This window comes from Mirounga angustirostris, unplaced genomic scaffold (assembly GCF_029215605.1).
Source record: "Mirounga angustirostris isolate CCGP_5_RB_7025 unplaced genomic scaffold, mMirAng1.0.hap1 SCAF_1, whole genome shotgun sequence".
Lineage (NCBI taxonomy): Eukaryota > Metazoa > Chordata > Mammalia > Carnivora > Phocidae > Mirounga > Mirounga angustirostris.
The window spans coordinates 107169834-107241922 of record NW_026991709.1 but is presented as its reverse complement, the minus strand read 5'-3'; the positions used below and the strand labels follow the sequence as shown (position 1 = coordinate 107241922).

Here is a 72089-nt window from a genome sequence, read left to right as displayed (position 1 = left end):
CTTATCTGAAAGTTCATTGTGACTATAGCTTGCTCATCAATAGCCCAGGAAACTTTTCCATCAGGCAAGTTAAAGTAACTATGTCATGGCTGTCTTCAGTGAACCAAGTGAACTGCTTAGTTGGTTTCTATGGAATCCTCCTCCCCCCCACCGCTTGAACCTAAATTAGTAGAGGCTACAAGTGGTTTTTGTATGAATACTTTGTGATTTCCTATTTAGAATTCCTGTTATAGGCAAATTATCTAAGATTGATAATATACATTGTTTTAAAATGTTGTGTTTAAATAACTTAAAAATGAAAAAATTATTTAAAAAATGTGCTTTTTAGGGGCGCCTGGGTGGCTCAGTCGTTAATGTCAACCTTCAGCTCAGGTCATGATCTCAAAGTCCTGGGATTGAGTTCTGCATCGGGCTCCCTGCTCTGCGGGGATCCTGCTCCTCCCTTTCCCACTCCCCCTGCTTCTGTTCCCTCTCTCACTGTCTCTCTCTCTCTGTCAAATAAATAAATTAAAAATCTTTAAAAAAATAAATAAATAAATAAAAAATGTGCTTTTTAAATATGATTAGGGTATACATACAATCAAGTTAATAGTTTGTATAATTTTGTAATTATTCTTAATTACTTTTTAAATTAATTCATAAAACTAATTCTTTTATGAAGGATTTTCTTGAAAACCAACAAAAGTGAAAAGCTAGATTTAAAGCCTGGGGAATTATTAATTTGCCATGTTCTTCCCATTACCCACCATTAAAAGCACTTGTGCTTCTTTCTAGGCTATTAATCCCCATCACAGACAGACTACATAGCACCATCTCTATGCTGGTGACTCCATTGTCTGTATTTGTGCTTTCAGTTTATAGATCCAACTATTTATTGAATATCCTTGATTAATCATCTACTCAGGTGCTCAAAATCTGAATATCATTCTCGAGTCCTCTCCTTTCCCTTACCCCTCACATCTAACAAATTATCAAAGCTTCTTGATTTATTCGCAAATGTTCTTGAATCTCTTCTTTTCTCTCCTTACCTACTATCACCACCCTAGGCCAGGTTATTGGCCTAAAAAACTACAAAAGATATTGTTGCTTTCACTCTTGTCATTCTCTATTGTATTAGTCTTTCTAAATTGCAAATCTGACCACTCTTCTCCCTTGTTTTTTAAATATTTTAATTACATCTTATTACAACCCTTTGCCAAAACACCAACCCCTTTTCTGGCCACCCTAAACAGAATTATGTATTTGTGAGTTATCCTTCTTAGGCTCAACTGTAATTTAATTTTCTCTCTCCCTTTCTGTAAGGGAAGAAACTGTGTCCTTTTGCTTATTATTGCATCCCCAATGCCTAGGGCATAAACTCAAATTTTTGTTAAGTTAATAACAGACTGAACAAATAAATTGTGTTTTGCACAGCCAATGCCTGGGGAGTTAGAAGGTGAGTCTTTTTCCCCTTGGTACAGTAACTATAGTTAAAGTGTGTTGTCACCAGGAGTAATAATTCACTCAGTGAACATGACCTCTGATGGTCAACTAAGAAAATGAACCATGACTTAAATTCGGTGATTTATGTATTAAAATATAGATAACATAACTTTGTAAAAAGTAGTTGTAAAAACCATAAATCCTTTGCTATTATCAATACAATAACAAAGTGACTCTAATCTTGAGTAAGCTAAGTGACTAGGGTCCTCCTGAAGCTTGTCCACCTCGTTGGTTCCAGAATTCTCCATTTACTCTGAGCTTTAACTCTCTTACCAAAAAGCCTTTCATTGGCAAAGGCTTTTTCACTTTTCTAACACTTAGTCTCTCCCTAACTTTATTGTGAAGAGAAGGGGCATTTTTTTTACTCATGAGGCTGACAAGAGAGCACATCTATATTATGTATCCACTCACCAGCAACATGAATATTTGTAGTTGTGTATCTTTCACTAAGAGTCGAGTTTATATCCATCTGGACTTTTCTCTGTCTTTATATTCTGAAGGAAATTGTTTCAAGCTTTTTCTCCTACCGTCAAATCACTAGCTCAGCTGAGAGTCATATAAAATAAGTATATTGTCTGTTTTCTCAGTAGCCATCATTAGTAGGGTCATGTGCTTTTCTTTCTTTTTTTTTTTTTTTTAAGATTTCATTTATTTATTTGACAGAGAGAGACATAGCGAGAGCAGGAACACAAGCCGGGGGAGTGGGAGAGGGAGAAGCAGGCTTCCCGCAGAGCAGGGAGCCCAGTGTGGGACTCGATCCCAGGACCCTGGGATCATGACCTGAGCCGAAGGCAGACGCTTAACGACTGAGCCACCCAGGCGCCCTTTTTCTTTCTTTTGATACAAATCTTCTTCGAGGACTGGGAAATACATGTCCAAGCTACACCAGAGCATAATTTTGAAAATATATCAAAAAAACAAAACTTTTTTAAGAAACATAGATATAAAGCAATTTCTTCATAAATAGTCATTTCAGAATCTCAGCTCTCAGCGAGATAAATTTCCACCCTCAAAAATGCAATATCAGCTCCACTTTAGATACAAATAAGCTGAGAGGCATAAGGGTGCTTGAACATAGGCTTGATGAACAACTGTGACCTCTATGTCCTTGGAAATCCTACCATGACCACTGTGACCACGTGGGACTTGGAGTTATACATCCTTTTCATAAACAAGTCTTGACTCACTAAAATGTCATCAGTATAAATACCACTATCCAGAAATAAATATCCAGTTTTTAAAACAAATCCATAATTTTTTAATCATAGAAATATGAGTCCTATCCTTCAGGGAAAAAAAAGAATGCAAAAAAAAAAGCAAGCAGGAAAAACAAAAGTTTAAATGAGCAAGACTTGAAGTTCAAATAAGGGAAGAGCTACATCTGAAACTAATGTACTGTATGTTGGCTCATTGAATTTAAATTAAAAAATAAGGGAAGAGCAGAGGTTAAAGGAGAGAATCATTGGGAGACCCCACTTGGAGGAGGGGAGACTGAAGAGGAGCCAGCTCAAGAGAGACCCTAAAAGAGGGTAAAGAGGCATATGATTCATGAGAGCAGGTGCCGCTTGCCACGCCCACTGCTTTTGTTCTTTCTTAGCCCTTTTCCTGCTTTGCATTCTGCCCTCTGGTTTCTATTTAAATTCAGTTGCTTCCTTTATTCACAGTTTTCATCCTGGATATAACTATTTCTCTGTTATCAGCATCTGTGTTGCTTCAGATGGCGCTTCCTTGTGTCCTTGAAGCATTTCCTGAGGTATGACTCCAACTGTTTGGATTCCAGGTGTCATCATTGCCAACCATTAATCAAATGTGTACATCCTTGTCTCCAACAGAGGACCAGGCTGTTTGTTTATGGTTCTGTCTGGAAGGATTCACTGTAATGATGAGGTAGAGCTTTAATTGCTCCCCAAATGTACAATCATACCTTACACATTCTACAGAATAGAAAATCATTTCTAAATAAAAGAGAATCACAGATTTCTTTATGTAAATAAGTTGTATAAATGCACTATTGCCTTAGCAAATCTTTATAAAAATTGAATGGTTTACCTTAGAAATTTAGTGTATTTGCAAAGCATTTCTATTAAGTTTCCATTTTCGTAATTGGCTTCAGAGTTGCTTGACAATCTATAGTTTTCAACTTTCTTGCTTTGTATATGTCAGTGTGCCTGCCTCTTCTTTTATATAAGCAACTAATTTTAAGAGTATGCTTTCTTATCATCACATATGTAACAAGAAAGCTATGAAGGACATATTTAGACAACAGCTGCTCAATCATTGTACAGCAAGACCAAGATATCCAGCATGAACAATCAGGATAGAAACAGTTTTATTTCGTTTGTGATATTTCAAATGATAGGTCTGCCTATTTTAATACTGTTTTGGATATCTTGATTGTCATACTCACTAGAGCTAAGGACTTTCAGAACAAGGGCCATCCTTGATCCATCTTGGTATCCCATAATATACCTATTATAACATAGGACTTCACATGCAATTGATGAGTAATTAAAATTCATTGAATGGAAATACATCTTGCCAAGTAAAAGAAAACAAAATTAATGAGACTGAAACCCATTTATTTGCCTTTCCATATTAAACACTTGCTTTAGTATTTGGCCCAGATTAATTTCTCACAAATAGAGCCATTCATAATTGAGGAGAAATTAATAATATTGAAAGCATTAAGTAAACAAAAGCTTCCTTCAAAAAGAGAATATGAAATTGATTTTGCTCCACTTGCTTAAATCACAAGTTTTCACCAAAAGACTTTTGAGATATGAGTACATTGGGTTTCCTTGGGAGCACCAAAAGGTAATAGAAACTTTCTGTCCAGGAGTTTTTAAATGATATGGCACACTTTCTGTTCTGGAATGTGTATTTGTGACTCATGTTGAATCTTCACTCAGGTTACTTATAAGTTGTTTATTTTTTATATGTGGAAAAAAGAAGTAAAACAAAAATAATAAACCATATACACAAATGACTGATGAGGCTTTCCAACACCAAATGGTTTGAGAAATTCAGTGATAAATGTTTCTTAGCCTTACTTACACTACACCGCAAAATTATATTTTTCTCCTACTATGAACATTCTGTTAATGTAAAAAAGACCTTCCTTCTTAGAATGGAGAAGACTTAAACCAATAATTCTTTTTGGTGTCAGAATCACTAAATTATTTACCAGTATACCAGCACCACATATGAAGAGGAAGAGTTTCAGAAAAGGCAAGGAGTGGGTTATTCTCCAGTTGGTCACCTGTGTTCAGTTAATGTAAAACTTCAGTTTACAAGTAGTACATCTTTTTATTCACAATTATGAATGATTGAGCATCATGACAGAATAGGCTACAAAACAACCTATTTCTATCTCTTTAGGTCATATATGATGAATACCTGGGCTCTACCAACTAATTATAGTGTTTCTGAAAGCATCTGTTGTTTTCTCTTCCCTAGATAAAAAGACTCTCCCTGATATCTACAAAGGGAATACTTCTTTATAGCATCTGATTCCTACCACTGACCATTAGCATTTTGAATCTTGATTAGATATGTGCTAGGTGTTCTTTATGCTCAGAGTGGAATTTTTAATAAATTGTTTTTTGTTGCAAATGGATGTATGTGGTAAGATGGTGTAGGTATGAATACAACAATGAGTTTCAAGTAAAGAGTAAATTGGGTTAGGTTGAAGATAATCATTTTTCCATCGTGATTTAAAACTCTTAGTCTTCGGGAACTTATCCAGAAAAGAATATTTTTAAATGGCTTTTTTTTTTCATTTTTCATTTTCATATATTTTCCTTATCTTACTTACAAGGAGGACAAAAACCAAAGCTTTATAAACCATAAGATAACTGTACTTTCCATCACATTGTCTTGGGATTATATTTTAATTTCATAATTGTAATATTTAAGTTTAGTCCATTTTAGTGAGAATATTGTTATCTAAGGGAGCAAGCTCATAAAGATCTACATATGGTAGTTTCTCTGACGTTTGCAATCTAATGCAGAAGTTGGTAAACCTTGTAAGGACCATGTGCTAATACCTTTTCCATTTTTAAAGGATGCTTAAAAAAAGAGAATAATATGCAACCAGGATCTCTTAAGTGGCTCACAAAGCCGAAAATATTTACTATCAGCCCCTGTGCAAAAGAATGTCTGCAGACCCCTGATCTGCAAGCAAGCACTGCCTTTTTGGATAATGGCTGAAATATATCTCTACATTTGTCCTAGAGTCATAGTATCTCAATATGAGGAAATATCTTCAGAGTAATTGACTCATTCATTAGTTAGATGCATCCCCCTGACAAGTGGACAGATTCTATTCAAGTTACTGGTTGTGTTGTTTATATAATTGAAAACAAGATGAAAGCTACAATATCTATACCACTAAATACCATCACTAAAATCTTTCAGTTCACCGAGAAATAGGCCTTACCTATTACAAAGGAGGTAAAATGATAATGAAAATAATATATTACACCACATAACACTTCATTCCTTCTAAGGCATTCAGACTAGACTGTCCACAATGAGTGATCCTCAAGCAGAATAAGAAGACTCTGAATGCACACCTCTTTCCCTTCATTTAGCCATCCCATGCCTATAGCATACTTCAACTATTGACCTTAGATCCCCTTTCTGAGGAGCCTGAATGCAGCTTCTCATTTTTTGCCATACACTTCTGATGGTTGGTCACTATAAATTAATCACAGTTGTCAGTTAACACATGAGAGTTCTTTGCATTGGTTCGGGTACATTGAGTACCTGAAAGCTTATGTGCAGTGAAGGGGGAGGGGAAGTTGAAGGGGGCATCTCTCAGGTGGTTGGGATGAAGAAAAGTCAGAGGGTAGAGATGTCTCTAGGGTAAGAAAGGAAGGAAGAAAAGGTGATAGAAATTTTCAGTGAAATGAATTAAAGTCTCCTTTTTTGGTATAACTGGCAAATATTTCAGTTATGTTTTTTTGTTTTTCTAAAGATTTTATTTATTTATTTGACAGAGAGAGAGAGAAAAAGAGCACAAGCAGGGGGAGCAACAGAGGGAGAGGGAGAAGCAAGCTCCCCGTTGAGCAGGGAGCCCAATGTGGGGCTCCATCCCAGGACCCTGGGATCATGACCTGAGCTGAAGGCAGTCACTTAACTGACTGAGCCACCCAGGCGCCCCCAGAGTTATATTTTAAGAATAGGATAGTCACCGAGCAAATGGCTGCATGACTTTAAGTTTCTGAAAGGCAGGAAATGGATCAGAATGAGGACAACAATGAGAGAAAGGAGGAATGGAAATTACAGAGACAGATCAGAAGGATCTATGTATGTACATATTTATACTCCAAAGATTAGCCTTAATAAAAGAACAAGCTACAAGTCTCAGGAAAAATGCATCTTATATCCAATGTAGCTCTCTAAGGAGATAGAAATCCAGACTGTTCATCAGTATCACAGAAATATTAGGATGCAGTAAAGTCAGAATAGAAAATCAAAAGTACCCAAAGATGTCACCTGCTACACAGGGAAGGAAATATCATCAACCTTCATGAGTGAGGCAGTTTAGAAAGGTTGACTGTCTTCACCAGAGAATACTCAGTGATTCTGAGTAGATCAGATATTTAATAATGAATACATGGATCACCCAGTAATTTGTTAATTGAATACTTTAATTTAGAGCATTTGTCATAATTTAGAATTGGACTGAGAAATATCCAGCTTCAGAAATGACACATTTCAGGAGCCCAGCATAAACTGAATGATTGTAGAGGTAGAAAGTGCTCTCAGTGAAAATCTAGGCCTGCCTCCCCAGGTCATAGTTGAACACCAAGCTCAAGGGATTGAGACAGAATCCCAGCATTGCCACCCAGTCCTGACTCAACATTGTTTCTGTTATACCCTGTGGTCACTATGTCACTGAGATGTACAGTTCCCCCCCACACACACACACACCCCAGAGCCCTTGAGGTTATCTACTAGCATTCTTAAGCGTTCCTTATGCAGTATAGAAATTCTGTTGTCAGTATGAGAGCATCAAAACTTACTGCCTGCTGCCTAAAATAAGACTATCCTTCCCCCACAAATGAGTTTAGAAACATAATAAATGCTATGCTAGTTGCTATAGGATGCTATAAATAGAGAAAATAAGCCATCTTAAAATAAAATCTAACTAGGTCTTGCTATAGGATTAATGAAACAAATTAGGAATGACAATGACAAAATACTACAATGCTCCATTGTTTCTTAGTATCAAAGTTGTCTTGCAGTTTTTTCTCAACTCTTTTCAAACAAAGATTTGTGAAAGTCTAAAGAGAAAGCCACCAAAAAATAAAACATTTGCCCATGTACTAATACCAAATATAAACAAAAAGATGAAAACATTTCTGAGATTAAATGTGAATACCAATGTATTGTCATCATAGTCTATACCATAGAAGTACAGGACTAAGTTCTGTTCATCCCTTGGTGATCCAGAAATTTGACCAACTATAAGGAATTGCATTCCAATCTAGTTTCTGTGGTGAGCATGAAAAGACATGGCTACCAAAGATTGGTATTTATGGGAATGAAAGTGTTGATTTTTAAAGAAGAGGGCTAAAAGGTTGGACAGTTCTTGCTGAAGAAAATGAACTCAAGTCCCATGACATTGAGTAATCAATCTATCATTGCCACATCTAAAAAGTGAAATGGGCAATAAAATAAATACAAAGTAGTAAGACATACATTGATCATATAAGAGAGACACAGTGATAATCCAATGAAAACTGAGTCCTTGTAATAGCTATGAATAGTCCCAAGTACTTAAAAAAAACCCACATATTATTAGATAGGTCTAACGTGACACTAAAAACACACACACACACACACACACACAAAAGATTAATAGTAATGCCAGCAAGAACCAGTGATTGGCACCCAACTATAGATACCCTAGTCAAGTTTTATAGAAAACAAGTAAAAGAAATGATCCACATCTTTGAAAATGTGCAATATACAGCACACAGATATCAACCTTTCAGATGCCATAGAGTAATTACTTTGTATTTTTTATGTTTTTTTTTTTCCAAATAAGTAGGTATATGAACTTCACTGCATCTTCTCTGGAGCCAAGTCTGGGTACATTCTGCCACGGATCAGAAGTTTGCATTATTTGCAAAGCCACTCAAACAAAGCAAGCCAATTTAAAACACACTACACTGCAGCAAAGCAAGTTAGACAAATTATTGCAATTATTTTTCAAAATAGGCTACCAAGCATAAGGTAAGCATACAATTGCTTGAAATGAACTGAGATAAATTACTCACTCCTGCAAGGCTGACTGTAATAAACATGCTTCCTCATATCTTTATGGCCCACCAGTTTTTATGTTTATACTTCTGGCTTTAAGCTGAGTTATCACAGAGATTCTGTAGAATGGGTTTGTTTTTGTGCTTGGAGATTCTTGGGATGACTCTTTAAAATCGGGAATTTGAAAAAGTACTCAGGTTGCTGTGGAAGATTCATGTTGGGCCATTAAAAGGGGAAAAAATTAAACCATGTGTCTGAATGAGTGAAAGAAATTCTCTGTTCCAGAAAATTGTTAGCCCTGTAAGAAAAAATCAAGAAATCTTTTGTAACCCCAAAACTCTAAAAATCTAGAGGAAACTACACAATTTTGTGTAAAGTGGGACTAATGATACAAATCAGGGTGAAATTAGCATTTAAAATTTTTATTTGCACCATTCAGAAGCCTCTGACAAGTTGAAGACTTTAGAAAATAATACTGGCTAAGCATCTGATTCATGTCTGCTTCTAAAATGTACCAACAGCAACAGTGTGACATATGATCAGAACTGGAAAAAGTCTTCAAGGCAGGGTGGACACAGCTAGTCCTGTTATTTACTGTTGGCAGAGAACCAACCTAATGATGTCTTTTTAAAAGTACGCATAAATTGAGAAAACAGGGTCAAATGAAGAAAACAGAAGAACAAAGCCCAATATTGTGTCTTAAAATAAATATTAATTGAAAGCCCTCCTTATGTCTTGAGAATGAAGAAATGCATATATATGTAGTGTGCTAATAATGAACTGAGAACAAAAAGTGCTATAGATATTCCTATGATGAGCACAGGAAAAGGAAAATATAGAAAAAGTTGTGGCAGAGACTACTATGTTCACAAAATCATTTTTTTTTCTTGGGCATTCAGCTTTCCCATATTTTTCCAGCTTCTCTTATAGTTGCATGAGGTCATGTGAATTGTGGTTAGTGAAATGTGGACAGAATGATAAATGCCACTTCTAGGCATGGCTACTACTAAAAGCAGTCTCCTAACAATTCTCTGTGCTGTCCCTTTTCCTGATCTACCAGTAAGATATAGAAAACACAGTAGAGCACTCTGAGGTCCTAAAACAGGCACTGCTTCCTTCATTGAGAAATTCTGGTTGTGAACAATATGTCAACTGAATTAAACACTGTGATAGGTAATGCAGTTGATTTATATTCTGCTACAAGCTCCTTATTTTGTTGCTGACGGATAATAATTTATAGATTGCTACACTTTGGGTTGTAATGCCCTAAGGAGGTGAAAGGAAGTTGGATCCCTGAATCATTAGAGCAGATTAACAGACCAATCAGAGCCAACTAGACTGTTGTAGGAACAAGCAATAAACTTTATTATTACAGTTAATCCACTACCATTATTGATTTTTTTTAAGCACTTACACAATCTTGGTTAATGTAGATCGTTAGAAAGAAAAACGACTGACAGAATAGACAATGTTTTCAGGTGAACTTAAAATGTTGACAAACTTTTATGTATTCCACAAAACAGAAATTGTGAGCAGATTGTACATTCTAACTATACACAATAAACTAGTAATTAATAAGATGTTTTTAATAAGCAAATTAAATCAAAGGTAAAGGTATTATTTTCTGATAACTCTTTGGCCAAAGAGGAAATTTTAAACTGTAAATATCAGTGCCAATAATAAGATCAATATGTATTAAAACTCAGGAGATTGAGTGCAAAGCTGTTCTGAAGTGCATTTACAGCCTTTAATGAAATATGCATAGAACTGAAGAAACTAGAAAAACAAGCATACAAATGTAAGGAAAGCAAGAGGGATAAAACCACATAAATAAAAGGAGAATATAATATAATATATTTTTAAAGGAAAAGCTGTAGACTTAAATAATAAATCTAGGAGAGTTTTATGGTAAAACAATAGTAAAGGCAGTATAATAGACCCCTATGCAAGTCTAATCAAGAAAAAAAAACCCTACAAATACATAAAATACAGAAGGAAATATTAAGAAATTATTTAACTTGGGGGAAAATATAAATTACCAGCATTAACTCAAAAAGAATTGTATCTGACTAGAAAAATAGCCACGGATATATAAAAGTTGTTAAACTATAACCTCTACGAAGATGTACAGGGAAACATTATATATTGTTTGGGTTTTTTAATTTACTAATTCAGAAATATGGGTATACACATTATTGAAATATATAAAAATAGTACATATTTCTTCTAAATTATCAGAGTGAAGAAATTAAAATAACAATTATTTATCAAAGGAAATAGCAGTGAAAAATTTTAGAAGTCAACCTTTAAGCATAAAATAAGATGAAAAAAGACCCCAAGCATCTGCCATAATGATGACAAACACACAAATAATGTATGTTCATATCAGTTAGGGTCTGAAAAACAGATGGAACCATTTTATGTGCATAGGAGACACAGTTTTGACTTAGGATCTTTAAAGGTATTTAAATATCGACCAAACAAGTGCAAGCACAAAGAAAGAAGGCCTCAGAGTATAAGAATGAGTCAAGTTTGAATTTAAGGTTTTAAATATAAATGGCACATATAGGGTAACTTTTTACTAAGAAAACATTCAATAAAATATACTAATAAAGTATAAAACAAAAGCTGTTGAAAATACAAGGAGAAATAAACACAGATATAGTAATATTGCTAAGGGAATTTCACAGAATTCTCAGCCTAGCAAATCAAATGTAAAATTATAAAATTGAATTGGGGAAGCATACCTTACTTAGTTAAATAAACTAATATTAACGTACAGAGACCTCTTTGTTTTAAATGGTCCATGTATCATTTACAAACATTGACCATAGTAGTCCACAATGAAGCAGTTAATAGTTTTATAAATAGAGAAATTACGCATGCTTTGCTCTGAGTACTATTCTGTTTAGAACAAAATGCATTAACACTGACTTAATACAGAACCTCTCTGATAACAACACATAGAAATACTGGGTGGCTCAGTCGGTTAAGCATCTGCCTTCAGCTCAGGTCATGATCCCAGGGCCCTGGGATTGAGTCCCATATCGGGTTCCTTCCTCAGTGGGGAGCCTGCTTCTCTGCCTGCCACTCACCCTGCTTGTGCACTCTCTCTTTCTCTCTCTCTGACAAATAAATAAATAAAGTCTTTAAAATACTGAACTAAACAAATAAAAACTTGAAATGTATGGAACAGTCCAAAGAAAAGAAAGGAATATCCTCAAGTGATAGAAGTCAAGTGAACTGAAAATCAGTAACATAAGCTCAGGAGTTGTCATCAGAGCAGACTTAGGAGAAACCTGGACATGGACATAAGACCTAATGCCAGAGTCTGGAGTTTCAATGTCCAGTAGGAATAAGAGATATGGCCTTGGATTCCCAAATGGGAAAGTGGTAATGTTGAGATTTTTTCTAAAGACTTTTCAGCAAAAGGGTAATTTTTTTTAAATCTCCAACTACTGGAACATGGAAACTACAGGGTTCTAGGTAGAATAGAAAGTAAAGAATAGAAAGTAAAAATCATTGCACCACAAGTGGGTGTGGAGTTGAAATTTCTATCAGCTGAATGTTGAGGCGTCCTCAAGCCAAGAAATCAATACATAAACTCTTCTTAGTTTATTTCCCAGTAAAGTAAATGCAAAATATTCTCTGGAGAGAAATTTACAGTTCAAATGTTATAGGTTTGCTAAAGGAAAAACTGTCTCTACTGAGGATTAGCATGCAATAAAAAATGAGAAAAATTCCCCATGAGCAAGAGTCAGCAGAAACAACAAATAGGAGGGTTAGCATCCCTTGAACTTGAGAACATAAAACAATATTCTGAGAGCCTCGAAAGGAAGAATGTTTAAAATAACTGAAGATAAATAAGTAACATAAACTACAAATAATAAATAAATGGTATAAATAAATAGTGTACATTTTTAAAATAGTCAACAGATTTTGAGAAAATATAAAGTATTTCCAGAAATCCAAAAAGTAGTTGCAGAAATAAAAAAAACTTAACACTGTCAGTGGATTGGTTTAAAAGAAGACTAGACACAGCTGAAGAGATAATGCTTTAGAAGAAATATCTGAGGAAATTAATCATAAATGGAATATAGGAAGTTGATGAGATGAAAAATATGAAAGAGGGATTAAAAAACATTGAAGAAAGGATGAAAAGACCTAACATACTAAAATAGAAATATCAGAAGGAGAGAATGACAGAATGGGTGAAAATCATAATTTTCAAAATAATGGCAGAGAATTTTCCACAATTAATAAAAGATATGAATCCTAAAATTAAAGGAGCTAAAAAGTCCTGAGTATAGTAATAAAAAGAAATTTCACTTTGACCATATTTTAGTGAAAAAATATATATCAAGAAGATAAAGGGTAAAGAGAAAAACATAAATGCTACCAGAAAGAAAAGTCAAATAACCAACAACAAAAAAAATTGATTGGCAACAGCCTTTCAATAGCCCCCCCAAAAGCCCAAAAGATTGCAGAATGATATCCTGACAGTGCTGAAGGTAAAAATCTATCAACCAAGATTTCTATACACAGATAAAATATACTGCAAGGATAAGGATGAAACTGGGCATTTTCATTCAAAGATTAAGAGAGTTTGCCACTCATAGACCCTCACTGTCAGTATTACTAAAGGATATACTTTCAGGAAGAAATTTTTAATTGCTTCTTTAATGCAAATTAAGCACAAAATTATAAACAGGAAATCCCATTAAAAATAAAATAGAATGCCATAAGAGGCCATTCACAAGGGCAATAAAATAGATAATCCAAAGACAGATTTAGTATAAGTTACTCAATAACTTAATGGAAAAACAGATAATTTATATGTGAGAATTTCTTATGTAAATGAAATAACATATCAGCAGAGTTGTATAATGATAAACTACTTTATTAATAGTGGCAGAATACTTTACTATCTCTATGGAAAAATAAAATTAATTTCCTGATGCATACTGTATGTAAAATTCAAATCAAGATGGATTAATAACCCAAAATAAAATGAAATCTTTCAAAGTTTCAGAGAAATAGAAGATAATATTTTCATGAAAGTGGGGTAGGGAAGGTTTTCAAAATATGACACAGAAAACATAAGGAAAAGACTAATAAATTAAACTAAAATTTAAAACTTCTCTTTGTAAAGGATGGCATAAAAATAAAAATGCAGGTATGAACAATGCATGCAACTGGTAATGCATTAATATCCAGAATATATTAAAAACTGTAACAAATCTATAAGAAGCTGTCAGGAGGAAAAACAATAGTAGAATGTCAAATAATATGAATGGAAATTTTACAAGAAAGGAAATCCAATAGCCAGTACATATGAAGACTAATATTACTAATAAACAGATTAATTCAAATTATAATTTGATGAGATACCAAATTACACCTATCTCATTGGCAAAAATTTACAAGTCTAACAAATGTCGATGAACAAGTAGAAATATCTTGACTTATACTTTGCTGGTTGGATATCAATTATTACAACAGAGCAATTGGCAATATATAGTAAAATTATCATAAGTATATTTCTTAATCTAATAATTTTACTTCTAGGTAGATAACATTAAAAAAGTTTCCCCTTGTGCACTAAATGACATGTACAAAGATCCACATCAAAACATTATTTATAAAAGCAAAAAAATAAATTGCAAGCAACCTAATCTTACATTTGTAGAAAATGAAAAAATAAATTAACTTATTTACATAATTGAACATGATACAGAGGTGAGAATAATTAGATCTACATGAGAACATGAATAATTTTTTTTTTAAGATTTTATTAATTTATTTGTCAGAGAGAGAGAAAGCACAACCAGGGGGAGCAGGAGATAGATGAAGAAGCAGGCCCCCTGCTGAGCAAGGAGCCCGATGTGGGACTCGATCCCAGGACTCTGGGATCATGACCTGAGCTGAAGGCAGATGCTTAACCGACTGAGCCACCCAGGTGTCCCGAGAACATGAATAAATTTTTAAAACATTACCGTAGAGAAAAATATAAAAAACTAGGTAGATGACACCATTTATGTAAATGTTTTAAATAATAAAATAATGCTATAATTAACTGAAGATTTTTATCTGTATCATAAAATTATTTAAAATAATTTATGTGGAAATGGTACATACCAGACTCAGGATTTGTGTTTACTCTGACTGAAAAGAAAAGCAAGAAAAGACAGAGGTTAAGTCACATATTACTTTCTAAAAAATACACAAATATTGCAGAATAAGTAAATATGTTAAATCTCTGTTGTTTGTACATAGTTGTATGCCATATTATTTTGGGGTATTTTTCTGAATGTTTACTATAGTTTGCATATGACATCAAAAGCACAAGAAACAAAAGAAAAAATAAACATTTTAAACGCCATCAAAATTAAAAATGTGCTTCTAAGGACACCATCAAGTAAGTGAAAAGACAAGTCGTGCAATGGGAGAAAATATTTGTAAATCATATATATACATATATGATTTATAATATATATATTTACTATATTAAATATATAAAAAGACAAATAACCCAATTAAATGATGGGCAACAGATTTGAGTAGACATTTCTCCAAAGAAGATATACAGTGACCAATAATCACATGAAAAGATGCTCAGCGTGTTTTAGAGAAATGCAAATCAAAACCACAAGATACTTTTTCACACCCCCCTAAGATGGCTATAATAAAAAATGGAAAATGACTGTTGGTGAGGATGTAGAGAAATTGGAACTCTTGTACTGGTAGGGGTGTAAAATGATGCATCACTCTGAAAAACAATTTGTTAGTTCCTCAAAAAGTTAAATACAGTGTTACCAGATGACCCAACAACTCCACTCCTAGTTATATACAAAAGAAAATTGAAAATATAAGTTCACAGAAAAAACTTGTGCATGAATTTTCATAGCAGTATTTATTCATAATATCACCAGAGTAGAAATAACCCAAATGTCCATTAACAGATAAATTCGTAAACAGAATGTGGACTATCTATACAATGGCATATTATTCAGCAATGAAAAAGAAATGAAGTACTGATACATGCTACTGTATGGATAAACCTTGAAAACATTATGCTAATGAAAGAAGCCAAACACTCAAGTCCCTGTTTTGATGATTTCCAAGACCATCCTCAGACTTGATGATTCCTAGAAAAACTCATAGGAACCAGATGCTGTTATATTTATGGTTATGATTTACCACAGCAAAAGGATGCTGACTGAAAGCAGAAGGAATAAGTGCATGTGAGGAAGTCTGGAAGAAATTAGGGGTAAGTTTCCAGGTGTACTCTCTAGATGAAATCACATGGAATGCACTTAATTCTCACAGCAACAATGGGTGTCAACAGAAGCCAAGCGTTGTCAATCAGGGAAGCTGACATGATTGGTATCCAGGATTTTTACTGGGAGTCAGTCACACAGACTACCCAGATTCAGCTACTCATCTACTCACATTCAGCTACTCAGACTCCAGACCTGCAGAGCAAAAAATAGGTGTTCACATTAATCACATTAATCACATTGTTAACATAAAGCATATGGGCAAATTGATACAGATCCAAGGCCTTTGGCGTACAAAAACAGTTATCAGGTTGAACATTTTAAGGGCTCAGAACTCAGGACCAAGGAGGTGGCCAAGGGCCCGTTCTGAAAATAGACCTTTCTTGGTCATGTGCACAGTTTGAGTAACCTAAGCCTGATGTGGTTTTCCCTGCATAGCCACATTCTCTATGATTCCATTTATATGAAATGTCCAGAACAGGCAAAGTCATAGAGATGGAAATTAGATTAGTCATTGACAACAGAATGGAAGAAAAAGGAATTGGGAGTGACTGCTAATAGGTATGAAGCACTTTTGATGAAAATTTTCTTGAATTAGATAGTGATAATGATCACACAGTCTTGTGAATATGCTAAAAACCATTGAATTATATACTTTAAATTGCAACTTTTATATTTAAGTTATATCTAAATTAAAATCTGTTAGGATATCTCATAGTTTAAAATTTGAAAGTTATTGTTATGAGAATTTATTGACAGTAAGTGTAGAAAGTGTAATTAAAATTATAATATAGTAGGAAAAAATTATATAATACCCAGTCTGGGTGGAGCCTCCATTAGGAAATGAATCTCTTTTATTGTTGTGAAATGTTGATGGTAAAATAATAAATCAGAATAATTTGGGAGTATGTCACAAAAATCTTAAAATATAAATATTTAACCAAAGAGAACCAATTAAAGAAATTGTATACTACATGATGACCTAACTAGACAGGCATTAAATTGCTTAAAGTATAGTTAATGACATGGGAAAATATTCATAGTGTAATGCCAAATAAAACATAATAAAATGCTATGAAGATCATATATTTAATAATAAGCAATTTTTAAAAACTATCTATAATTACCAGTAATAATTAGATGGAAACATAACAAAACATTTATTATTTTGTGGAAGGATTTAATTATTTCTATGTTTGCTTACAGAGAATATGACTTTTATATTCAGAAAAAATCACAAGGATTATAGTCATTAAAAAATAAGTCCATAGATGGAGAATGGCACAATGATGACTGAGGGGATAATAATACATTGGTACAGAACTTTATAGTTTATAAACTGCTAATATAAACATTATCTTATTTTAATCTCTCATTAATCTTATGTGATAGGTAGAGTCATAACTGTGTTCCCATTTTAGGTGTGAGTAATCTCAGGTTTAGAAATGTTTAAATGACTTATTCATGTTATCCTACTCGTTAATGACAAATCCAAGACTCAAAATTCAGTATTCTAATTTCACATTCAGTGCTGCTATGCTATAGGTAAAACACACACACTCACAAAATAAATCATCTAATTGTTACAGAGGATAGAAATAACAAATCTTTCACCTCACATTACCATTCCTCTTCTAAATTACAATGTATGAATGAGTTGACTGCATGGATTGAATTCACTTTTAAAAATTAATTATCTTTTTCATCACCAATATAAAGAACCTCAAGTTGTCAAAACACAGCTCACTTTGTGAAATACAGTTCGTCACCTAAAACTATAAATAGCTCCAATAATAAATACCGAATAACTTTTCTACTTCTTCCTCCAGACTGGATACAAAGAATGTCTATGATAGCATCATGAATAATTAACATCATGATAGCATCATGAAGAGTAGCATTATGAATAATTCTCAAGTATCTGTGGAGCCTATAATATTTTTATATTGCTTTCAACATTTTTATCTGTAGAACTTCTCTTACTCTTTAAAGTTATACATTTGTGAATGGAAAGTAACTTTATATTATCAACATTATTCCATACTTTTACAATTATCATTGAATATATGTAAGAAATTTTAACAATAAAGAAAAGTTAGAAAATAGGTTCTGTTCTGAAGCCTTTCTACACAGGTAGTCATAATAATAGAACTGGTTGACCTAATTTTCTTAAAATCTTTTTTCCTCTGTTTTGACTTTATCTGACCTTCTCAGAAATGCCTCAGTGGATTTCTTATTTAGAATATACTCAGTAAGTGGGTTCCTGAAGAGTAGCTAACATTTAGTGCATAGAAAGACAAAAAACTCTAATCTGAAAAAAATTAAAAGATCAAACATAAAATTTTATCTCTTTTCTTTGTAGTAAGGAACATGCTAATGTAAGAGCAAGATCACCTTAAAGAATAAATTCAACTCTTGCTGAAATTGAAAATGGTTTCCTCTTTTTAAATTCTTTTTCATATGGTGTCACTTATTTGTGGGACATAAGGAATATCATGGAGGACATTAGGAGAAGGAAGGGAAAAATGAAGGGGGGTGGAATCAGAGGAGGAGATGAACCATGAGAGGGAAGGGAAAAATGAAGGGGGTGGAATCAGAGGAGGAGATGAACCATGAGAGACTCCAAGAACCATGGACTCCAAGAAACAAACTGAGGGTTTTAGAGGGGAGGGGGGTGGGGGGATGGGTGAGCCTGGTGATGGGTATTAAGAAGGACACGTACTGAATGGAGCACTGGGTGTTATGCACAAACAATGAATCATGGAACACTACATCTAAAACTAATGATGTATCGTATGGTGACTAACATAACATAATAAAAATAAATAAATAAATAAACTTTGTTTGATACTACTAAAACAGGCTTGTTATAAAAAATAAAATATTACAGTACAGAGATTTTAAATAGCAAGGCTAATTATCTCATCTCTCTCCATTATATTATCAGATAAATAAAACCTGAAGGACCTTGTCACTAGCAGAATTATAAAATAAAAAATATTAGGAAGATCTTAGAGCTGGAGGAAAATGTTAACAGGCAGAAATTAAATTCTACTCATAGAAATGAAAGAGAACTAGAATGTTTAATAGGTGGGTAAATATAAAATGCTTTTTCCTCATTATCTTATTTCTTTAAAAATAAATGGTTGATTAAACATCATCAAAATTAAAAATATTTATGCATTAAAAGATACTGTCAAGAATGTAAAAAGACAACCTCCACAATGGGAGAAAATATTTGTAAATAATGTATCTGATAAGGGTCTAGTATCTAGAATATATAAAGAACACATAGAGCTCAAAAATAAAAAGTCAGAGAACACAACTTGAAGACAAAGAATTTGAATAGACATTTTTCCAAAGAATATATGCAAATGGCCTATAAGCACATGGAAAATATGTTCAATATCATTAATCATCAGGAAAATGCAAATCAAAACCACAATGAGATACCACTTAATATCCATTAGGCTGGCTATAGTAAAAAAAAAAGGGGGGGGAACTAGTATCAGTGAGGGTATGGAGAAATTAGAACTGTCATACATTGCTGCTGGCGATGTAGAATGGTGTAGCTACTATAGAAAAGTTTAGCAGTTCTTCAAAAAGTTAAACAGAGTTTACCATATGACCCAGAAATTCCACTCCTAGGAATATACCTAAGAAAGCTGAAAACATGTTCATAAAAAGTGCTTACAGATGTACATAACAGCATTATTCATAATATCCAAAAAGTAAAAACAACCCAAATGCCCAACTGAAAAATAGATAAACAAAATGTGATATATCCATACAGTGAAATATTAAGCCGTAAAAAGGAATGAATTCTAGAAACAACCTAAGTATCCATCAAAATATTATAGATGAACAAGGTATCTATAGGACTAGCCATACAATGGAATTTTACTCAAAAAGAATGAACTTGATACATGCTACAACATGGTTGAGGTTTGGAAACTTTATGAAGTCCAAGAAACTAAACACAAAAGATTTTTTTTTCTAACCCCCCTTAAATTTATTACTAGTATACACAAAAACTATCAATCATTGTATACAGTCAACTGGTATGCAGAAATGTATGTAGTCTTTATCATTCTGTTGTTAGTTTTATTAGATTCCTTCAGATTTATAATTATAATATGATCTAATTTGCAAAATAAGAAAATTCCATTTCTTCTTTTCAGATATTTATACAGGTTATTTAATTCCCTACGTTATTATGCTTATCAGTATACCCCTAAAATATGTGATGGTCAAACATATTATTTAAAACATATTATGTCTTCTGAATTTCTTTATGTTTAATTAAACCAGCAGAGTAGGATTTGAGAAATGAATCCTTTACCTAAACAATTATTAATCATTACAATTACCTAAAAAAAAATGCTCTTTAAGTTGCTTTTTTCTTTTTTTTTTTTTAAGATTTTATTTATTTATTCATGAGAGACAGAGAGAGAGAGGCAGAGGGTGAAGCAGGCTCCCAAGGAGCAGAGAGCTCAATGCAGGACTCGATCCCAGGACCCCGGGATCATGACCTGAGCCAAAGGCAGATGCTTAACCATCTGAGCCACCCAGGCGCCCTAAGTTGCTTTTTTTCTTGAGCTAAGGTATGTCAAAGATTCTTTTAGTGAAAACTTGCATCTCTTTTATAAATTTATTCAATATACAAAACAATTGGACTCTAAAGTGAGGATAATATAGTTTGAAAGATCAATTTTTAAGGAGAAAAACACATAGTCCATATTTTTTATGAACTAGCAAATTATTTATCTAAAGGCAGACTTTTTTCTTTCTAAATTGAATGCATCTTTCTGGATAACCCTATAAAATGGTCCTAATAAACACTTTTTAAATGTTGATAAAGTGTAAGAAGTTAGTATGTGGTTTTACATTTATTAAGGGGATGTCCCAAACTTATCCATTACAGAGACTGTATTTCCATCATTTAAGGAAAAAACTTCATTTAATTTTACTACATGGAGAGAAGGGGAGATAACAGTTAATTAAGTTACATAAAAATCCGATTTTCATTACAGCAAGCTCCTATACTAAGGTTTCTGCCAGGAAGTCATGAAGTCATTATGTCATTGCCTTCATTATTATCCCACAACAAAACCATTTCTTTCAGACTGAGGGGAGCCAATATGTAAAAGAGAAGGCACACAACTCAGCTATATTAGTATAAGATTTAAGTTGAATTTATGATACATTGGAATCTTTTGCTTATATTGCAATAAAATACAAAATGACTTTTTAATTGTGCTAGGTACGATTCAAAGTTAAGTGTGTCTCATATTAAAACTTGGTGGCAGAGATAGGGAGGGATCAATATTATACTCTAAAGAAGTTGTTGTATGATTATCTGCTTTACTAATCTGAGCAACAGTTAATTCCAATGTGCAAAGAACATCATGAAACACAATATTCTTCCTTAGAGATAGTTTAACTCAATGTCACTACACTCTTTGGTTTGACTCAAACCAAATTCAGTGAGGTACAGAGGCTATGGAGTTACAAATGGCAGAAAATCACCATAGTAGATCAAATGTCTGTATGCTTGGTAGAAATCATTTCCATCTATCCAAAAGAAGCCTTTAGTTGTCATGTTTCTACTGTATTACCTTTCCACAAAACAAAATAAAAGAAGCTATGGAGTTTAGTATGTCAGCTACTGAGAAAAAAAATGATAGGGTAAGTAAGGCCTATCCATTTTAAATTCTATAGGCAATGAAATCAAGATATTACAAGACTAGCAAAGGCAATTTTTTTTTCTAGCTTCTAACAATATCCATGTATATGGATGAATGTAGAAGGGGAAAGATTTACCCATGACTTTTTCCTCCAAAGCTATTGACTTTTAATAATAATGTTTCTTTAAAATCAACATTGAGGGGCCTGGGTGGCTCAGTTGGTTAAGCATCTGCCTTTGGCTCAGGTCATAATCCCGGGGCTCTGGGATCGAGTACCGCATTGGGCTCCCTGCTGAGTGGGGAGCCTGCTTCTCCTTCTGCCTCTGCCTGCAGCTCCCCCTGCTTGTGTTCTCTCTCTCCCCCTCTCTTTTTCTCTTTCTGTCAAATAAATAAATCTTTTAAAATAAATAAATTTTAAAAATAAAATAAATATTGATAAGCACATCAAAGCTAAAATACTTGAAAAGAGTTCGTCAAAGTCAAACAATCCTCCTCCCACATATGAAATTAGCAGGTTGAATTAGGTATCAACTGGCAAGCCAGGACAAAAAGTTCAGTTTCTGGGCACCACCTGAAAGAGAGTGTTCTGATCAAAACTATCCAAAAATCCAGCAGCACATTTCTGAAACCTCTGAGAATTAGCTTCATCAATGTGGGAATAATTGGGAAAAAGGAGGTGAGTTTCAAATAATTACCATAAACCATTGGAAATCCAAGGCTTAATTTCATAGGTTGGCAGATGTGAATCAAGGGCAATTCAAGATGTAAAGACTTAGGCCCAAAGTGCCTATTAAAAGGCTAAAATTATCATCTTCATATCTTTTCCATATTATTTTGTTATTTACTCATTAATAAGCATTTATTGGAAGCATGCCTTTTGTATGGTACATAGTTATTTGGAGTACAAAAGAAGTATCAGCATCTATCCACAAGAAATTTGTGATCATCCCAGATGTGGAACAGTAATCTTTCAGGTTAGTGGTATTCTAAATTAATTATCTGTTCATGTGTCTATAATTATGTTTGATCCGAGAAGTGCACCTGGAAAGGCTGAGTTAGTTACCGTAGGGGGAAGCAATTAATGAGAGTTCACTTAATTTAATAGTTCAGATTCAGCAAGTGTTTATCCCACCAGGTTTTGATCTCAATAACTTCAAGTAAATTTGGTATAGAAGTGATGTATAAATTACTCCAATCCATCTAACATATTGTAATAATGCCCTTAGTCTTACTTGCCTTACCTTTCTGAAGATCTATCCCATTACTGCTCACCTATATCCTATCTTCCCCTTCCAGCTCTTCACTTCACAAAATTCCCTCTATTCTTTTTTTAAGGATAAATCAAAATAATTTCTTAGTCTGAAGATAAGCTGAACTATATGAAGAATGTAATAGATGAAGTGTGCTGCAGGCTGGACAGGACAACAGAGATGTCAAGAGAAACATTTTTTTTTAATTGTGGATAATGTTCAGAGTTAACCCACTGGCTAAAGGTAATGATTATTCTGATATTAGTAATCAATAACATCAATAACATCACTTTAATTTCTAAGAGAGAGAGAATATCTCTTCCTTGGACTGTGCTTAATATTATCTTTATAAGACCGAAGCTGGGTGCCTGGGTGGCTCAGTTGGTTAAACGACTGCCCTCGGCTCAGGTCATGATCCTGGAGTCCCGGGATTGAGTCCTGCATCGGGCTACCTGCTCAGTAGGGAGTCTGCTTCTCCCTCTCCCGCTCCCCCCTCTTGTGATCTTTCTCTCTCTCACTGTCTCTCTCAAATAAATAAATAAAATCTTTAAAAAAAAAAAAAGACTGAAGCTGACTTTAATCTTTTAAATACATTTTTGGTTGATTATAGCAACTGCTTGGGATGTTTGTCTTATTTTGTCTAATTTGAATTCTGCTATTTCTCAGAGCAATCTAGGCTTGGAATATTGTTGCCCCAAATTCCCATTCAGTGTGAATTTCCAAAAGCAACTTCTGTCCCTGTGCCTCTGTAGGGATAAGACTAGCCCTTACAGGTGGAGTTAGTTATCCTCACTATCCACCTCAGCTCTTTTATTTTCAGCATTAGAGTTTTATGGAAGTATTCCTCAAACATAAATGTGCTTACAAACCTTCTGGGTGTCTTGTTAAAATGCAGATTCTCATTCAGTAGGTCTGGTGTGAGATCTAAGATTCAATACTTCTAAGATACTCCCAAGTACATCACACTTCAAAGAGCAAGGTATTATGGCATTTACTGCATGGTACTGTGATATTTGTTTGCACAAGTTTTATCCAATATTGTGCCTGGCATGTTGTCGATGCTCACAAATGCTTATTGAATGAATGAATGTTTAAAACTTAACCTGACATAAAGTTCACCATACAGGCAGACTCTCTGCTTTTCTCAGCCTTCAAGGCTTCTAAGACCACTGAGAAATTTCCACTTGTGGGAAAAGATGATGACCCTGATCCAGTCCCCATGGTGCTTCCTCATGAACCAAGCTACCACAAGAGAGTTGCTTTCAGGAAATAAACATAAACAGAAGGCAGTAGAGTACAATTCCAGCACTTAAACCTCAGAGGTATTGGAAATACCAGTGGAACTTTTTAAAAGTACAGAAGTTTTGAGATTGGTATTTGAAGTTGGACTTTTTATTCATTTTCTATGCTGTGTAAAAACTGCCACAAACTCGGTGACTTAAAACAACACCCATTTATTAGCTTTACAGTTCTGAAGTCCAGGCATGATGTGGCTAGGTTTTCTGCTGATGGCTTAAAAACCGAAATTAAGATCAGCTGGGCTGACTTGCCCTCTGGAAGCTCTGAGGAAGAATCTCTTTCCGAGTTCATTCAGGTTGTTTGCAGAATTCCATCCCTTGTGATTGTAGGACTGGGGGCTCTGTATCCCTGTTGACTGTCAGCTGGGTACCACTCTCAACTCCTGGAGACCACCTGTACTCCTCGCCACATGGCCCCCTCCATTTTCAAGCCAGCGATGGTGCATAGACTCCTTCCTGTGCTTCACATCTCTGGCCTCCTCCATCCCTGACCTCTAGACTCAAATTTTAAGATCAGACGTGATTAGATGAGGCCCATCCAGACAATCTTAAGTGAGCTGATTTGGGACTTTACATCTGCAAAATCACTTCCAACACCACCTTGATTCGTGTTGATTGATAACCAGGAGGAGCGTGTATACCAGGGGATGGGAATTTGGGGGCCATCTGAGAATTCTGCCTACCACAGCTTCCAAATTAGAGACTGAGGAAGTATGTTTACCTCTCTTCCCTAGATCCCATGGAAATAAAAATAAAGGTGTACCATTGACATTGAATCCATAGCAACACTGAAAATTGGAAGGGGTGAAATTAGTGCACTGATCATTTTGACAAGATTCTGGAGATCATACTGAAAGGCTGAAGACTGAATTGAGAAAACAGAGACTACTCTCAGGGCACTCAGAAGTCCTGCAGCTGAGGGAAAGCCCATAATCTCTAAGTCAACATGTTAAAGGCTATGTACTGTGTATGGAACCCCTAGGCTGAGGGGTCCTGCCTCATTTGCATACTCATACAATGACACAGTTTTAATGATACAAACTGTTATATACTGTTAGTATATAATTTTGGTTTAACCACCAGAATAATACAAAGAGAAAAGGATTAAAAATGTATATCTTCGGGTAACGAGAATGGAGGTGGAATGTTAATAGGAAGTCACTTTTCATTTAAATCCTTTAAAACATTTTTTTTGTGTATATATGCCAATTTATTATGAAAATAAATGTATTTTTTTCTGTCATATTTTGATTTGTAAGATTCTTTACATAGTCTGGATACTAATCCTTCAATTTTATGTGTTATATATATATTCGTTACTGTGTGAGACTTTGTTTTCCAAATTATGATGACTTTTCACATACAGCAGTGTTTAATTTTAGTGTAGTATAGTTAACTAGTCTAATTATTGCTTCTATGTTGAGTGCTCTTGAGTAAAATTAAGATATCAGGATTTGTTCACTTCCAAACAATAGGAAACTGAACTTAAATTGCCATAAACAAAAAAAGGAAAGCATTGTCTCATATAATTGCAAAGTCTTTCAGTAATGATATCTTCTGGTACAGCTTGATTCAGGGACAAGTGACCATCAAGATTCATCTCTCTGTTCTGGCTTACAAGAGGGGGCACCATTCTTCATTCTCATACTCCAGGTGATGGGCACTGGCAGCTTTGGACTCAGCCTAATCATCACAAAATAAATGCAGCTCCAGACCTCACACTCATACTACCAAATCTGCAGGTAAGAGAAAATTTCTCTTTCCCAGAAGCCTGAATATTAACTCTGTGTTTCATTGGTTCTCATTTTCATACACGCATACATGCATAGCTATGGCCAAGAAGATGAGGCACGCTGACCAGTTGTAGACTAATCTGGGCCAACTTCTATTTCTGAAAATGGAGTCAACCACTGGAAGGCACTTGGGCTGAGAGTAGGGAAATGAGGGTAACGTTACCAAAAAACATTACCCCTTTGGGTTCATGTGGCAAAACAAAAACAAAAACAAACAATAAATTGTCCAGATAATAATTATTTTTAATTTCACATATGACACCGAAACATGATTACTACTACATTTAAGAATACAGACTTGATATCAAATACTGACCCTTCTATTCCATGTGATAATTATTTACTCTAATTTATAATTGCTTCATATTTAAAATGGAAATAATAACACTTTTAAGGTTATTATGAATCAAATAGAAATTATATGTAAAGTGTTTGACATGGGATTAATGTATTTTTTTAAAGATTTTATTTGACACAGAGAGAGAGACAGCGAGAGAAGGAACACAAGCAGGGGAGTGGGAGAGGGAGAAGCAGGCTTCCCGCTGAGTAGGGAGCCCGATGCAGGGCTTGATCCCAGTGCCCTGGGATCATGATCTGAGCTGAAGGCAAATGCTTAACGACTGAGCCACCCAGGCGCCCTGACGTGGGCTTGATAAATGTAGTAGTGTAATTGTTATTAACATTTGAGTGTTAATTGAAAGCTATGTGCTGCCTTTCTTCAGGGTGAACTTTCCTCTCTGATTATGGTACTAAAGACATAATTCTCTGTTAATTAGACATCGGTTAAGGAGATGAAGCTGGAGTGTAGGGCCATGCCTGCCCCAGTGAGATCCAGCCCTGGGTAGATGGGCTCGGAGGCTGATGAAGAGAAGCAGCAGAGGTCCTTCTTAATAGACTTACTGTTCTGTTTCAATCTATTAACTTCAAGTTGTTGTTTTTTTTTCTAAAAGAAAAGTGAATTTAGGCAATTTAATTAATTTTCAGTGATTCCCTCATCGATAAAATGGGCAATAATATCATCTAACAGAGTAAAAATTATGTTTGATGTTAGCACTTAGCCAAAATAGGGACTCAGCAAACACGGATCTTTGCCTGCTGCCTTCCCCTATGCTAACTGTGGGGCTGTTCTAGTCCTTCACCTTTCTTTTATCTTCCCTATATCAATATTTACCAGCAAAAATACACATCCTTTAAAGAAAACAACCATTCTTAGGATTTCTCTGGGAAAATATATTCCCAAGAAAAGCCATCAACTAAAGAAGAGTTAAGAGTGGGAACATTGCAAGATGGCAGGGAGCCACATTTTAAATTTATTCTGTTTGCGCTTATTTGTGGCCAATTTTGAACTCTTACTTATTTTTAGGGAAGCCCCACTTAACAACACCCTGACTGAGAGGGATTTTCAAGGCAATTAAGAAACAGATGTACTTAACATAAGTGTTTGAAGCTTTGGAAATAGCCCATTATTTGCTTATATTTAAGAATGTCCATCGTGAAACAAAATCCTACTCTAAGTGTCCCATGAGAATGTCATACTATTATCACTAGTGGTCAGTAAGAGAAGTTGGTATTTATTTAATCCACCCACTAGAATATTTTATTTTCAAAAATCAATTTCAAAGTATATTTTTACTGAGTACCATGGATGTGCCCAACACTATGCTGAGTGTGAGGATAACCAAAGAAATGATCGCATCTAAAAACATAAATCATTACAGGCATGGAAAAATATTAGCTAATCATATGCAAAAAAAAAAAAAAATGCTAACAATCCAGTGAGGACTGGCTGAACTATTCAAAATCACAGTGAGTCCTTTTTTCTCCTTGCTTCATTTTTCCTGAGAGGGGCTTGAAATTCACTTAGTATAGGATTTCAAAATCAAATTCTTACATGTTCGAACTATTAGATTTAAAAATGTAGGCAATCTCTACTCACCCAGAATAACTTGAACCAATGATTCATATTGGCTGTATTTACAGAAGCAGTTTAAGCACCTCTCTGAAGAGCCATTAGCCAAGTTACAAACAACAACAACAAAACTACCAAATTTAAAACATTTGAATAATTCAGATGAAAGTAAATTATTCACTTTAAATTACATGATTAATTGATCTAATTATTTAATTTTAAAATCTTGAGATAGTCATTTCTTGGTTCCCATGCCATCTTGCTCTTGACGGTCTGAGTCCAGAAGGCTGGGAAACATGCTCAGCGGGGAGGAAGGAAAGAGATGCTGGTGGGGAGGAGCCCAAGGCATTCCTCTTCTGGGAAGGAGGTCAAACCAGAAGAATATATCAGAGAATTGATAAACTAGAGCCCTGAACTACTCCAGTAGCAGTCCTGTATGGCTCTGGAAAGCTTTGTACAACTTTCTAATGACTTCTCCAGGAAAAAGCAGCACAACTGCTTCTATGTTAGTAACACTTATCTCTTTGTTAAGAAGACCCAATGGTCATTTGATGATGCATGATTCACTGGTAAACTTTACAGAAGTAGTCTAAAAGGGAGAAGTTGGCCTTTCTGTCAATCAGCAACCAATGAATTAGTTGGAATGAGATGGTTCAGACATTTAGTCACTGCTGAGTTCAACCCGGTTTCCAGTGATGGGTGGGAGTGGAGATCCAGGCAGTGAGGAAACAGGAAAAGGTAAGATGAGAAAGAAGTAACTGCATGGGTCAAGGGGGAAAAGGACTACTGTATCATCTTGTTTCCTTGATTAACTACAATTTAAATTCATAATTTAATCTCCAATAGGTGGTCCCAGTAGAAAGTCCTTTTTGCCCACTGAGACAGGACCCTTTCTGAGCAATGAAAGGAGATTCTCCCAATAGGAATGTGATGGCATATTTTGGAGATGATCAAGGAAGGAGCTAGACTGTACTATGAAAATAATAAATGGCAATATTGTTTAGCACCCATTACCTCACAATTTGTGAGTCAATGTTTGTGCAGACTTCTGAGTTCATAAGGTAAGAGTAAATAGAAATAATTACCATTAAATACCAAGCTTTGCAGTCCTCACCCTAAAGGCTGTATTTACAGAAGCAGTTTAAGCACCTCTCTGAAGAGCCATTAGCCAAACTGACGAAAGAGGAGGATCCTATCTGAAAGCACTATAATTCAGCAATCACAGCAACATCTTGGTGTTGGAAAGAACATAGAGTAGCACTGGAATAAGACATACTGAACAACAATTTCATAGCTCTTTCTTTCCCACCAAAGATATGAAGAATTTATTTATCTTTATTAAGCCACCATTTCTTTGTTGATAAAAATGGGAATAATAGCATTCTTTCAAGGTTGGTACGAGGACTAAGAATAGCTTATGTAAAATTCATATCAAAGTACTAGCACATATTAGAGTTAAAATAAATTGTAGCTATTACAATGGTGGTCACAAGTAGCCCCTAAAAAGTCCCTATATTCCAGGGGCTTTGTGTTCTCTCTTACCTTTCAAATCCATTGGCTCTGTGCTAGTATTTAGCTTTTTGCCTCATACTTATTTTTAACTCTCTGACCATCTGAAGAATAACTGGACTCCCTTGTCTGCTTGATTTTTTCATCCCAGCTTTACTCTTCAGTGTTCTATATCTCTCCTTGGCTCCATGATCTGCATCTAATGGGCAAGTGTCACCCAATCACTACATCTAGTTTAGTTGTCAGGGAATATCTGTAAAAATTTTACAGATCGACTAGGATATGAGCTACATCTTGAGGACAGGCAAAACTGAAATGAAAAAGAACTGTATGTTTACTTTTCAGTATTCCATATAGACCACCAAGTTCTGTTTTGCATTTGCTGTTATAATTCCTTGTTCCCTTACTTCCGCATTTTGATACAGCAGTTCAGTGTTCCAAGAATGGGTGACATCATTATCAGGGACAAAAGAGTTGCCTTAATTTTTATTGATAACAATCTGGGTTGATTATTTCCTGATGATACGATAGTACCTTAATTCAGAGATTCTTGTGCTGACTCCAGTTGCTTTCAAATTGTGATTTGTGGAGCTCTAAAGTACCAAAAAGATAGTGCAGGGCCCTTCCTGGAGAATCTAGAAGGGGAGGGCAAGTCAGGATGCAGGCTGCTTGGCTCCAACCCATGCATTCCACTTTTATTGCTTCATAATGGATTGTAGATGTAATTTTATTTAGAAAATAAAAAGTAATTACACAGCTTGAAAAACAAATTTTGGAGATTCCCTATTTCATATATGAGGAACTACAATCTAGTTTGTTAGCATGTCCAATGTTACACTATTTATTTTTAAACCATTTATGTATTTGGCTCAGGGAATACTTATTGAACATCTACTCAGTGTATGGTGTGGTGTTCAGGCCTGAAGATGATACAAAGAAACAGTCCCTGTCCTTGAAGAGGAAATAACCCATGGTAGCAATGATTGCTGGCTGTCTACCCAATATCCTTCCTTCCCTTCTTCCTCACAATGTTAAGGCAAGCATCAATGTGCCCAAGTAAATGTTAACATTTCCCAGTTAACCCCTGTAACTAGGGGTAGCCAGTAAAAATTAAGTTAAGCTATTGTGTGAGACTTCCAGGAAAGTGCTGTAGAAGGAAACTAGGCAATCTAAGTCCATCTTTTATCCATTGCTTTCTCTTCTTTCCTGCTGTCTGCTAGGCAGATGTAATTTCTGGAGTTCTCCGGGACATGTGGCAACTTAGGGATAGAAACCATGGTTATGTCAGTTCAGAAAGATAGAAGGATCCCAGAAACCTGATGACCTTGAAGTTGCCACACCAGCCCAGGACTGCCCATTTATGGATTTCCTTTACATAAATAAAAATAAGCCTCCAACTTGTTTAAGTCACTGTTACTATTTTTTGATATTAGACCAAACTTAATCCTAATGGATAAGTAGACAAGTAAAGAGGCAAATTCAGGAGGATAATAAATTATAATGGGGATAGAATTTTTAGAGAACTATGAGGTTCACATATGCCCCCAGGCACTAGGGTTTGGGAAAGGTTTCTTAGAGAAGTAATGGCTAAACTGAGTCCTGGGGGCACCTGGTGGCTCATTTGGTTGAGCGTTTGACTCTTGATTTTGGCTCAGGTCATGATCTCAGGGTCATGAGAAGGAACCCTGCTTGGGGCTCTGCACTCTGGGGGAATCTGCTTGAGATTCTCTTTCTCCCTCTCCCTCTGCTCCCCCCCCCCCCCCACCACACACACTCACTGTTTTTCTCTGTCTCTCAAATAAATAAATAAATCTTTAAAAAGAAAATAAACTGAATCCTGTAAAATGAGTTGGAGTCAACCAAGCAAAGAGTATGGAAAACGGGTATCAGGGATGCAGAGCAGTGTGTGCAAAAACCTGGGGGATGGGAAGTAAGGAGAGGATCCAGTGCATTCTGGGAATTTAAAATATTTCAGTGAAGATAGTAGGAAGAGGGCATGGATGGGGGAGTGGTAAGGCATGAAAAAGGATCATAAAGTGTCTTGTCTGACTGAAAAGGGAGGCCACTAAAGGATTTTAAGCAGGGAGTAATGGGATAATATTTGGATTTTAGACATATCATTCTAAATTGAAGTGATGGAAAACCAATTAGGAGGCTGTTTTAATAATACTGATAAAAGTAGAACAAGAAAAAGATTAAGAAAAGGGAAATTTTAAGAATGTGGTTATTGATCAAATTGGATGAAGCAGATGAATCCACAAGAAAGAGGAAGAATCAAGGTTAATGTCTGGGTTCCCAGGTGAATAATTTCATTCGCTGATATAAGGATTCCAGGAAGAGGAGCAGCCTTGCTCTCTTCAAAGGTCACCATAAGATGACTGAGATCTGCATGTGAGAACACTTGTAAATGCCAGTCATAAAAGGTAAACCTTCTGAGTCTGCTAGCTCATTCTTTGCATGATTTAGCTGCCTTATTTCCTTTTGTTTCATCTTGCAGTATCTACCCCCTGATCTTCTTCCTATGAGATATAGCATAATGGATGATTTTCTAAATCTAAATATGTTTCATCCTTTAACATAAAATATCTATACAAAGTTGTCTAACAGGAAAGACATATGATACACCTGAGGAAAACACGTTTCAATAATAATTCTGCTCTTTCCTGTCACTAACCTTTTTTTCTTATTCTAGTTGGATATCAACAACCCAAAGTATAGCAGGAACACATTCGTCTAATTGTCCAAATTTCATATCACATTTCTTGTGCCCAACTACTTACACACTTTCTCTGCAACATACATTCTTTTATATCCATGAGTGGGTGTTGGGGAAACTTAGTTTAACCCTAGTCATTGTAATGAGGTCAGATACAAGAAGGAACTGCTAGTGGAGTCTGATTGCCTAAGTAAAATAATACAAGATTACTTTGGATGGATGCAGAATGAATAATAAGGACAATCACCAATAGTAGTTACATCCAAACAACTAATATATCTACAGTTCTAGAATGTAAGGAAAGCAGGTAATCAAGCAGTAAGCAAAGAAGAATCTTAATATGTTTTTGCTTTGTTAATTTCTTCAACAATTATGTGTTAAGCTCCTACTATATTCTCATGAAGCTGGGGATCTAACAATTGAGACAGACCAACACATGAGTAAATATGTAATTACCACTTAGGACAAGTACTCTGAAAGAAATGTCAAATATAATAAAAGTACAACAGAGAGGTCTGATTTAGATTGAGGAAGGACCATGTATCAGTCAAGGTTCAGCCATAGATAGCAGAATGTGTTGCTAGCTTAAACACAAAGGTATTCATGGCAGAGTATGAAATAGCTTTCAGAATGAGTGGTTCAGCTACAGACTCCAGAATGAGCTGCCAAGAATGGTCCCCAAAGCCACACCACAGATGGGGACCATGAGAGGAGACTATTTCTGCCAGAATCTGAGAGCTGTTATTCTTGCTGCTGACTCCAGAACCACATTCCCTGGGCTAAGAGCTGCTCCATAAAAATGGATACCTCAAACCCTGCTTTTCTCTATTGTTAAGTCAGTTCTGAATTCAAGCCTTCCATGAGCACTTCTATTTGGGACACATAAATCACAGTGAGATTTCAGACAGCAAAGCAATATAAGTAATGCAGTCAGGAGGCTGTACCAAAAGAGGTTGGGAGGGGTCATGAAGGAGAGAACCATCCTATCTGGCACAGGTGTAAGGGAAGGCCTTCCCAAGGAAACAAAGACTTGAGGGAAGCGTGTTGGCCAGGTGAAGAGTGGGAAGAAAAGAATCACACAGAGAGAGATCAGCTGACATGTGGGCCCTGAGGCAGGAAGTAGTTGGCACATCGAGATCTTAAAAGAAGGCCAGTGAGTCTAGAGGTCTGTGAGTGAAGTGCATGGTGTTGAGAGGAAGCCAGGGTAGCTGGCCCAGGCCAGGTCATGCAGGACCTCATGTGAACAGTGTTAACAATTTAAATTTTAAATTTAATGACTTTAATTTTTTTCTCAGTAACACTGGAAGTCATTTAAGGGTTTTAAGGTGAAGATTACTATGATTACATAAATATTTTTAAAAGTAACTGGCCACTGTGTGTAGAAAGGCTTTTAAAGAGGATCCAGATTAAGGATGGGTAGGGCTGTTGGGAGGCTTCTGCTGTAGACCCAGTGAGTGGTGATGGGAGATGGAACAAAGTGAAATGATTCAAAGCATCACCTGGAGGGAGAGAATCAACAGGACTTGGAGGAAATAAGGGAGGGAGGAGACAATGTACGAAGATTTCCTACAAACAAGAACTAATTGCAGTGGACCCCTGAACATCGTGGGTTTGAACTGCTCACATCCACTTACACACAGTTTTTTGGGGGATTTTTTTCGATAAGTACTGCACAGTTATGTAAACGTATTTTCTCTCCCTTATGATTTTTTTTAAGATTTTTATTTATTTATTTGAGAGAGAGAGAGTAGAACGAGAGAGAGAGAGAGCACGGGCGGTGGGGAGGGGCAGACGCAGAGGGAGAAGCAGGCTCCCCGCTGAGCAGGGAGCCCAATGTGGGACTCAATCCCAGGATCATGACCTGAGCAGAAGGCAGACGCTTAACTGACTGAGCCACCCAGGCACCCTCTCTTATGATTTTCTTAATAACATTTTCTTTTCTCTAGCTTACTTCATTGAAGGGATACAGTATATAATACATGTAACATACAAATATGTGTTAATGAATGTTTATGTCATCAGTAAGGCTTCCAGTCAACAAGAGCTCTTAGTAGTTAAGTTTTGGGAGACTCAAAAGTTACCCAAGGATTTTTGACTGCAGGAGAAGAGAGAGGCCAACCTTCCTAACCCGCACCCCAATGTTTAAAGGTTAACTATACTACTATATAATACAGACTCCTTCCCCTCCCCACAAAATGGTAATTCTTACATCAGTATTGTTAAAGAAAGACGAAAGTATAAGCACAACTCATTCATTACTTGGTTAAATTTCCAGTGTATGCTATTTGTTTATGAAGTGGTATTGACTCTGTGTGGTCTTGTTTCTTTAATTCACCCTTTGTTGTTCTTTTTTGATGTGCTGTGTTTACTATAAATAAAAATTACTGTATTTTACCTAATACCCTTTATACTCAGAAGAACAACTCTAGACCTCCAGTTTTATTATGTCACATAGGTGCCAAAAGGAAGGAAACAGTGATAGAAAGAATGAGAAGAGCTGGATTCAGTGTAAGAGCTGGATGAAAGTCTTCAGGCCATAGAAAAAATAGCAAGCAGCTGGGGAATCGGACAAAAACAAATAAGGATAACATAAAATGTTAAAAATGTAGAGATCTGTTTTGAATAAAAAAAACAGCAAAGTAGCATTTTTTTTTAAGATTGTATTTATTTATTTGACAGAGAGAGAGACAGTGAGAGAGGGAACACAAGCAGGGGGAGTGGGAGAGGGAGAAGCAGGCTTCCTGTGGAGCAGGGAGCCCGATGTGGGGATTGATCCCAGGACCCTGGGATCATGACCCGAGCTGAAGGCAGACGCTTAAAGACTGAGCCACCCAGGCACCCAAAGTAGCATTTAAATCAGTATATTTCATGCTCCACTGCATGGTATTTCTATCCAAGATCCTATTTGTGCATTGTTTTTTGTCATTGTTTTTTAGAGAGGGAGAGAATCTTTTTTTTTTTTTTTTAAAGATTTTATTTATTTGTTTGGCAGAGAGAGACACAGTGAGAGAGGGAACACAAGCAGGGTGAGGGGCAGAGGGAGAAGCAGGCTTCCCGCCTAGCAGGGAGCCCGATGCGGGGCTCGATCCCAGGACCCTGGGATCATGACCTGAGCTAAAGGCAGTCGCTTAACCGACTGAGCCACCCAGGCGCCCCGGGAGAGAGAGAATCTTAAGCAGGCTCCACACCCAATGCAGAGCCAGACCTGTAGCCTGATCTCGTGACCCTGAGATCCTGACCTGAGATGAAATCAAGAGTCAGGTGCTTAAATGACTGAGTCACCCAGGTGCCCCAGTTTGTGCATTGTTAACCTACATGAACACTCCCTGTGCTTGCACTTCTCTTTGTGAAGGAGTGCTACAGATCATTTAGTGCAATGTGAGCAAGGAAATAGGGAGCTAGACGTCATACCACAAGGTGCCATCTCTAAGGTAAGGATGGAGAGAGATTAATATTGAAATGCAGGGAAGAGATGAGAAGACTGGAACAATACAAAAGAGGTAATGAAATAGGAAAGTAAAAATAGTCTAAGTTCCAAATTTATCTCTTCTATCTCCTCTTATTTTCTGAAAATCCTATAATCTATCGGGGCGCCTGGGTAGCTCAGTCAGTTAAGCGTCTGCCTTTGGCTCAGGTCATGATCTCAGGTTAAGCGTCTGCCTTCGGCTCAGGTCACAATCCCAGGGTTCTGGGATCAAGCCCCACATCCTGACTCCCCACTCAGCGGGGAGTCTCATTCTGCCTCTTCCTCTCCTTCTGCCCCTCCCCCTGCTCATGCTCTCTCTCTCTCAAATAAATTAATACAATCTTAAAAAAAAATCCTGAAATCTAGCTTCTCTCCATTCTGAAATGATTGTAGGCTTTGGTGACCTGCTAATTTCTCGATATGAAGGCCTTTTCCACAATTATTTTCTTTCTGTTCCACTTTAAAATTAAGTTATATGGACACACCTCTTTTCCCCTAAATTTAAATATTTAAATATTTCACAATGTTAGTAATTATAAAACTAATACATAGTATTTGTAAAAAAAAAATCAGGGCGCCTGGGTGGCTCAGATGGTTAAGCGTCTGCCTTCAGCTCAGGTCATGATCCCAGGGTCCTGGGATCGAGTCCCGCATCAGGCTTCCCGCTCCTTGGGAGCCTGCTTCTCCCTCTGTTTCTCTCTGTCTCTCATGAATAAATAAATAAAATCTTTAAAAAAAAAAAAATCAAATAATTCCAAGAAAAAATGAAAATCACTCCAAATTCCACAGTTCAGGGCAAAAATCCCACAAACTATTAGATGAACCTGTTTCCTGACATTTTCCTTTTCATAGGTATACACTCGTAATTTCATGTAAATGCTCTGTACATACTGTTTTTCTAACCTGCTTTTTTTTTTTTTACTCCCCTTCACTGACTTCACCCATTCCATTTATAGTCCTGCACCTATTTCGTTGGCTTTTCTTGATAAAATATTGCAGTTGTTTCTACTTTTTACTGAAATGTTTCAGAACATAAAGGAAGAAGGAAATCGGAATTCTTTGGTTGAAGATATCAGGACACTGATGTCAAAACTGACAGAGCACATCAAAGTAAAACCACACGCCCTCCCCTTTTATGAGTGTTGATGTACCTGCAGGATTCCTTTCTTGGTTTTACATATAGTGGTTGGATCGCCAGACTAAAAAAGATGGGTTTTACGTTTGAGAAATATTTTAAACGCTGTTAGAAAAGTTGCTCAAATGTGTATTTCAACTGAAAATGTCACCAGGTTTCCAAAATACTGAGTTTTGTTATGTGTTTTACTCTTCAAAATTCTCATTGCTAGTTTCAGTTCTTTGATTACTGATAAGGTGGAATATCCTTTCAAATGTTCGTTGGTCATTTACACTTTTCCTTTCTGAATGCCTATCAGTTCCTTTTCCCTTTTTCCTATCATGGTGTATTCTTAAATTTATTATTAATCTATTTATTAAAATTAGAGAAAATAACTCTTCATATATTATATATGTTGCAAATATTTTTCCTGGCTCCTGAGGTTATTTTCAAACTCATGTATTTCTGCAGGTCAGAAGTTCCTTATTCTTATTTTGTCAAGATCTATTATCCTTGCTTTTATATTTTTCTTCTTTTTCTTTTTTTCTGTCTCTGTCTCTCTGTCTCTCTGTCTCTCTCTCTGTCTCCCTCACTCTATCCCTCATGCTCAAATGTACGTAATATGCTTGGAAGCTTGGAAGGAACTTCCTCAACAAATACACAATTTTTGACTTATGCATTATCTAATAATTTTGGATTTAATTTTCTACAAACGTTTGATCAGCCTAGAATTTGTTGAGGATGTTTTATTTTTCTAACTGGCTCCTCAGTTACCATTTCACCATCTTTTTTGCATAATTAATCTTTCCCTACCTCCCCCTGACTTCAGATGTCCTATTTATCACACTAAATTCTCATACAGATGGGTTTATTCATGCGTTTATTTCATGACTTTTAGTTTTATGTATAAAATATACACCATGAGTATGTGGTGTGACGTACGACTCATATAATCCTTTTTAGAAAAAATCAGAAATAAGTAGTGAGTTTTACCAAATACTCCTTGGGGAATCACTGGGAACAATAATATTTCCCCCTGTGTTCATTAAAATCATGGTCTTTTATAGCAATACATTGTCTAATAATAAATCGCCTAGCATTCTTGGAAGGAATCTTTATGATCATGAATTTATGAGACTTTCCATGTTTTCCTGGATTCTCATTGCTAACATTTTATTTAGGATACTTACATGAATATTTATAAGTGGGGCTGGACTGAAATTTTATTCTTTTTTGTTCTCATTGAAAAATACTGTTTTTGAGTTTTGCCGAATTCATTTAAAACATTATGGAGATTGCTTTCTTTCCTTATGCGCTGGAACAGTTTAAATCACCTAGAAGTTATCTGTGGTTTGGAGATGTTAAGGAAAGTTATTCTATAACTTCCTCCTTTTCTTTTTTTTTCTTAACTCAAGTTTCGTATCTTAGAAATTTGTATGTTTAGATCAGCTTTTCTCACTTATTATAATGTTGGGTATAGGGTATGTTTTCATTTGTTAATATCTTTTCTAATATGATATGACTTTTTCTTATTTTTATTTTAGCTCATAATTTATGTATTTTTTAGCATTTCTAATAAACTACTCTTGAATTTATCATTTTCATTTTTAGCCCTCCTTTTTGATATGGTTACTTCCCTGTTTTTCTTGTATCTATTTTGTTGACCATTTTCTATTTTGGGGCTGAGTACTGATTTATTTTTTCTCATTTAATAATGAAAAGTTTAAGGCTATGGGTTTTCCCGAGCACATCTTTGGATTCATTATATGCATTATTTTAGATTTTAACAATATTTTTTCTTTTTACACTGTGGTTTTGTACTCCTTTTTGACCCAAGAATTATTTAGAAAATACTTCTTAAATTTCCAAGTGTTTGAGTATTCATTTTAATTTCTTGGTTTATTTCAAATTTTATTGTACTATAATAAAATTGATCTCTACTATGTCTATATGTTAGAATTTGTTGACATTTCCTTTCCTAACTAATATATAGATAATTTATGTAAATGTCTCACGAGCCTTTGAAAAGAAGATATATTCTCTTTTGAAATGGTATAAAGTTAAATACATATTTATATTACTCAGAACCTGGTGTTTTTTATACTTTTACTTTTTTTTCCCTTGATCAGTGAAAAACTGAAGTGTTTTAAAGTTCTTCTTTTGGTGTGTATCTGTGTTTCTCATTTTTTATGTTCTTATTTTTTTATTTTATATCCCCCAATTAGATTTTCTTCCATTCTCCTCTTTACCTAGTTACTCAAACCAAAAATTAAAAGTTTTCTCATCCAATTCAACAGTACGTCTTACTAAGTCTACCTCCATACAAATTTCAAATCCATCCACTTCCCACTGTCTCTAACACTATTTTAGTCCAAGCCAGTTATCTCCTGCATGGTTTACTGAAATCAGCCCTCAGGTAACCTGATTCCATTCTTGAATCTCACATGGAAGTCAGAATGAAATTCCTTGTTCCTCTGCTTAAAACCTCCCACCAGCTTTCCATCCAAATTCCACTTAAAGTCAATCCACATTTTGACTCTGCTCACAAAGTATATAGGTTTGGCCTGACACTTTCTCTCCGTGACCCGTCCCAGCACCCTCCAGCTGCAATGGCCTTCTGTCTCTTCCTCAGACAAGACAAGTTCATTCACATATTGGAGTGTGTGTACTAACTATTCCACTTTCCAGAATGTTCCTTGTCCTGTTTTGTGCATGGCACTTTCCTTCTTGCTATTCAGATCTTAGCTGAAATTAGCAATATCTCAGAAATCTCTGAGCTGATAGATACTTGATATTGTATTACCTATTTTACTTCTCTCTACAACACTCAATATTGATCATTTTATCTGGGGGGTGTTTATTTATTAATATCTTTCTGCATTCCATTAGAAGCTTTTTGAGAGCAGGAACATTGGCTCTCTTTTTAAATTGCCCAGCAACAGAAAAGTGTTGGCACGTGGTAGATAGTCAAAATTTGTGGAATGGATGAAAGAATTAATTCCTTTTTTAAAAAGATTCTATTTATTTATTTGAGAGAGAGAGAGAGAGAGAAAGTGGCAGAGGGAAAGGGAGAAGCAGGGAGCCTGATGCGGGGCTCAATCCCAGGACCCTGGGATCATGACCTGAGCCGAAAGCAGAAGCTTAACTGGCTGAGCCACCCAGGTGCCCTGAAAGAATTAATTCTGTGCAAAAAACATAAGACAAATATATTTTCATATAGATTATAATGATAATAAAAATAACTCTGTCCATTTTAATGCCTTTTGTCTTGAATTCAAGTTTGTCTGAATTTAGCATGAGGACATCCTCTTCTGTACATAATGGAATAACATGGATGAGGACTGATCTCCCACATTGTTCAAATAGAAAACCATACAAAACTATGTGAAGCAATAGTTTCCAGACACTGAACAACAAACAACACAGGATAGTGATTTGTAAGAGAAGGAAAACAAGTGAATTTAGACCTATGAGCGCTCCAGCTTATAGCAAGTTTCTGGACAGTACCAGAAAGAAGACAAACCCAGAGCCCAGCAGTCTTGCTGAGTTGAGAAAACAGAGTTTGCAGTTTATGAAATCCAGGATGAAGAGGATTTTCACAACATATATTCAGGAAGGAGAAAGATGCACAGAAAGAGTCTGGGAGATTTGCCGAAGGGTCCCCTCAAGTGTTTGGCTCTGTGTTGATATGCACCTGGGCATAAGAAAACAGCCCAAGACTTAGGAAAGAACCACTGGAAAGGAACAAGCAGAACAATCCCCAGAGCTCAAACAGGGCCAAATATAGTCTGTGCTCCCACCAGCCAAGTGGAAAGGCCTCCTAATACACAGAGCATTTGTCAGTCCTCATGAAAGCATTGCCTCAGTGGTGGGGCCAAATTAGTCCTAGACTAAAGGCTGTCCAGGACCTGCTCTGACAACCTTAAAAGCAGGATATGAAAGGATCCATGGTTTCCAAGTAACTTACTGAGTCCCAGAAAAAAAGTTCCCACCCCCCAAAAAAGAGAGAGATTCAGCACAGGAGACAAAAAGGAAACAATATCCAGTATCCAGTCAAAACTTAAAATGAATGCAAAGAGGCAAGAAAACATGCTCCATAATTAGGAGGGGGAAAGTCAATAGAACAGATCCTAACATAACATAGATAATAAAATTAAATAAAAGCATTAAAACATATTTTTTTTAATTTCCCATGTGTTCAGGAAGGTAGAGGAAAACATGAACACGATGACAAGAATGAAGGATGTAAAAAAAATCCAAATAAAAATTCTAGAGATGAAAAATGATACTGTAATTCTAGATTAGATGCTACTGTGGAGGAAAGATGGGGGAATCTGCAGACAAGGTGATAGAAACTACCAGAATGAAATGGAGGGAAAAAAAGACAACAAAAGTTAGAACTTCAGTTAACTGTGTATATAGCCTAACACATGCATAGTTTTAGTCCTGGGGAAAAAAGGGGGGGGAACAGAATAAAATATTTGATGAAATAATGGCCAAAATAGTTCCAAATTTGATGAAAACCACAAACCCAAGATTCAAGAAGCTCAGTGGACCCCAGGAAGAAGAACCATGAAGAAAACTAGGTCAAGGCACACCATAAGCAAGTTGTTGAATTTAGCATTCTTCCTACTAGTTTCTTGTTTAATTTTCTTTGGACAATTTTTTTATTTTCAAACTTTCTAAAACACTTATTTTCAGTATCTTCTTTGTGGATTGCATGTCATTTTTATTCTTTGAATAAGAATCATTATCTCTTTAAAGACTATTTCATTTGTAATTATTACTAAACAGTCCTATTTGGTTTTCCATCATCTTACTTCTGTTTCTTTTGTTTTCTGTAGTTTGATATGGAATCTGTTTTGTTTTTCTATACCCCCGTGACTGTGTCATTGACATCCTCAACTACTACCCCAAATCCACACACATTACCCTAGTCATCTGCAAGATACAGACTCTAACATTTTCCATTAGCGGTTGCCTTTACAAACTTAAGTACATCTCTCCATTTATAAACTTGAGAGTAATGATACATTTATTGGTTTTTACCATGAAAGATAAAGAAATTAAAGCAATTTTATTACCTTGCACTCACCAGTAATCATTTGCGTGGTCCCTTAGCTTGCCCATTTGTGAATTCCTTATTTTAATGCATTTTGTGTGTGTGTGGCTAGAATACACCTTCAAATGAATTTTTTTAGACCAGAAACATATGGGCTTTTTGAATTATTATTTGAGTCTATTTTCCTAAGCTTTGACATATGAAAAACTTGATTAAATATTTAATTCTTGGTTCACAATTTTATATTCAATACTTGTTAATAACAATGTTCTGTTGCTTTCTTTTATCTAAAATTGCTAACGAGAAGTTTGATGTAAACTTATTTGTTTACCTGCATAATGAATAATCTTTTTAAATAACGAAGATCAGTAATTTACCAGGATAACCTCTCCCTCTTTTTCTATCTCCCTTTTTGTCATTGCCGCTGTCTGTTCTCTTTCTCTCTCTCTCTTTCATGGGCAATGGGACTTTCTGAATTATAGGATCGTGCCATTTCATTCAAGTATTTTTATTCTACTATTTCTTTAAATACTTTTTTCTGTTCTGTTTTTCAGAAAATCAACTATCTATACATTGAATTCTAGTATCTTTAAAAAAAATTTCAAATATTTATTTATTTATTTTAGAGAGAGACAGAGTGAGCAGGGGGAGGGACAGAGGGAGAGGGAGAGAAGCAGACTCTCCACTGAGCGGGGAGCCTGACAAGAGGCTAGATCTCTTGGGTCTGAGATCATGACCCAAGCAGATGTCAAGAGTCAGACACTTAACTGACTGAGCCACGCAGATGCTCCAATTCTAGTATCTCTTTTCCAATTCTCATTAAAAAAATTTTTCCTTGGAAGTTTTAAGATTAAGTTCTCAGGTTTGTTACTGATTCTGTGTTTTAGATTGCTAGTATGCATTCTGGTTTAAAATTTATTCTCATATTTTGTAACAACATTGATTTTCTGCATTCTTAGTACTGTTATTTTTGTTAATATATCAATTAATCACTTTATATCAAAATTTTTTATAGTTTGTATCAAAAAATTCCACATTTTCTTTAATTTTCTTTCTTTTTTTTTAAGAGAGATGGGGGAGGGGCAGCAGGAGAAGCAGAGAGAATCGTCAGCAGGCTCCATGCCCAGTGTGGAGCCCAAAATGGGGCTCGATCCCATGACCCTGAGATCATGACTGAAGCTGAAATCAAGAGTCAGACGCTTAACTGACTGAGCCACCCAGGCACCCTTTTAATTTTCTTGATAATACAAAACTGTTACTGTCTAAAAATGTCTCTCATCTTAGGGAATACTATATTGATTTTAGGCGCTTTTTTTTTTTTTTTTTTTTTTTGCTCTAACAGATTTCCTGTCATACTTTCAGTCTCTCTGCCGTCAGCAGTAACAGTACCAGTTACCACTATACGTATTGCTATACTACTCTGCTTACCACTGCCATGACCATTGCCAAGACTACTTCTTCCAACACCACCACCTGAAGTTCATCTTTTCTCATTATTGCTCTTTTCTAGGCCCTGTAGCCCTCAAAATACTATCAGGATATTAAATCCAATTCAGAAGATTGAAGAAATGTTCATGTAAGTAGACCTGACAGAGATCAACAACAGTGGGGAAATCTTACCACTCCATAGGCCTGAAGAGGTAAGAGGAGAAAATAGTGTTACTAGAGAACCACATGGGGGGAGCAAAGGGAGAATATGCAGCAGAGTCATGTGCCCAACACCTTAAATATATTACGTCTTTTAATCCCCACAGTGATATAGGTGTTCCTCTTACCTGAATTTTATCTATAAGGATACAAAGCATTATATAACTTGTTCAGAGACACAAAGCTAAAACGTTGCCAATCCCAGACTCTTAACCCTCTCTGACTTCAATGCCCAGACTCCTACCTTCTGCAATAATAATTTTTTCCTCAAATCCTAATTGAGCCCCTTCTATAGCAGGTACTGCTAGAGGTATTGACCAAGAATAATGAACAAAACCAACATGATTCTTTCTCTCATACAATTTCCTTACCTTTGACTAGGGGAAGATCTACACATTCTGCTCTCTTCCCTCAAATAGTGTGGGAGACATCTCCTTGACTCCCTTCAGACCTTCCTCTTCATGAACAACATGGAAGTCTGAGTGTCATTGGCCTATGTTCATTCATTTTCCTGAGGACTAAAGGAAGGGAGGTAGGGACTTGGGCAGAAGAGATTTCTCCTGCTGGACTCAGACAGAAGCTGCTGTTTCTTTCGAAATTGTTGGAACTCAGGCTCCACATCCAGTTAGCCTGGTGGAGGGCCCAAATGGTACCACAACAGCACATACAGTGTTGCTGGGAAATGGTTTGTTCTGCTTCAGTGTGTTCAGTCAACCAGTGTGATGAAAAGTCAACCAGACTGACACTCTATGCTTCTGATTTCAGGTACTGGAGTATTTGGTCCTTTGTTGTCTGAAGTTTGTTTCACAACAGACCTGCTTCTAAATCTTAGTCCACCCAAGTAAGAAGCTGCTTAGCTTATGGATTTTTCTTCAATTCTGGCTGAGCTGCAATTGAAGAATTGGCTCAAGACAAAATAATTCTGTTCATTTCCACAGTTTCTTCTCCTCTCTAGCTGGCGGATATTATTGGGGGCTTTCATATTTGTTTGTGGGCTTATTTCTGTAACACCTTAATTTCTGCAACACTTGCTGCACTGTGTTGTGAAACTATACATTAGATTGAACTTGTGGCTTGATAATAATTGTTGGATTTGTAGTATGAGGTTAAGACCTTTATAAGGGTCAATATAGATCATTTTTGTTCCTCATTTTTTTTTTAGTTCTTTTGGTTAGCTTTACTGGTATGAGGGAGGAGAACTCCTGTAAATGTGCCCTTTGCCTACAAATTTCCCGTACATGTTTAAAAAAATACCTGTTTCAGAGAGAATTTGGCTATAGCAAATAAAAGAAGAGCAAGATCAAGTTCCCCTAATAGGTGACTAAATGAAGAAGAAAATAAGGAAGTTAGGTAAAAGAGTTATTTTAAAGTGAGTGGGTTCAGATTTTCTGTTCTTAAATTTGAGATGAAAATAGGATGTTAAAACAGAAACCTCCTGCGTAGAGCTGCAAACACGGCCTTGCACTCAAACTCCCATGGCAGCTTCAGTGAGAAATGGGTTAAATAGAGTACATTGAGGGAGGAGTAGAAACCTTGGAAGACAATTACAGAGGAGGAAGAGGAGCTGGATTTAGTAGAGGAGACAGAAAGATAACTGATGGAGTGTTGCACACTAGTGTGTTTCCTTTTAAGTCTTTTTTATTGGATTTAATATCAAGAAATCCTTTATCTCGGGTTACAGATTTTTCCTGCTATCACTGATGTTTCTTCATTCTCTACTTTGTATGTGCTTTATCCTTCCCAATTAATTTAGACACATTTCCATTATTAAGGTAACATATAGATAAGGTAGCAATTCCAAATGGATATCCTTATCAGAACAAACCTAGGTATCGTGCAATAAAACCTCCATCATGAAGTGAATGTTAACAAATCATTTTCATAGGAAATGTCATTTTATTATAGACAAATTCATGCTCAGTGATTAGCCCAGGCTTCTGACACCTAAATTAAAAGACATTTTCATGCTATTTTTCATTTGATGTTGAGATACCTTTCATGCTGTTAATTCTCCTCCGGTAGCAATAGTTACAGCCAATGTCTGCTGGCCACAGATGTACTCCCCTACTATCAGACCTCTATTCATTTATTCAGCATATCTTAATTAAGCCTCTATAACATCATTTGCTATGTGCTAAAAACTATTCAAAAATAATATCCAAGAGTCTCTGTCTTCAAGGAGATCACTGTTCAGGGATTATTATTAGTCATTAGAATCAATTTTTTAATTGCTTTTTTTTATTAAAGTCTTTTGGTACCTCTAGAACCTATGTACCAATGTAGAAATAATCATCATTTTCAAATGGAATAAAATCTAACTGATTTATTCAAAGAGGAAAAGAAATGTGTATTGAACAATAAAGGAAACTGAACTCTTACCTTTCAAATTGAATGTTTCAGAAGCGATAGCTGGCTTGAATGGAGTCATCTTTGAAGAATATTGGCCTTCAGTCAGTATGCTTTTCAATGGTTGAGAATAATTGTCAAAAATTATAATTAATGATTATTAAGTGAGTCAATAATATAGACCCTCCTTTTGTCCAGCATAGTGCTAGATAAGAGAGAATTTTTAAAGTAATTATGACATAAATTGAGAACCGGAAGTAACATATGAAATAAGTTGAAATACACTACACGATACTCGATAGTTTACAAAGCATAACCATGAACACTACCTTATTGGATTATATACTATTCTCTCTTTTGAGCTGGCATAAATACAATAGAGCAGACAATCAGGACTGATATAGTGGGACAGATTAAAATATTACAGAGGACAAGGAAAGGAGAAACCAGTGTGGACTGGAGTAGTAGGCAATGTACTATTCTTTATTTACTTAATCATTTTAAAATCCATTTTCCCAGCTAGGTCCTATGGATGCTTCAATACTCATTCTTTAACTCAGTTAAACTTTAACTTTAACTCAGTTTTGAATAAACAATTAAGAGGGGAGAAGACATTATTAAAGGCAGGTGGATAGGAAAAAAAAATTCTGTAAACATTGCCATTGAAAGGAATACAAAAGAGAGGTGAATGTGTGACATTTATTTTAGAGCCTCTTCCTCATTTTTACTAAACCCACTGCCTGGATTCCTTTGTGCACTGAACATGTTGTGGCCAAGTCTAATTTCTCATGGATGTTGTGTTCTGCTCATAACTCCTGCCAGAAATTCGGGGAATTGTTGTTCAGATCAACCTGGACAACAATTATGTGCTCTGTGCACATGTTTAACTAAACCATGATCAGAAATGATACTTCGCTGCAAAATGGCAAAGTTGAATAGGATGAGTGAACATTCCCTTGGTTTCTTTAATCTTCTTTGGGCCAAACAAAATAACTCAATACACATGCATGCATACACAGCTGAAGAGCTTTTAATTGCCTTTTAAGTGTTTTTGTGTTTTTGAAATTTTCCCAAGGCAGCTTGAAGAAACCATTGCATTTTAATGGTAATGGGGATAGGTACTAAAACGCCGAGGTGCCCGCACTCATAACAAGTCTCCCCCAAACCTCCCCTTATCCTTCTCCTGTCTCTACCTTTCTGTGTTACATCGTGGACCTCACGGGTGAAGGTCAGAAGAGATCACCATGGGGAAATCAGAGAAAGATAAAGGGAATCTTACCATTTCTCACCTCTTGTGTGTAAAAACACTTTCTACTTCTTCAGTCAAGGGGGCATATGGATCAGCCTCTGCCCTCGTATTTGAACTTGATCCTGACAAGTGATTGAGACAAGACAGAAAATGGAGTTCGTTTGAGCAGATGCATGTCTTTTTTTTTTTTTAAAGCACATACACAATACCAGTACATTTAAAACTTAAAATTGACATATAAACTGGGCACAATAGTGTCTTATGACACTCTACTTACAAAACACAGAACCAACATAAAATAGCCAGGGAATAAATACAAGATTGTGTGGTAATTAACTGCTAAATTGTGAATTAAAAGCAATAAGTAACCAATAATATTATATTCATTTTCTCTCCTATGTAAATAATACTTTTTAAAAACATTTTTATTGGAATAACTATTCTACTCTCAGATTTATCACTATCTTCCAAAATGAAAACCATCCAAATTTCAACATACAGGATTCAGCTGCAACAGCTGTACCACTAAAAAAAAAATAGCAAATACAAACCTAAGATGAACATACTTGGCTAAACAGCATTTTTCTTCATTATTGGCTTTTTTGGTTGTTATTATTTTGGCTGAATTTGATTTGGACAACTGACATTCAACATCTCAAAATTTCTAACCCCTTCTCAGAGTCTCTGAGTGAAAATAGAAAAAATGAGGTAATTCAAAGTCAGTAAAATAGTAAAAGCCAAGAAATTCTGAAGGGAAAATAAAACCTTTTATAAACCAAGAGAAGGAAAAAGGCAAGTGGGTATAGAGAAACCAACAAGACAAACTTGAAGTAGAAGAAAAAAATAATAAAATGTATCATGTTCTTACAAAAATAAAATAAAATAAAATAATTGGCATAAGGAAATCAAAAGGAAAAGGAGAAATTCTAGAAAAAGATATTCTATGTGGTCAAGAGAGAGTTGCACAGGAGACAGAAGACGTGGGTTTCAGCCTCACCCATTGCTAACTGGTTTTGTGACTTTTGGCAGGATATTGCCTCTTCCTGGGTTTCACTTCCAACTCTGTAAAATCACTTTGCCTCAGAAGTGTCAGATCACTTCTGTTTCTCAAATTCCTTGAGAGGAGACATTTTTGCCTCTCTTTGTTTCTTCTTTTGCTATTGTTTACTACCAAAAACTTAAAACTAATGAACTTGCTACATTAGACTAACTGAAATAGCAAAGTACTAATTTAATACTGCCTGTTTTGACACATGAAAAGATACTCAACATCACTCATCATCAGGGAAATGCGAATCAAATCTACAATGAGGTATCACCTCACACCTGTCAGAATGGCGAAAATAAAAACCATAAGAAGCAGTAAGTGTTGGTGAGGATTTGGAGAAAAAGGAATCCTCATGAACTGTTGGTGGGAATGCAAACTGGTGCAGCTACTATGGAAAACAGTGTGGAGTTTCCTCAAAAAATTAAAAAAGAATTACCCTATGATCCAGTAATTCCACTACTGGTATTTACCCAAAGAATACAAAAATACTAATTCAAAAAGATATAAGTACCCCTATGTTTATTGCAGCATTATTCACAATAGCCAAAGCATGGAAGCGACCCCAGTGTCCCATTGATAGATGAATAGATAAAGAAGTGGTATTTATACACAATGGACTGTTACTCAGCCATAAAAAAAGAAAAATTTGCCATTTGCAGCAACATGGATAGATCTAGAAGGTATAATGCTAAGTAATGTCAGTCAGAGAAAGACAAATACCGTATGATTTCATATATGTGTGGGATTTAAGAAACAAAACACATGAACAAGGAAAAAAGAGACAAATAATAATAATAATAATAATAAAAAGCAGACTCTTAACTATAGTGGACAAACTGGTGGTTACCAGAGGGGAAATGGGTGGGAGGATAGGTGAAATAGTTGAATGGGGATTAAGAGTACACTTATCATGATGAGCACTGAGAAATATATATAATTGTTGAATCACTATATTATATACCTGAAACTAGTATACAACTATGTTAGCTATACTGAAAATTTTAAAAACTCAAAATAAAAAAAATACTGCCTATTTTCAGGATTAAAATAGTTAACAAGTAGGGTGAGTAAATGAGCCCCTGTTTCAACTATTCACAACTTCCCTGAGTGTATATAGGGTACTGATACACTAAGAATCTCTGATTGGCATGGTATCCCAGAAATACTAAATATTTCTTTAATGCTCTGTGTCTAAAATGAAGGCAAGAAAAGAGAAGGAGATTAATTTGTCTGTGATGACCAAAGATCAAATACAGACTGAGGGTTGTGCTTATATAAGGACAAAAGAAATTATCAGGGTATCTCTATGGATTGTAAATGTATTACTTCTACTTTCCTTTTAAGTATTTCATTTAGTTTTACCATTTTGATTATAATTCATGACCAAAATGAGAAAATCCCTACTAGAGTGCCTGTTACATGATAAGTGTTCAATAAATATTAGCTTATTAACTTGAAATTGTGTTTGTATTTCACAGCTTTTATTTTTCAAGTGAAAAGATGATTTAGCAAAGGCACATTCATGCATTAGTAGTAAAGGTAGAAACCATTAAGATAACAAGGGAACAGGATTAGGAAAAGGAAAGAGACATGGATTTATAAATTATTTTTTATTTTTCTTCCAAATTTTTATTTAAATTCTAGTTTATAAATTATTATTAAAAGGAATTTTTGCCATGATTTGTTCTACTTCCCACTCTGTCAATAATTAATGTCTACACACACACACACACACACACTTTAGAAATTCATGTCCACAGCAGGAAGAAATAATTTTAAAAATTAGTGAATTAGAGTTTGATTTATCACAAAAAGAAATCTTTTTTGATACTACAGTCTCTATCAGCATATGTAAAAAAAGTTTGTTTTATGTTTTTGTTTAAAGGGTCATTTTCCACCCGCATTACATTCAGAGCTTCTTTGTGAACAAAAAGCAGGTGTCTGACAAGACCTATCTATAAAAATAATAACAGAATACATGAAGCCCCTTCAATGTATAGAGGTTTCTTCCATCATGAAGGAGGAGTTGGTAGAGTGAGAATCACAACTTGGGAGAAGAGTCTTGCTCTGACTGGAAAAAGAGGATCATGACAGTTTAGGATGATTGAGAAAAATTAAGTGTCCTGATCTTTCTTCATGAATTTTAGTCACAAAAAATGAAGATGTGGAACCACTAAGGCAGGAAAACACGATTCAAAATCATCCCTTAGATTAATAGACAGAATAACAAAAAGGCACTTCTGCCTTTAAAATAGTTCCAAGAAGGATTGAACAGCTAGAGCAATTTAGAGACAGGAGCACTGAGAAGGCATTCAGCTTTATCTCACTGATGCATCTAGTTTAGAGAAAGAGAGGCTATTAAACCCAAAAGTGCTTAAAATATTAATACATCAAACTGCCAGGCAACTATAAACACATCAAGTGCTAATGCTTTGCAGTACTAAAAGCAAATACATGAAAGAAAGATGGAGATCAATATTAAAGAAGAATGAGGGAGCCCGAAGAAGGACTAATCAGTGATTGACACAGTTGAGGATGGTTATGAGAAAAGAGCCACATATTACTCTTCTTGATATTTCTTTAAATATTACTATAAAGTTTACTCATTTGGTTCATAGCTGAGAGTCTTGTATATGGCAGGCACTGTGTTGGGTAATAGGAAAATATTGGATGACTTGAAGTTTCCTATCCAAATGGAGTTCAACTTTTGTTGATTTAAAAAAGAAAACAAACAGAAATGAGTCATTAAAGTACTGAGTTATGGCGGTTGCACACACCCAAGGTTGGTATAAAGCGCAGCGGAAACACAGGCAGGAACCCCCACGCTGTGTGGGAAGGGTGGAGAAGGCATCTCAAGTGAGCGAAATCTGAGATAGTCCTTGAAAGATGAGAAGTTTGCTAGGCAGAGAGGGAAGAGAGGATATTCCAGACAGAATAAACAGTGTGAACAGTCAGGCTTAACTATCCCCCCATGTGATGGAGGAAGGAAAATTACCACTGAGGAAAGACGAAGGACCTATCAAGAGCACTGTGAGGAGACCCCAGCCTGGTGGTAGTGCTACTTCCTCAGCCAGAATTGCAGGCACAGTAAGGATAAGGAAATAAAAGTTATTCCAGAACCAGGTGAGCAGTGCAAAATCCATAAAGTGAAAGCAATCCCTGCACTATATGAAATATTGACTGAACCTAGATCCAGATTGATTTAAAAATGCACGAAACAAGAAATTATTTTATAGCAAACACTAAGGACTAATGAAAATATAGATGCTTAGTCCAGAGAAATAAATGTGGCAATAAACATGGAAAAGGGTCCAAACTAGCAATGTGCCACTTGTTTTCCTTTGCCCCGAATACTATTCAAATAGGTACATTGTGTAGATGTTATCATATTCTTCCCATCCTTCACAACATGTATGTGTACACATGTGTACACACAGAAGGGATAATGCAGATAATGCAGAACTACTTGGGACCCTCTGAAGGACATCAAGGAATCTATTTAGCTGGTAAAACTTACATGACGTCTCTCTGGTTTCTATTTCCAAAGGAAAAACATTGCACCACACTCAGAAACTACATGTGTTTTCTCCATCAGTAAATACATGTCATATGTCAAAATAAACTGGCCAAGAAAGTGTAAATAAATGATTCAGTACAACCCCATTACCAGTACTGGAAAAAACAATATAAAATGCAGAGTACAACTCCTACAGACTGTGAGTCAGGAACACCGTGTTTTCACATAATGGGTGGTACGTGCTGTAATGAGAAACAGAGGGGGGGTGGGGGGGCAGTGCAGAGAAAGCTGCCATGGTACCCTGTGGACTCAGACTCCCCATAACATAGCGAGATGCCCTGCCTTGGGGTCTGTCTCCTCCAAATGGAATTATAATGCTCCTCAAAGGAAAAAAACAGCTTAATATTCACCTTTTTACCTCAATACCCAACACAACTTAGACACCAAACAAATCCATTAGACTGAATCAACTTATACAACCAATAGGAGAGTCAAGAACTGTGATAATAAGGTCACTTATGTAAGCATCACTGTTCACTGTGTCTTAGAAATGATTAAATGGCTCCAAACAAGTGAGACACTGTGGTCGTTCATGGGAAGCCCAGACAAGAAAGAAGAGCAGAGAAGAGAACGAAGAGTAAGTGTTGTCAGTTACAAGGGCGGGAGCTCTGTTGGGGAAAGGGCCTTTGCTTCAGGTGTGGTAGACAAGAAAATACCATTCACTCCACTGACCAAGTTTCTAGGCACATGTTACATCACATTCTGGATATATCTTTGTGAACACTGACTTTATTAGGTCACGGGAGTTGTCATCAGATAACACAGCGCCTGGCACATCATGAATATCACAAAAATTATTGAATAAATATGTTTGAGTTTTTCCTCTCAAACTGGCTATTATTAACCGTAGTCTATCATTAACTGTAGCTGGGAACTGGCCGCACGTCATCCTCGACTGAGCTCGAGCCAGGGCAATAAGAACACTGCCAACATTCTGATAGTGCCAGGCCCTGTTCTGTGTTTTTCATATGCATTAACTCCTTTGGCCCCCATTACTAATCCTATGGATCACTATGGTTATTGTCCTGATTTTGTAGAAGATGAAACTGAGGCATAGAGCAATAGGAGTGAGGGAGATGGTGAGACAAAGGTGAGGGTTCCTCCTGCCCCAGACTCCCACTGAGGAAGAGCTGACTGTTAATTACCTAGTCATGGGGAGAATGGATCCATTATTAGTTAGAGGTCACGTGTCTATGAGGAGATGACCAAGAGTGGAGGGTGTAACAAAGAAAGTGTGCCAGATGCAGGGGCTGGTCATCCTCCTGGGATGCAGTGAGAAAGATCAGAAACAACGCTGGGTTTTTCACGTGTCAGAAAGACCTGATGTCAGAAAGACAGTAGCAATGTAGGAAAGTCACAATTCTATACAGAGAAGTCGGGCTTAACTATCCCCCCGTGTGACGGAGGAAGGAAAATTGCCAATATCTTGTCAAGATGACAGCTCCTCAATTCTGGGGTGCGCTGGAATGCATCGGCAACTCGCAGGGACAGAACTAGACTAAGCAAGGGCTGACTGACACAAGGTAGATCTAACCTATTTCAAATCATGCATTTAATGCCCTTCGGAGTTTGAGAGCTCCTGGTTACTCAGGCTCGGACATTTATGCGGTGAAATTTCTAATGCATCACTGAAATTCAGGTCAACTTTTCAAGTGGCGTATGAGATTGCCCAGTTCAATTCGAACATCTACCCTCTACCATGAACACCTGCTCAAGTCAATGAATTCTCTTTATCTCCTGAAAAAAGCAAAAGTAATTAAGCATTACAGTTTTATTGATCTAATAAGTAACACATCTAATAAATACGTGAAGTTTGTGGCAGGGTCAGGGGACTCCTCCAGCCCGGTAATTAACCAAAATTTAATTTTCTAAGGAGGTGATGCTACAGGGGAAGATGAGGCTTTAACCTTCTAGATTACTTGGAACCCATAAATCTTCGGAAGCTCTAAGCAGTGGTTTCTGTGCATGTGTTTTTTTAATGGAAAGAATATCCTTAGCTTTTGCTTAGTTGAAGCAGTCAGGGATGTAGAAAAGATTAAGTAGTACAGGCATAAAGGAAATAGATTAGAATTAAGAAACTTTCCATAACTTAATCTACTGAGCTTTCCACACTGAACCAAAGGACTACCAAAAATTCTTTTCACCAGAGAAAGGTTAGCTGATCATTAGTACTCATGCTCTTTCCGTAGAAAACAGACATTTGTATTCTAGCAAATGCAAATACAGTATACATATGATGCAGTACACATCATAATAACCAGATGAAAGCCTGGCCTTGTCATCAGATCCTGAAGTTCAAATCCCAGACCCACTTCTTGCTGGCTGTATAAACTAGGAGAAGTTACCTAACATCTCTCTTGCTCAGGGTTCTCATCAGTGAAATGACTGTAAGTAACAATACACCTACCTTCTGCTGTTGAAAGGAATACCTTGAATTACGTTTACAAGGCCCTTATCAAAGCACCTGGCACTTAAGAAATTTAAGCTATGTGGCTATGATTATATAGTTGTGAGGAAATGTTATATTTAAAAAAATAATTTCCCCCAATTTGCAAGGATTTTTTTTTTCAGAGATTCACGATGGCTCAGCTGCCAGTCTTGAAGGACCAGGTCTCCATCTGCATTTACTGTATTGTCCTTTTGATTATTTTGTTAGGTACCAAGAAATCCATCATTTATAAGCTGCTTTTGTTTTCCAATGATGACATTTTGCCAGTTTTTTGACAAGTTTCCTCAAATATGAGTTGTAACTTAATTTTAAGTAAAACTTGAAACTCTTGGCATCTACACTCCCTTATACTTAACAAAATAAAACTTCCTATTCTTAAGACAAAAGGCTCAAAGAGTTCTTTCCAGTTTTTACAAAATAACATGTGTGTGCATAAGGAATTTTTGGTAATCCAAAAATATATAATTAAATTTTCCTTAAAGTATGTATTTTTTTTTAGCTCTTTTGTTTTTGATTAGAGGAGAAACATCTCCTAAACATTGAGTTAGTTCTCTGAATTTTTAAGGGTCAGATGCTTCAAGAAAAAAAAATTAAAACATTTAACCAAAATTGGGTTTTTTTTGAAAGTGGAATATGGTGTGTCTTATGGATTTACTTATGGAGAAGGGTAAGAGAGTGTATTCATGTGATGGGCTTTTTCATTCCTTGAGAGTCCACAAGCAGCTTGCCTTAAAATTATTGTCCACAGAGACACAAAAAAGAAGACCATGTGAAAATGGACAGATTGAAATCACAAAATACACACATACACACACACAGAGAGAGATCTAGAATACACACCCACCCTTTCTAACTTTATTGTCATGATCAAAATCCAAGCCCTTTTTATCTTCTGTTGCCTCTCCTACTGCAATAGCTTCCTACTCCCTACTTCTTTTTCTTCTTTCTTCTGACAGTTACAGCTGCACCTGCCTTAAGAGCATCACATCTTAGACTATTGCTTAATAAATACCAGCTTAAAAGCCAATCTCTCCTCACATTCTGGAGCCAGCACACCACTCCATTTCCCTTCTCAATCTTACAGAAAACGCTCCTACTGCATTCCAGTCATGTGGCTTGAGCGAGAACCATCCTGCTGTAGTGGATTTTGCCCTCCCCAGGATCTTAAGTCATGTTTTAGTTGTGTTGTCTACACTTTGCAGCCGAAAGAGTGTCTGTTATATAGCCTAATGGCAATTAGAATAAAAACATTCAGTTTAAAGTTCAGCTCAATGCTGTCTTATCCAGAAGGTGTCCCTGAGCCTCTCAGCTATATATAAGTAGTCTGCTCAGGTGTAATAGTTTATTTACCTCTCTCTTGTGGCACTCTCCAATTTCTTTCTAAGCTCCATAATAATATTAGGATGTATGTATAACTTCCTCCCTGTCTAAGCTCTTTGGAGAGTCTACAATAAATACCTGATAATGTTTGTTGAATAAGTGAATGACCGGATGGATGAGGAAAATAATCTTTGCAAAGGATTCTCTGAGCCTTCATGCTTTTTATCCAGATGTTTGGCATCACAGGGACACTTCGGAAAAGGAAATAAATTGGTAATAAATGATGTTTTCTCTGAGCTTCCATTCAAATCATTATGAACCAGTCACATCACCACAATGTTCTAGCTGCATGTTTGTGCTTCCTCAACTTTCATAGCCAAACACCTGCAGTTAACCAACCACACAGACCAGAGTATTTTTAACATGACTCAAACTGATATGGGAAGTTAACAACCTCTCAATGTCCAGCTGAAAACCAAACTGAACATCAGTATTTTCAGAGACTTCTTTAAAAACATGTGAAAGCCAGAGATTTTTCTCCTCTCATTAAGCAACGCCCTGGCCCGAGTATGCCGACCGCCTCTCTTCCAATGGAACCACAACATGGACGTCTCTGTTGTGAATACATGGAAAGGGTCAGGAAGTCCTAGAAGTTTCTACTTTCAAATGCTGTACATTTAGGTGTTTGACCTATTATTGTGGCAGACAACCGGATTGAAAGAAAATGCGACTGATCCTTTGCTTTCACAGCCTCTCTCACAGACCCTCCTTTTGTTTCAATCAATGGACTTCAAGTGTGAAATGCTACTAAAATTCTTTTTCCCTTTAGAGCAGCAGTAATACGAGCTCTACCCCTACCTATCACTTTTAAACTAGGCTCCATGGCTTTCAAGATCCAGGTCAAATCTGTGCTCAAGGCACCAAAAATAGTTCCTCTAATAACTTTATGCTTTAGGACACTCTAAGCCAGCCTTACATTCTTCAAGATTACCTCTGTAAGATCAATAATACATGGCCAAATTTTTATCCTCTGTAACTAACACTATTTTATAAGGTTTATAGTTTGGTTTCTATTTTGTTTTGTTTTTTGGTTTTTTGTTTGTTTTTTTTTTGCAAGTAGACAAGATAGTATTTCATTTCGTATTTTGGATATCTTAAGAAAATGACAGTAAGAGATTCATCATTTATATTGTACATTGTGAATTGATGAATATGTTTTAAATTTAGTGGGATTATTAATGACCACATAGTAAAAGGAAAAAATTGTTTTGATCTGGGAAAAATATATATACATTTCTCTACTGAGCAAAACTCAAAACCATGTAACATACTGCTGATAAGAGATTTGCATATAAGCATAACCGATATCAAAATCTCACTTTAAAAGTTTTAAATACCTACTCTATGCATAACATCTCATTAGGTTTTAAGCAGCATCATACGGTTGACTTTCGTTTTCTCAGAGGCTAGTTGCATATTGGAGACAGGTGGTATACAAATAACCATCATGGTGTATCCTCAAGGAGTTCCTTTAGACATATTTCCTCGGGCTGCCCTTAAAACTAGAAGGTAAGTACACTACATTACTTGATCTAGATTATTATATATATAGATAGATAGATTATTATTCCTTGACTTGTTTCTAAGGCTATGCATACTTAAGGTTGTTGCTTATGAGCCTTGAAATTTTCTATCCCCTAATCTATGGCCTACCAGCCTGATAATGAGATTAAAATTCTCACCATCACTATTATTCTTTTGGGTTATGTTATTATTTTTCACAGCATGGGTAGATCTGCAAACTGGGGAGAAATGGGGGAGAATACCAGAAACTTAGAATTTATTGGTAGATCTTTAAGCTACCTGCATGGTAAGTTCCTCTCTAACCTTCCACTCAAAAAAATTGCATTACAGCTTGCTCTTACCCTATATTTCTGGGCTTTTCTGTAATACACGAGTTTTCATTTGTCTCTAATTCTGATATTGTATGCAGCAAATAGATCTTCACCATGTAGGTGAGAGATTCACCTCGAACTCTTCTAACCAAATAACAAGGTTACTTTGCCTAGAAATCTTTTGAACTTCTCCCTGGGAACCCACCAGTGCACAACCTGGTACAGGTTGAGTTTCCTGGGGCCTTGGCTCTTTCCAGGTACTTTTGATAATCCCCGCACAAAGCACTGTGCTAGGCTAGACAGATATTAGCCAGGCACATGAAAGCCACCATCCCCTGAAACCTGGGCAACAAATAAGCCAAAAATTGGTAATCAGGCCATTGCTGCAATTCAGATTCATGGCACATAATTCAATATGCATTTATCAAAAAAAATGTATGATATTCAAGACATTGAACAAGGCCCCAAAGAATTTCACACATTGAGATAAGGCAGAATCCCACAGAAACCTAGATGCCATGTCTTTTATTAATTTTTGCCTGTAGGGGAAAGGAGCTGGGAAATGGATATTTGGTTATATTTAATTTTGGTTTTGAGAGATGGGACCCAGGTCTTCCTAGCCTCGAAAGGTAATATAAAAGACTGGCAAAAAAAAGAGAATTTTTGAGGTTATTAGGCATTCATAATAAATTTTAATGATTAGTATTTATTAGTACTATTACTTAACATTTAAAACCCCAGTATTCTTTCCACCTGTAGGAATTTGCAAGCTCAGAGAACTAACATGTATTGGGCAGCTAATTCATGTCAAGCACCATACTAGGGATTGGGCATACATCTATGTGCATGGAGCAGTGCAAAGATGGACCTTGACGTTCCAAAATGTTGATAGGAAAACTAGTTCATGTTTTAATGCCTTCGGATTCCCATGAAATAACCTCTAGCTTGTCTGAAGCAAATTCCCAGGACATTAAACATGCTCATCTTCAAACCTAAATGTAAATAGATGAATTCTGAATTGTCAGCTGCTTGAAACTCACTCCATTATCAGTGCTGGACAGAGCCATGTTGGAAGAAAGGCAAAAGAAAAAAATATGCTTGGGGAAAAAAACAGAAAGAAAAAAGAAAAAAAATATGTGAGCATCTATATATATTTATCAAAATATCCTCTCATAGTTTAAACCAAGTGGAAAAAGCTAATGGAAGTTCTATAATCAAAATACTATTCCCACACCATTGTCAACCCTCATACCCCCAACTGGCAGACGCTTTGAGGGCCTTGCTGCCTGGGAACTACAGGCTGGTTGGAAATAACTGTTCCTATTATACAATAATGCAGGATGGTAAAACACAAACAATAGCCCATCTTTATTTAAGATTTCAATGTTGTTCATCATGGATTTTTTGTGTTTTTATTTATTTTTAAAACATTATTCTAATTATTGAGTTTTTTCATGACTCCCCTAAATTTTTCTCCAAAGCAAGTGACTCTAATCCCAGCCCAGTCCTGTCCATTATTGTAATTAATCTAAGATTGATTTAAGTTCCAAAGTTTCTTTTCCTATCCAGCCTGTTCACTGAACCAAGCTGCTGGTACCTTTCCTGGGCAAGAGTCAAGTGATTAAAAAGTCAGACAGTGGCTGGAAAAGGAATTTTTAAAATGAAGACCAATAATGCCAAACAAAACAACAAAAAGGCAATGTATTAATATTTGAGATTTAACTTTTTTTTCCCTAATAGTTTTTCACTTGTGGCATTGAGAATGGTTTAATCGTACTTGGATTAACATTTAAGAATTTGCTATTTAGTGCATTATAATTCTTTCATATTTTGAGAGATACTTTTATAACCATTGTATTGTTTAAGCACGGCTGTGTAAATTAGATCCCTAGTGTAGATTTAAAGGAAATCAAATTTTAAAAGAAAAAGTACTGAACCCTTAAAAAAAAAAAAAGAGTAATAGTTTTTTGTGACTTTTTGTCACTGTACATGCAGAGCCCATGAGTAATACAAGGATCCTGGTTAACCTCACTTCTAGACTGTTCCAAGTGGAAGAGACTACCTCTGGAGTCACTAACTGAGCACATTTTACTCAACTAAGTGGTCTGGATTGATTATGCAGAGATATAGTGAAGGTTTGCCTTTCAGTGAATGTTTCTTAAAAAAAAAAAAGAATGCTGATTATTTACATACATAATAAGCTCACTGAAAGACAGAAAAATTTGTTTCTTCAGTGTTTTTGGTCTAAATCTTGGAGAGAAGGAACTATCCATAATAAACCAACTGGCCGAATGAATTCCTCTAAGTCCTTTAGAGACCAGAGCAAACATTCGAGGTTGTAAAAAAGTAAGACCTGAGTACATCTGCACACCAGTAAATGAACTCAGAAAACTCATTTCATGCATTCGTTTCCTACAGCTAACCAAAAATAAAGTCCTAGAATCATAATTTGGGTCTGATTTGTTAGACACTATTAAAGTGTTCTAACGCTGTTTACGATGAAGAGTTCCAAGACTTTTTAAAAATCAACAGTCTGTATTCCTTGAGTTTCTAAATTTCCTTTTTTATTCCAAGATACCATTGCATTTATACACTACATCTTGCCATTCTTCATTAAGGGGCAAATCACTGCTTTTATTTTGTCCCAGGTAGATGGCATGTACACAGTTGACTCTATTCTTCATTGCATTCATCTACATTTAGCTTTCCCCATCTTCCCCCTTTCTTTCAGAAAGAAGAGATCCTCTTCCCACCTGAACACACTTCGTGAATCACTTTTTTTTTAAAAGATTTTGTTTATTTATTTGACAGAAAGGAGCACAAGTAGGCAGAGAGGCAGGCAGAGGGAGAGGGAGAAGCAGGCTCTCTGCTTAGCAGGGAGCCCAACGTGGGGCTAGATCCCAGGACCCTGGGATCATGACCTGAGCCAAAGGCAGACGCTTAACCAACTGAGCCACCCAGGCGCCCCTCGTGAATCACTTTTAATTTTGAACCTCTGAGGAAATATTTCAGGAATGTCTTCATAACTTTTGTTTCCTGATGAACTTGTCACTGTTGTCAGAGTTAGACCTTATTTGAACCCCAACTCCAACACAGACAAACCAAGTGACCCTCATTTAGGCAAATTATGTTACCCTCTGACCTCCTTTCTCATCAGCTTCATGTGGATAGTAGTGCTGACCTCCAAGCAGAATTGAAGGGAGTAAAGCAATAACATATCTAAAGTGCCTACTACCTATTACAAGCTATTTCAAACAGTTGAACTCAACAGACTCTGCCTTCCATCCTTTCCTAGTCAGGCAGGAACTTACTGGAATGAAATGCAATGTATCTCCTGCAAAGTCCATGGAAAACAACGTGGACTGTAAGCATAGGATACTAACCTCCGTGCCCATCTAATGTGGTTGGGTTTTGCTTTTGTTAGTTCGGGTAGAAAAGTCAGTCAAAAGCTGGCTTTGCCCTATCTTTTACAGAACTTTCCTAGAGGGATATAGTAAAATGATTTTCTTTCCACTTCTTTGGTGATTTTCCAGTTCCCTAAGGGTCATATTTGCTGAAGTATGCAGTAATTTTTTTTTGAAATCCTCCCCCCCCAGGAAAGCTTAAGATGAAATCTTAATTTCTTAAACGCTGAGTGTTTTGTTAAATTCCCATCACAAGTTTTCATGACCTGTGGTAAGAAAGACTTTTAGAGAAGACCACAGAGACCCCAGGACACTGCTGCTTGCAGATAGATACTACTGTTTCTGGAAGGCATTGAATAAAAAGTGCTAAATTGTTCACTTCAAACATTGCCTTGGTTTCTACATCAAATAACAAAGATTTCTGAAAAAGTTTTATGTTTTTATTCCAACTTCTAGACAGACTTTTTTGCTTTCTTCAACAAAAGCTAACTTTCTTTTCCTTTACTTATTCCCAGTGGGGCAAACCCTCATTCTATGCCTAAAAACCCATCAATTCCCTGCCTCAGGGCAAAGCACCATTTGATGTGAATGGGAGCTCAAATGTGGCCCAAAATGTGGGGACAAGATACAGAGATGAGTCTGTAAACCAGACCATGAAAGTTAATATTCATAACCTCAGACTTCCTTCCCATGATTTTCAAGTAAGAGAATGGAAATATATCCACATTAAAGAAAAAAAAAAAACCTCTTGTTATTCTTGCTAGCTTTATCATTAAGTTATTTGGAAAGATAGTTAGCAGAGAGGAGGGGGAAAACTACAGAAACTTGAACTAGAATTACAAGTCCAATCCTGGTTTTCTCTGAAGGATTTAGTCTAGCATTTCCCACATGTTTTGTTTTCACAAATTTTTCAATGCATCACCAGGTTTAACCACTGTGTATATCATATTTTTTCTGTGCCAAAACATTATATGACACTCTAAAAATCAGCTTTTCTGAATTAAAGTGAAATTAACTCAGACAATCAATGAAACATTATAAGTTACACTGATTCTTATAAATGTCCTTTAATCACAGGTAATCACAGGTAACCTTGGTTAAATCCCCATTCTTCTTGTACTTAAGTCTCAAAAGTGATAATTATTGTTTAATTATCAAAGATTTGTGCCCACATTATTTATATTTTATTTAAGCTTTCAATGGGAAAAACTGAGGGGAATTATTATGATTTCCCTTTCAACATCTCAAAATGAAAAATTTTCTGTGGCCATCTAGAGACGATTTCTCGCTACCCAAAATGATAACAATGGATACTTCTAGATCAGTATGGATGATTTTCCCTTTCTCTCTTTCTTTATACTTTTTTCTCTATATTTTCTAAATTTTCTACAATAAGCATGTTCTGTTTTAGTAATAAGTAAAAAGTATTTTGATCAAATGTGGTATAAGCTAACTTTCTGCAAGGACAAAGCTCCCCACTGTTTTGTGGAGAAGATATGTTTTGGGGCGCCTGGGTGGCTCAGTCGGTTAAGCGACTGCCTTCGGCTCAGGTCATGATCCTGGAGTCCCTGGATCGAGTCCCGCATCGGGCTCCCTGCTTGGCAGAGAGTCTGCTTCTCCCTCTGACCCTCCCCCCTCTCATGTGCTCTCTCTCATTCTCTCTCTCTCAAATAAATAAAAAAATAAAATCTTAAAAAAAAAAAAAAAACTCAGGCAGGAGCGCCTGGGTGGCTCAGTCGGTTAAGCGACTGCCTTTGGCTCAGGTCATGATCCTGGAGTCCTGGGATCGAGTCCCGCATCGGGCTCCCTGCTCGGCGGGGAGTCTGCTTCTCCCTCTGACCCTCAAGATCTCTATCTCATTCTCTCTCTCAAATAAATAAATTAAAAAAAAAAATCTTAAAAAAAAAGAAGATATGTTTTGAACAAGATTCTGAAGGGAAGTAGTGTTGCTTGGCAGAGAAGAGAAGAGGAGCAATGCTTCAAGAGTAATGACAGATAAAGATTATTTCACAGAAAGTATCATCTGGTGGCCAACCTTAAAGCACATGTGAAAGTGCTTAGAACTTATGGAAATTTGTTTTCAACTGTAATTTTCCTAGTGAGAATTGTGCAAAAGCAAATTTGTATTTTGTAATGACAATTCCTATAGCAATATTTGCACAAGCTACAAACTTTGCTCATATATTCTCTTTGATTTATTTGATTGATTACTTCTCTGTCCAGTTCATTGGCTTTCAAACATCTCTATTCATAACACACTGAAAAATACATTCTCTATGACAACTCAGGATGCACGTATACACATTCACATTGTTACCTAGCTCTAATTCAATACCTGTCTGTTGAAACTGTTCAACTGCTATACCTGTCCTTGCAACACTCCTCTTCTGTTCTCTTTTATTCTATTATATTCCATTCCATTTAAAAATACTGGCCATGTCCTACTAAATTAATTCTATGATGTACTTGTGGATAGAGGTCCATAGCTTAAAAAACACTAGCTTAGTACATTCTTACGTGACAAAGTCCCCCTGCCTGAAAGCAGAAGGATAGCAAATATATTATTGCAGCAGTCCTGGCTTGATTTTAAATGCCCAGGCCCATGGAGATATTAAAGACAAAATAATGTTCTAGAAACAGAATCTTTGGGACTTATTTAGGGACATTTCAGTGGAGGCAAGAAAGAGAGAGCTAAGATAACTCTAGTGTTATATACCTAAAGGATCTGAGGCCATTCTTCAGACAGTGTTGGAAAATACCAGAAATGAGCAATGATTTGAGGGTATGATATGGTCTTCATCTTTTTTTAAGATTTTATTTATTTATTTGACAGAGAGAGAGTACAAGCAGGGGGAGAGGCAGAGGGAGAGGAAGAAGCAGGCTTCCCGCTGAGCAGGGAGCCTAATGCGGAGCCCGATGTGGGGCTCGATGTGGGGCTCGATCCCAGGACCCTGGGATCATGACCTGAACAGAAGGCAGACACTTAACCAACTGAGCCACCCAGGCACCCCTATGATATGGCCTTTAACTTTTTACTTCAGACAGAAAATTTTCAATGATTTTTCATTCATTTTAAAATGATCGAACTTCTCAATTTGTCTTTTTCTCCTGTTTTACTTTTTATGACTTTTATGTTCCCCCCCATTAATTTATAACTATTACACAGGAAGTTATTCTGATTTCTACTTCTTTCTTCAGTGAATTTTAAAGTGAACATGGTATTCTGCAAGGACATATGTGCCAGACATTTTGAAGAACAAACTGGTTTACTGAAATCATATTTCTTAAAAAGTTGCATGTGTGCAACTGAAAGGCATATCCTCCACTTGAAAGAGGGAGGAGTTTGACCTAAGATAGGACTTAGTTCAAATCCCAGCTCCTGACACTTAATAGTCTTAAAATCTTGGAGAAGGGCATAGCTTCTTGATTAGTCAGAATGGTTTGAGTGGCACATGATACAATCCCAAATCAACCTGGTTTGAGCAAAAAGGGAAATTGTTGGCTTCCAAGGCTGAGTTATCCTATAAATATTGATTATAGAAATCTACGGGTTCCTCTGTTGGTCCTCCTGTCCTCTCTGTTGGCTTTATTCTCAGTCTCACAAGATCTGTCTTCGAGGTAGGAAAAAAAAGATTCTTAACAGCTCCAAATTCACATTCTATAGCTTAACAACTCCAAGGGGGAAAAGAATTGCTTTCCCATGTGTTCCAGAAAAATGTCCTGAGGTTAATGCTAATTGGTTATAACTTCCCTGAGTTGGGTCATATGCCCATCTCTGAACCAGGTGCTGCAGCAAAAAGGATGCCCTGCCTTCATCAGCTAAGCCTGGAACAGGAATCCCATAGAGCCAGGGAAGGAGCCAACCATCTGAACTACATGGATGGAGAATAAGAGGTATCCAAAGGAAAATTAGGACATACTTTTAAGGAGAAGAGGCAAAAAATAACATGTCCACTTTATTTTTTAAAGCCTCGTTCCCTTATATCTAAAATGTGGATGATATTGCATAAGGTTAGGGTGAAGATTAGAAATAGCCAGCAGGTAAAGACCACAGCAAAAGTAGGTACTCAATGAGAGCAGATGACAAATGATAAAGTAAATGAGATAAGACAATAACAAGAAGTGAACCTGGGTAAAAGGATAACAGTTTCCTTTTACTATTTCTATTTTATTTTTTAAAATTTGAAATTATTGGGGCGCCTGGGTGGCTTAGTCAGTTAAGGGTCTGCCTTTGGCTCAGGTCATGATCTCGGGGTCCTGGGATCCCACCGGGCTCCCTGCTCAGCGGGGAGTCTGCTTCTCCCTCTCCCTCTGTCGCTCCCCCTGCTTGTGTTCTCTCGTTCTCTCTCTGTCAAATAAATAAATAAACAAATCCTTAAAAATAAATAAAAATAAATTTTAAAAGATTAAAAATTATTTCAATATAGTGAGTTTTTTATTTTTATTTTTATTTATTTTTTAATATAATGAGGTTTTTTTTAAAGATTTTATTTATTTATTTGACAGAGAGAGACAACGAGAGAAGGAACACAAGCAGGGGGAGTGGGAGAGGGAGAAACAGCCTTCCTGCCGAGCAGGGAGCCCAATGCAGGGCTCTATCCCAGGACCCATGACCTGAGCTGAAGGCAGACACTCAATGACTGAGCCACCCAGACACCCCAATATAATGTTTTTTAAAGAGTAGTTTCTCAAAAACTATTATAACTGTTTCTCCCAAGCCTAGCTCATCAATATTCATGGTTATGAAATCTTTATAAGAGGCTTTCTTTTTGGTCCTCCTAAGTGTGTTAGAATCTTAAACTATTAACAAAAGCAATTTAATACAGATGTTAGGTGCTAGAATATTTAAACAAACAGTTGTGTTGTTTTTTTTTTTTAATTCACTGAAGCCAGGTGAAGATGGAGATACTGTCACATTCATAATTTGTTATCAATCATCATAAATATTATAAAATACCAATCTGAGGAAATTCTGTTGCTCACCAGAGATACCCAGAGAAATCATTTTTGGAGTGAAATCATTTTCCAAATAAAGTGATTTGGAAAAATGACTTCATTCCAAAAATGAGCTCTTGGTCTTTGGTGGAGAACCTAATCAACCACACAAGTGATGGGAGAGTAAATGAGCAAAAAGATCTGGAGGGGACCACCAAGACTTACTTAGGGATTTTTAAAAATTACTTATATTTAAGTTTACAAGGAAGAAAATTTTCTGAGTCATAAAAAAAGATGATTGTAATACTATGTGGAATCTTGATTTGCTCAGGGAGTCAAATTCATGATGTATCACATAATCAGATGTGGTTTGTACTGCATGATGTGAAGCACTCTGGAATCCTCCTTCTTGCTGAGGAATAAGTGACCGAATCCTCAGAACGTGGAAGAGGCCGGGTATACAATTCTTGAAAGCATCAGATTCACGGCCTATGTAGAGGAGTCCACTTCCTCATAGTTGAAAGCCAAACCTCAGTTATGGGCCCCAGAATATGTGGCCACATTAACAGTGAGATTTGAGCAACCTGCATAAAAGTGGAATTCAAAGGGCACCTGGGTGGCTCAAATGGTTAAGCATCTGCCTTTGGCTAAGGTCATGATCCTTGAGTCCCAGGATTAAGCCCCACATTGGACCCCCTCATGCTCTCTGTCTCTCTCTCTCTCTCAAATAAATAAATAAAATCTTTAAAAAAAAAAAGGTGGCATTTAGGATGTAATGTCTGTAATCCTAAGATTTACTATCCTAAAAAAATGTGTCTGTTCACTTCTTATACTCTTGAGCTCGCTAAGGGGGAGAAAGGGTAATGTGGAAATGGGCATGAAGAACAGGGAAAAAAAGAAAACAAACAGAACAATAAAAGGAAAAGAGGCTAAGCACCAGAGTTAAACCTGACTTACTTTCATTTTTTTTTTCCCTTGGGCAATCTGACTGAAAGCTAAGGTTTATGAAAAAAAATAAGAACTTACATGTCTATGTAAGTATACAGACCAGAAGAGACCATTTTACTTAGATTGGCCCAGCGCCCATTTGATAAGTGGGAAAATTGAGGTTTAAAGATGTTGAGTGATGTAGCTATGATAGTGTGCAAAAGAATGAGAATTCTGAGGTGAGGGAAAGCACTTTTCTGAATTACAAGGAAAAAAATTTACATGGAGAAACTACATAATTCAGCACAGACACACAGATAAAAAAGCAAATGAATCCTTAGATGACCACAAAACCAAAAGTGTTAATTGTTTAAGAATTCTGTGGCTTACCCTTTCTTAGTCTGCTTAATTTAGTAGCACACATCAGCAATGGGTTTGTGGGCATTTATTTCCAGATTCCTCCTGAGTGAACACCAGGGCAAATGCGAGGAGTCAGGTAGCAGAAGAGAGTTAATCCTTCTGGAGAAAACCTAAAGTAAGGATTCCCCTTCTAAGTTCCAGAACCTAGACATAAAAGGTTTTTTTGTGTTGCCATGCAGTGTATGTTTGTTGGGTTTTGGTTGTCTGCATTTGTTCCTCTTGATTTGACGAAACATTCTCATCCCTTTGAGTGTGTTCCCACTTCATTGTTGTGTGTGCTGAGATCATCTATCCAAGAGCCTGTAGTCAAGTGGTAGGCCCATGACTCAAGCTAAACCAACTGGGTTCTCCTTCGAAGGACTTTAAATCATGAGTCAAAACGCAAAGACCTAAAGCCTGGAGAGGTGTTTAATTTTAGGATAGAAGAGACTGCCCACCATTTCCTGCCACCTGGACTCCTCATTCCTGTCTTTCCCTGAATCTCCACCTTCCCTTTAGTTCAGTAGAGCTATGCAATATCATTTTAATTCATATATTTTCTCTGTAAATCTTAGCCCTCAGGTTACGGCTTAATAGGGGGGCTGCTGTATCTCAAGATCTAGCACATTGCCTGGCATTTAGATGATCTTTTGTAAATATTTTTTGAATGACTGCTGTGATCAAGGTAAATGTTGGTCAATTCTAGGACCAAATTCAGTGGTGGTACCACTGAAGCATATAGAATGATGACTTGCTCTTGGGGTATGTCTAGGGAAGAAAGAATATGATTGAATAAGTCATCCTTTTACCTCCTGCAATGCCTTATGCAGAGTAGGTGCTCAACAAATATTTGACTCAAAAACATGAAATCCTATAAAAATGTGTTTCAGGGAAACTCAAACTGATATAATTTCACTAACCCTTTTTTACAACCTTCTAAGATTTGTCATATTGTACCGAATAAGCCAGGATAGACAGGAAAAAACGAGAGCCTGCCAAAGTTGGGAGTTTTCATCCCCCTGCACTTCTGCCATGGAGTAGTTTTACCATCCTCTGAGAGCAATAGAGGCAAGTTCTTTCTCATCCAGCTCTAAGGAATAATAAACAGCCTTCGCTTTCTTTGAGTGCCAGAGCCAGTAACAGGAAAAGCTAGAGAAAATTCTCAGGAGGAAATGCTAATTTGACCCCTCTCCACAAAATGTTGACACTTGACCGCTCTGTTTTTTCAGAGTCTGACACCAAGGTGTTATCAGGGTAGAGGAGTTCTTTTTGAGTTATAAACAGGGCTTGGAGCTCTTTGAAGAGAGCCAACATGGGCTCTGGGAACTGGAAATGTTTATGGGGTCTATGTAAGATTTGGAGAACTTGTGACAATGTATTTTTTGCCCATAACCTTCTTAGTCTTTGCTTCTGGGCCTAAAATAACATTTTTTTTTTCTTTTTTTAAAACCAAAGGTAAGCACTGGAAAAACTGTGTATTTATGGAGAATAGATCAAGAAAGCCTTAAGGGTAGAATATTGCCAACATCTGCCACTTTAGCATAGTGCAAATAGATTAAAATAATGTCCCAAACCCCAGCAACAGCTCTCTGTCAGAATCCTTCCTATCCCACTCAGACTCCTGCATGTCATAAGCATTGACAAGTAGAATACCAAGGTGCCCAAAGGAAGCTTTCAATATTTGGGACACACTTGAGTGTGAATAAAGTCAGCCCCAAGGTTTTGTCATTTGGGACAAGTGACATGTTTGTGTATGTCAATTCTAGGATCAAATGGATGAACAAAAGTCAGAAAAAGAGTTTGAGTACTCAGCTTTCTGGTCACCAACTGGAAAAATTATTTAATCTCCGAGTCTTGGTTTCCTCATCTATAAAAAGATAATAATTTTTATAAGATTCTTGTGAAGATTAAATAGAACAATAAACATGAAAATATTTTGTCTACTGTAAGGCAATAGACAGCAGATGATGATGATGACGATGATGATGATGATGGTGATAAACAAAAAGCAATAAAGAAAAAGATGTTTACAAATAGGGCAAAGGATTCAAACCACACCAAAATCTCTAGAGAACTCAGCCATCTTTGCTGAAAGTCTTTGTTGTGTTTTTTCCTGCCAAAACTGGAGGTTTTCTGCCACTGTTCTGTTTTTCTTTAAACAACAGTTCTTTTCATGACTTCTAGGTGAGGGCTTGAAGTTCCAGCACAGGAAATGAGAGTGGTGGATGAGAGAACTCTGAGAAAGTGCTGTGGTTTCACATCACAGTTAGGGTGGTCCCAGGAAACCCGTCCTCTGAACATGATGTCTCTACTCCTGAAAGGAAGGAGAGAAACCAAGGTAGAGCTCTGGGTTCCGGGTAAAATTACAGCCAGCAATGGTTCTGCAGCTTTGTAACTGTCTTCTGATTCTACCAGTTTGGGTCTGTTCCAGAATATTCAGGTGCCGTCTTAGAGCCTTGTCTCAACAAGTGGTGATGACAAGGCCGGTGAGTTTATTATGAGGAAGCTGTTGTAGGGTTAGGCCAAGTAAGTTTCACTGTCCTTTCTAGGTCCACCCCCTCACTCTCCAAGGACACGTTCTGTGGCCTTAGAAATTACACAACTTCCACGTGTCCTGGATGCTTCCAGTGATCACTCAAAGGGCTTTTACAATAGTTTCTGATGGCCTCTTCTTCCCATTTTCCTTCCTCAGTCCTTCAAGGCTTCTCTCTCTTTGTCCCCTTACGTCTGCTGCTAGGTCTGTAAAAATGCACAACACGTAGTGTGCTGATTTTGATCAGACCCAGTAGCCTCATAAAAGAAAAAGAAAGAAGGAATCAGGAAAACATTTATATATATAATAAAGAACGCTTATAATTTTTCCATTTGCTCTGCTTGATTGCTAAAATTTAAACATTCAAAGATTTCGTCAACCAGTCTGTCGGTATGTCAAAAATCATAAAAACAAATGTTCATAGAGTACAAAGCCTTCTACTAAGTGAGGAACATTATCAAAAACAGGCAGTCCCCTTCGTCAAACATTTTAGAATCCCCAAAGGACTTACAAAAATTAAAATTCCCACTGGATTTCAATTTGCAAAGGGTATTTTATAAAACTACTATGTTGTCCATGTCAATTTTTAAAAATATTTTTCATTAAGATTATAAATTGACAAGCTCAGTGCAGAAAAAAAAATTGGTTTAAATACAGATAAATATAGAGATCACCCATAGTCTTACCACCAAATTTAACTGCTCAAATAAGTTTGCTCTATTTTTCAGAGTTGTGCCTGTCTTAGGTGTATAATTTTCTAGTCTGTTTTTTCACTTATGAGCATTTCCATTCATCAGAAAACATTTATGTGAAGAGTTTCAATGAATGTTTGTTAAATAAAAAGTAACAGATGGTATATTAGTAAATAGAATAATAAACATTCATTAAAATTCAAGAAAAAAATTTAATTAATTACATATTTAAATATATATTTTATATGTTAATATATTTAATATATTTTTATTTAATGTATCTCTTTAATATATTTTAATATATATTTAAATACACTTGTATCTTTGATATATATTTTACATATTAAACATATGTATATGTTTAATATGTTTAAAATGTTAGTATATACGTGTCTAATATGTATTAAAGTATAAGGGATAGATGCATCTAGAGGTGGTTTTATGCTCTTTTAAATAACTGATGTGGTGAATATTTCTGTGCCTAAGTTTGTCTGCATCTTGGATTATTTCCTTAGGATATATTTCCCAAGTGGAAATATTAGATCAAATCATTAGAACTTTTTTTCTGTGTTATAATTATTTGAGGATCTTGACAGAGGGCACTATAGCAAATCCTAAGCCAATTTCACATCAATCTTCATTGAAGCCATGAAAGAACGTGAACCCTTTTTAATAATAGATAATGTATTTAGCATTTTACCTGAGCTCTTCTAAATCCATTATATGGTGGATCTCGTTTAATCCTCCCAACAACCCTGACAGGTAGGCACTATTTAAAACCCAATTTAACAGCATAGGATAGTGAGGCCCAGAGAGTTTAAATAAGTGGCCTGCCCAAGGTCATAGCTAGGGATGGTCAGGGTCAGCATTTGAACCCAGGCAACCTGACTCCAGGACCTTTATGCTTCACTACTACCAGCCCACTAAAAAGACAGAAATTCTTCAGCTCTCAGGGCAGAAAAGAAAAGTAGCAAACCTTCCCCCAATAAAATGTTAACTTAGTGTTTATTATCTGCTTCCTTCCATGAAAGAGAATGATCTAACCTGGGATGAACCCCATCATGGAGCACACCGGCCAGGGAGGCTGAGTTAGGATGTTGCTGAAAGCAGTGCACATTCTGAGAAGGAAAGTTCCAGGGAAAACCACAGAGGGGTATAGTAGAAACTCCATTCAGATATTCAGACATTGCTGTCAACTAATGTCTCCAGGTTTAACGAAGTATAACTGAGCACACAGAGCAAGAGTGAGGAAAATTTGGTTTGGATGGACTGTGGGAACCAGAAAACAAGAGTTGGTCAGGTAGGAAAAGCTCATCCATTGACAGTAAGTGCCTTAGGAAAGAACACGTGTCTTTTCCTGTATTTATATCCCAGCCAGCACTCAACACACTGCCTAGCATATAGAAGCCCTCAGTAAATGGTAGTTGAATGAAAATAAACTATGCTACTTGCCAGAGAGCCTCCAAGGCCAACCCTCCAATGGAGGACAAGGGAAACCGTCCTACTTGGACGTGACCTGTATGAGATCAAAGGGATGGCTTGGTAGAAAGCTAGTGGATGTGCAGGAAGAGTGAGTGAAAGTCTAGTGAAACAAAGACCTAAATAAAAGAGATAATTTCCTGTTTTAGAGATGTAAGAAAGGATGTGTTAGAATTTAGTAAATCATGGGGCGCCTGGGTGGCTCAGTCGTTGGGCGTCTGCCTTCGGCTCAGGTCACGGTCCCGGGGTCCTGGGATCGAGCCCCACGTCAGGCTCCCTGCTCGGTGGGGGGCCTGCTTCTCCCTCTCCCACTCCCCTTGCTTGTGTTCCCTCTCTCACTGTGTCTCTCTC

The 72089-nt window shown here is 36.3% G+C and overlaps 1 long non-coding RNA gene across 1 annotated transcript; it reads left to right on the top strand.

Annotated features, from left to right (window-relative positions):
- Window positions 1-16485: 16485 nt before the first annotated feature.
- On the top strand, window positions 16486-49503 carry LOC123863692 (uncharacterized). Its single transcript, XR_006795616.3, has 5 exons — window positions 16486-16595; window positions 23057-23214; window positions 25836-26011; window positions 43349-43478; window positions 44251-49503. It is a non-coding gene; the product is annotated as an uncharacterized LOC123863692 (long non-coding RNA).
- Window positions 49504-72089: the final 22586 nt, after the last annotated feature.